This window comes from Amphiura filiformis, chromosome 10 (genome assembly GCF_039555335.1).
Source record: "Amphiura filiformis chromosome 10, Afil_fr2py, whole genome shotgun sequence".
Classification (NCBI taxonomy): domain Eukaryota; kingdom Metazoa; phylum Echinodermata; class Ophiuroidea; order Amphilepidida; family Amphiuridae; genus Amphiura; species Amphiura filiformis.
The window spans coordinates 65,215,131-65,287,219 of NC_092637.1; the positions used below are offsets into that span (position 1 = coordinate 65,215,131).

At 35.3% G+C, this 72,089-nt stretch overlaps 1 protein-coding gene across 1 annotated transcript; it reads right to left on the bottom strand.

Moving 5' to 3' along the window:
- Positions 1-6,743: 6,743 nt before the first annotated feature.
- LOC140163178 (uncharacterized) lies at positions 6,744-54,244 on the bottom strand. Its single transcript, XM_072186563.1, has 7 exons — positions 54,009-54,244; positions 29,457-29,680; positions 26,546-26,671; positions 24,165-24,339; positions 22,508-22,667; positions 19,426-19,876; positions 6,744-11,128 (listed from the first exon to the last, which is right to left on the bottom strand). Exons 1-7 carry the CDS (start codon positions 54,209-54,211, stop codon positions 10,875-10,877), a joined length of 1,593 nt encoding a protein of 530 aa, XP_072042664.1. The 5' UTR covers positions 54,212-54,244; the 3' UTR covers positions 6,744-10,874.
- Positions 54,245-72,089: the final 17,845 nt, after the last annotated feature.

The following is a 72,089-nucleotide window of genomic DNA, read 5'->3' on the forward strand; positions in this document are numbered from 1 at the left end:
AATATAGCTATATAGCCCAGTTAACTTTTCTCAACATAGCTGTAGCCTATTCAACTTTCGTAACGTAGCTGGTATGTAGCAGAGTCAATTTTCCCAACTTCTGAGTGCTAGTACCTAAAATCTGTTTGCAAGGATGGATTCTGGCTAATAAAGCAATCCCACTTCCCACGATGTTTCGCTTGATGAGATAAAGTGCCCCCCTACCGGGGTCGGTATGCTGCACTGGAATTTGGAGATTTGGGAGCTGACGGCGAACCGGTAAAAGGGGGCCTTTCGCCCGGGGGGGGTTCTTCGAAAAATTTTGTACGGGGGTGTGCCACGCAGACTTTCGGATGCTGACTTTCTCTATACCTACTTTTTGCTGCTTTTGCTACCCATCAGTATACCAATTTTCAAGAAAAAACACCCAAAAAGCACCCAAATTTGCCAATTGGGCGCTTTAAGGGCACTTTTGCCAAAATGCGCCCAATTGGGCGCATTGGTCTCCACTGAAAACCCACCCATCGATATACCAAAATCGCTAAAAAGGTACCCCAAAACCGTGGCACATCCCCGTATACCTTCAACCAGGAAGAACCCCCCCCCACCCGGGCCCTTTCGGACCTGCAAACGGTTATAATCAAGGGTCTTTCTTAACTTTCTGGTTGAAAATCGTCTGGAATAACCTAGATAATGTAAGGAATGACCAATTTAGGGTCTTTTACAGCTGAAATTATAAAAATCAGGAGTCTTTCAGAACTCTACTTTCGTATGCGCGGTCCACACCATAGACCCTAGATATGAGTTTATAGGGTATATGTCCAAATACAGGGTATTTTTGGGGTAACTGGTGATAACACTAAGCACCAGCAATGTTACAAGTACCAGCAATGGTAAAGGAATGCGAGAGTCGGTGAAATACATAATGACCATGTTACCAAGAGGCCAATGCTAGTTGATTGAGACACGTTTATTTTATCATGTGACTAATCAATGTTATCAGAAATAATAGCCTAAAATCCATTCTAGCAATGTCTAGAGACAATTAAACTGTTCTAGGCGGATGTCGGATAACTGGGTTTTGTAACACCTATGTTGTTCTACTGAGATGCTTTTTGGTCTTGAGTCTTAGGATTCCGTTTTGATATTATTTCTAGAATGGATTTCATGGTATACTTCGTATGACATTGATTAGTCACATGATAAATGTGTCTTCACCAACCAGCTTCTTGGTAACATGCATGGTCATGGCTTTATTAGTAATACATAATCCATCCTTGCAAAACGATTGTAAGTACTACTAGTACTAATATGTTAGGAAAGTGGAGTCGGCTACAGTTACGTTACAAAAGTTTAATAGACTACAGCTATGTTGAAAAAGTTAACTAGGCTATTATAGCTATAAAGTTAACTAGGGAAAGGCTATATAGGAACTTTGACTAGACTATACGGCTATGCTACGGAAGTTGACTAGGCTACACCTCTGCACTCTCCATACTTTTCACTGAACTGAAAAGACAAAAGAAAAAGTCAAATTAAATGTAAAAAGCTAGTTCTAAATGGCTTCAAATGGTTTTGATGGCTTTGTTATTTCAAAAGAAGTAACAAAATCAGTGATATGTGACTGGTTGCTAGCTGTTCAAATGGATATATAAGGGTATTTGGGTGACAAATTGAAAGGAAAAGTCAGGGTCTTTGGGTGACAGCAGTTTTTCATACTATCTGGCAACACCAAGCCCAAGTTTCAAAACCTGTATGAGATCGTGCTAGCATATGTACAGATAAAGCTAGATAAAATAACGGTAACAGTTAAAATAATTAAATAAATTTAATTATGTAAAAGGCACTTTTGGAAATATAGATTTTAAAAGTCAGCTTTTCTGGCAATACCGGTTTTTGCAGAATACGACTCTTCTGCAGCCTTTAAGTGTTGCTTCCGGATGCAGTTGTGTGTCAAATCTTGTATGCAAAGGGTAAATATTCCAAAGCTAGTCGTGTAAAAAGTAATATGAGTAAATATGTAGAAAATGCATTATTTTGAAAAATGCAGTTTAAAAAATTGGGAAACTTTCTGGCAACACTGGAATTTGAGATACCGATGAAACAAATTGTGTGCATATTTATTTCCTTAGGTTATAAAAATTAATTCCACTGAGAATACTATATTATTATATCAACTTCATGTTGCTCTAGTGTATTTCAATGGAAATAGGCTATTCCGGCGGCCATTTTGGACGCCATTTTGAATTTTAAAAATCCGAATGAAAGAAAATGGGCATATATGTATTTCCGTTGATTAGAAACATATTGTATCAATATTTTTTCATCATTAGATCATTTGTATGTTGCTATAGTGTGTTTTGATGGAAAATCCCTATTTGGCGGCCATTTTGGACGCCATTTTTGATTGCACTTGATCTGATTTTCTTACTCAAAATTTTTGAAGGTCTTTGCATAATTTATATTGTGTGTCAAATCTTGTACGCAAAGGGTCTATATTTCAATTAAGTTGGTCGTATAAAAAGTTATGAGAAAATATGTAGAAAATGCATTATTTCGAAAAATGCATTTTTTTGAAAGTTGGCAAACTTTCTGGCAAAACTGGCTTTACAGGACAAATAGCCCCAGAGTTTTTTTTTACCAGATTTGGAAGGGCAATGTCTGCTCAAGTACCACCAAAGAGAAAATAATTCTGGGTGCTCAAGCAAAATTAGTTTTTTGACTTCAAAGATAGGGTAAAAATGTCATTTTTTCAAAAGTGCTAAAATGTCAATGTTGCCCATCCCTAAAATTCCACATGGGGAAATATTATTGAAATATTTTTTACACCTGTGAAAAGTGCAAAGATAGTACTTTATGGTGATAAGGTTGCTTTTTTAATTTGACCTCAAATTTTAAGTCAAGAGCAATTCAGAAATGTGTATATTTTCTCTTATTTTCACCCCAAAATAAGCAAAAACCGCTAAAATCATAAAATCTGCCGTTGCTATGGCAACAAGCTCCGGAGGAATTTTTGATGTGACTTTTTGTAACCTACTACCAAAGCCCCTTCGCCTCATGCAATAAAAAATTTTTGACCGTGGGCAGGCACATGTGGTTTTTACCTGGAATCCCAATTAAGGTACCAGTTACGTTCACCCCCTGTATATCCTAAACAAAGACAATAATTGGAACCAACAGCCAATAGCCGCATCTTTTATCTCGAATTTCGGACCTCATTCGTTCAAGAAATAAAGACACGGCGATCCAAAAACCCAAGGAAGATGCAAATGTGAAAGTTGCAGTTTGCTACATTGCATGCCCTATACGCTGTCGAAGTTGCGTAATAATCGGATTAACTACCATAGCAATAGGTCAATTTTTTTTTAATATACCGCGCTGCACTGATACGTTCACGCGGTACCTCTGCATTGAACCATATCATGCTGATCACTTGCACCTGTAAGATTATTATCTTTGAAAAGACCAGTATTGTATTCAATCTAAACACATCAAAAGAAATAAATCCCCATTTGAAAATTTCGTCATAACATCGTAAAGTAAAACTTTGTACCAATAAAACTTACTTAAAAATAATTATATGATTGTTTACTACGTGTAAAATGAAAGATGTCCATGACTTCATGGCTGAATGAACCGAAATTGAAGACAAAAACTGCCCTTTCCAAAAGTCACAAAGTAGGCCTATGCTTGTTAACTGCAAGGCGTATTGGGACAAGGAATGGAACTGGCCATCTTACAACTCACTGTGCTGAACTCTGCACCAAGGGGGTTTGCATGGCTGAATGATCAAGAATCGATACACATTACAGTAAATGTTCGCTTGGTGAGGATTTTAAACGGCACTCAAACACATGGGGTTTTCCATTACTGTCTGTTCAATTAGCTTAGATTCTTGAATTTTTAAGATATTTGAAAAAATAAAAAAATGTGGTCAAAGTCATCAAAGAAAAGTGTTAGCACAGCCTTAGACCTAACGTGATTTATACTTTTCAAATTCTAAAGTTCAGTTTAAAACCCCATTTCTGTTCAATTTTGGTCTTTTCTTTTATTTTTATAAAAAGCCGTAGAACCTCGGGTACCATAAACTTTTTTGAATCAATCCATTTAGAGCAATGGGGACGAATGTCATAATGCGATGAGGTAGTATTTAATCGACCATCCGCATCAGGAAGTATTGTCCAACAAAATAGCTATTTGCCAGTAGGCCTACATGAGTATGCCTAAATTGTGTTGAAATCCTACTGTTGAAACATTACGTTATTATTTATGAACTAAGGTTTTCTAAAATAGGCCCAGCTTATGTAAATACATTCCTTGTGTATTTATTTATTTACTTATATTTATTTATTTATTTATTTATTTATTTATTTATTTATTTATTTATTTATTTATTTATTTATTTATTTATTTATTTATTTATTTATTTATTTTGCGAATGGGTCTGAGAAGGTGTTGACCTATAGGCCTATTATAAAACTACACATTTATTTTCAATTTGTTATTTCGTTTTGTTTGTTGAATACAAACTATGAGAAGGACATTTGCAAACAAAAGAACTTTTGTACAAGAAAATATTATTTAAAACAACCAGGTTACAGAAAACAATTCTTGTAAATTAACTGTATCTGAAAATGTCAAGCGAATGCTGATATTCTTGGGAAGGAATGATGGTATTAAACAAAACTCAATTTACATTGTAAACCAGTTGAAATAAGAACGAAATCCATGATTTTAATGTCATTGTTTAGGAAATAAATAATGCTCAGAATAATGTTATTCATAAAACGTAATCGCGCTATATAATTTCGTGTAACAAAAACCGGTGAACCATCATCAACTATAGAACCTATCCAATAACCGGAACGGTATAACAATTGAAATGGCAAGACAGATTGGTGGACAAATTGCTTTGCTAAATTGGATAGGGTCTATGCCCTAAGTTGAGAATGGACCGTCCCACTCGATTGGTAAAAAGGTCGCGAACCCTTTTGGTGGACCCAAGTAACTGCCTAAAATGAGGCAAAATTGAAAAGAAATGGGGTTTTTATTTGAACTTTGGGATTTGAAAAGTATAAATCGTTAGGTCTAAGGCTATGCTAACACTTTTCTTTGATAACTTTGGCCACAATTTTTTATTTTTTTTCAAATATCTTAAAAATTCAAGAATCTAAGCTAATTGAACAGACAGTAGTAACAAGCCATGAATCAACTTTTGTGACAAGCATAGGCCTACTTTGTGACTTTTGAAAAGAGCAGTTTTGACTTCAATTTAGGCTCATTCAGCCCTGAAGTCATGGAAATCTCTCATTTTCACACAGCACTTAGTAAACAGTCATATAATTATTTCAAAGTTAGTTTTATTGGTACAAAACGAAACCTTACAAGGCAAAATTGAAAAGAAATGGGGTTTTTACTTGAACTTTGGAATTTGAAAAGTATAAATCACGTTAGGTCTAAGGCTGTGCTAACACTTTTCTTTGATAACTTTGGCCACAATTTTTGATTTTTTTTCAAATATCTTAAAAATTCAAGAATCTAAGCTAATTGAACAGACAGTAGTAACAAGCCATGAATCAACTTTTGTGACAAGCATAGGCCTACTTTGTGACTTTTGAAAAGGGCATTTTTTGCCTTCAATTTAGGCTCATTCAGCCCTGAAGTCATGGAAATCTCTCATTTTCACACAGCACTTAGTAAACAGTCATATAATTATTTCAAAGTTAGTTTTATTGGTACAAAACGAAACCTTACAATGTTATGACGACATGTTCAGAGGGGGACTTCTTTTGATGTGTTTATGATTGCAGACATACACAGGTGATGAATGCAACCTGCTTGTAGTGAAGCGCGATATGTTCAAAATTGTTTTGACATATTGCTATGGTAGTTAATCCGATTTGCAACTTTTTTATTTCGTATCTTCATTAGGTTTCTTTAATTTTCAACTAATTTCAACAAATAAGGTCTAAATTCAGAGGAAAAAATTACTTTCACATGCACGAGCTACGTATGTGTTTTTTTTTTTTTTTTTTTTTTTTTTTTGAACAAAATTCACCGTTATTAAAAAAATCTAAATAACTTAAAACAATTTCAGTTTTTAGAAAGTTTAATATAAATTATGCAAATTACTTTTCTTTTAATTAAAATTGAAGAAAAAAGTATAAGATCAAGGATTGCATCCCTTCGTGTTGGAAAGTCAATAAGCTGATATAAGTCATTTACTATATACATTCACAATAGATAACTTTACACATATCAGGACACTTTGTTCTTAAAGAGTCACCAGTCTGTAACAAATGCATCTTAATCTAATTCCCTATTATCTACCTCTAGTGTATTACACATTCAAATAAATTACATAATAACTGCATTATTGCTTACTTAACAGTAGACTTCGGTTATATATATAAATGCGCTTTTATAAATGCGCACGTGACCAGATGGCCAGCGCCATATTTGCATTACATCACTGTCAATCACTGAAATGACGACCGTTGAGGTAGTGGCTACAGTTGTGACCTTGTTTCGTGGCTAGCACTGGCATGGAACATTGGCTGGAGGTTCGATGCTATAAACTTGCAAGGATAAATCATGGATATCGAAGGATCATGATTATTGCACAGCACCCCCCCCATGTACAAACATAACTATTTTTATTTATTTTTTATTTATTTATTTATTTATTTATTTATTTATTTATTTATTTATTTATTTATTTATTTACTTTTTATTATTAAAAATTAATTGTTTTTTGCTTAGTTTCCCCTTCCGTGTAAAGTAAAACTTTATAAGCCGTTTGAACCAAACTGAACAAAATTGACGTATACAATTACAATATATAATACCATGACAATAATGTGTATGACGACCATACTAGAAGAATACACCATGCATAACATACGTGATTGTACGTCAAATTGTCATATAACGTAGGAGAGTGATGTATAGTATACGAGTCTTCCTGAACATCTTCCAGCCGGGATGATTAGCTCATGTACAGTCATCTACGTATTTATACTAGGGATGACCATCATAATTTCATGTTGCCCCTTTTGCTACAAAAGATTGTTTTCTGGAAAGAACTCATCAACAGAAGTATTTTGGTGGTTAAATGGTCAAAATCGGTCAAAAACTTTTCGAATTATGAATTTTCAAAGTTTCCCATTCTGACCGGTCATTGGAACGAAATAAATTGACAAAGTCTAAATATAGCAATGTGAGGAAAATTGGTATAAGCATATATTTACCTTTTTATATTTCTTTATTTTAATATAAATGCAAACATGAAACAAGCATATTGTGAAAGAATCAAAGGGGTTTCTTATGAAATGGCACTTTACTAGTCAATAGCATTAAGTATTTCTTCAAACCGAGGCACTGAAATCATGCTTTTAGAAAACATTTGCCAAAAATCATCCATAATGGCCAAAGTGGCACAAAATCAAAAGTCCAGGTGAACTTTTTTTCCACAACAATATACATTACACATAAGAAAAATACTAATGTACTACAAGGGATTTTCAACATAGGAATCCAAACATTCAAGTACCAACATGCACAGCTTTGTCCTGATATCACTTCTGGGTTTTTAACAAAGTGTGTAACCTCTATTGTGATTGGCAGCAGCATAAGGTATCTCTTTGATAGCTGATAATGCCCAGCCATTCAGCAAGTGGCTAATAACTGACCTTGATATGCTTGAATGAATACTGTCATGTGCTACAAAACCATCACACTCCAGGGCCCGGTCACTCCATAATTATGCTACAGGGAGCACAGTACTTTAACAATGGAGTGAAAGATTCATTATTGATTAGGCGCGTATTTTAAAAATACAGCTCCTGTGCGTGTATAGCAGCAAGTCAGTGCAGATGGTATAAATATAAGAAAATGTTTAGGGTTGAGATCAGGTGAATAATACAACAAATGAGCATGAAACTTCACATTTATGTTCAGAAAGGTGTCTATTTAACATGATTCGAAAGGTGTTTGGAAATTTCAAAGGGAAGCTGGTGATTTAATTTTTAACTCGAGATCTACTTGTCCGTTTTTTTCCTTTTTACAGAGGGTATGATAGAGGTAATAACAACAACTCTGCCAAATTACAGCTCAGTAGGTCAAGGTGTTCACCTGATCTTATTCATCTGAATATTTTGTGCCATTCTGAGCAGTGCTGCACTGGGCCACTGGCAATTAAGCGCACTGTGGCGATGGACCAATTTTGATTCACACTTACAGAAAAACCAAATAAGTTATGATGCTGTAATTTGCAGGATAGTTACAAAACATAATTGGCATTAACATCTCTAATTTTTACAGAAAAAATTATGAAAAATAAAAGAATGAGCTCAATTTAGACATGTCTGTGCAACAGGTGCAAGCAGTGCACAGTTGAGCTCCCTGCATGTCTATGGGACTGTTCTAATCAAGTTGACGGTTCATTGGTCATCCCTATTTATACTCTGAATTGTACGTCAAAGGATGTACAGATTACCGATTTAGCATGGGGGACACAAAAAGGTGCTTAAAACACATTTTGAATTTGTTTTTTGTCCATTTTGATACTTATGTGAGCGAGCGAATGGATAAGTTGGGGTTGAGGAGGTCGGGCGGGGATATCTAGCCTATTAAGTTCGAGAGGGTCATCATTCAGAAAAGTGCTAAAGTTATATAGTTTCGTCAATTTACGTTAAAATTAGAGTTAAAATTAGGGTCAGGGTTATGTTCAGTGGCGGCACTAGGGGGGGGGGAGTGGAAATACTTATCTTGGCTCCCAAATAAATAAATCCATGACACATTCCTCCCGAAGAAAATGACAGCCCCCTAAGTTCCCTATCATCACGTGCATAAAGTATCAAATAACATCATCGGTAGCTACTCAGTTCTGACCTTAATGCCAGTAAGAATCGCATTTCGTCATCAATATGGCCAATATTGCCACGCCCATTTAGCACGGAAATACTGAAATACAAGTTTTTAAATCAGCTATATCTAGCTTTTCCGTCATCAATTTTGCTTGTCCGTAATGGAAAATCTAAATAAAGAGTGTATGTTTCGCTCAAATTATTTTGCCCTTTGCAATCAATGCCACTATTTTGCAAAAACAATTTTCCTTGTAACCTGTCATTTTCGCCTATACTTTTGCGTGTGTAATTTATGTACATCCGGGTACCTTACATCGTTGAACACGGTATGGCGACTTGTAGATGTCACGTGCGCATTTATAAAAGCGCATTTATATATATACCCGAAGTCCACTCCTTAAGGCACGGTGTTCATGTTCATAGATCCACTGCTAATTATTAATTCATGATAGAAATATATACAAACACAGAGAAGAATAAAAAGTTTAACACACTATTTAAAATTGAACCAGTTGAACCATGTGGATAAGGTTCACATTAAAATGCCCTTTAGCGCATATTCTACCAGTTAATATAATACCGTATGGATATGGTTCACATTAATTTGCTCTCTAGCACATTGAACCAGTTAATATCATATGGACATTGTAGACGTCAACTTGCCCTCGAGCACACATTGAACCTGTTGATATCCTTTGGATATGATTCGCGCCAAATTGTCCTCGAGCAAACATTGAACCAGTTGATATAATATGAATGGTTCATACCAACTTGCCCTCGAGCACACATTGAACCAGTTGCTATAATTTGGATATGATTCACGTCAACTTGCCCTCGAGCACACGTTGAACCAGTTGATATCCGTTGAATATGATTCACGCCAACTTGCCCTCGAGCACCAATTGAACCAGTTGATATAATATGGATATGGCTCACGCCAACTTGCCTTCGAGCACGCATTGAACCAGTTGAAATAATATTGATATGGTTCACACCAACTTGCCCTCGAGCACACATTGAACCAGTTGATACCATTTGGATATGATTCACGCCAACTTGCCCTCGAGCACACATTGAACCAGTTGATACCATTTGGATATGATTCACGCCAACTTGCCCTCGAGCACACATTGGAACAGTTGATATAATATTGATATGGTTCACACCAACTTGCCCTCGATAACATGATGTTGTTTAAGTGTTGACAAGATATTTGGCAACAAATTGTTTACAAAATATATTTTACAATAACATTTTAAAAACATTTTACAAATATTTTTGTAGCGTGTTTTCACACAAAATGTTTTAAAACGTTTTCATGACCTTTATATAACCCGACATTTAATGTTATTAAAACGTTTGTACCAAAACCAAAAACCTAAAATATAACCTGTATAAAACGTTTTTAAAACGTTTTGTGTTTGCTGGCTGTTCCACTGAAAGTTGTTGCTGCCTCTTTATCTAAATAAACGCGCAAATAAACGTTCAGTAATATGCAACCTCCGTCACTTATATATTCACCTAATGAAAACGTTTTTTATACTTCTTGAGCAGCAGTGAATTCTCGGGGAATTTTATTTTCGGGAAGTCGTATTCTCGAGAAGCTGCATACTCGGTGTGTAGCCCCATATTGCGTTGCAGCGATGTAGCTTTGTTCATAGGCCCCCGTTGGGATATATTCTGGGACGGGAACAGGGACCCCAGAAAAAAATACGAGTTCGTTCACTAACCACTACATAAATGGATTGACATCCGCTAGTAATAATATAGGCTTATCCGAAAGGTGCACTAGCATAATACTCATGCTAACCATTACCTAAACCCTCAACCTTACCCTTATGACACACCTTTAAAGCCTAACTCTAACCCTAATACCAATATTATTTATTGGAATAGAGAATATCATTTTGGACTAGCGCAGGACTAGCGAGCCTTAGGACTAGCACTAGCAGTGCAAATACCTATTTTCTTTTGTAACATGCGAAAAAAGCATTGCCGTAGTCTGCCGTGATAGAATCAGAGCTCTAACTATATTTTGGCCTCTTTGTCCAAAGCCACAAAGGAAGCCACACAATCTGATACGGACACCAAATCATATCTAGAATTTTCTACTAGAAAATCCAACAAAAACACAATATTCATACGTGTATCTGGTAAATCCATATCCAATGTTAGAACACCCCCATTGGTGTGTTCTAGCCTGTCATTTAGTATACGTAACGCTTTTGGAACACGCTCAACATCTCTAAACTTGTAATAGTTGTCGACCTGCAATGTAGTACCTGAAAGGAGATGAAAATAACAGTGTACTTGTTATGGATGCGTATAACAAAACATATACCAAAACCTAATTACCCCCTTTAATGAATGATCATTAGGTTGCTCGTATGCAAAATGTGGGATTTATATTTAGATGGATCTTCAGCAATGATTCTGGTGCTGGACTTTATTTCATCATGAGTGGAACATATTCGCCACATTGAACAATCCACCCCCAGTTAGTTTGATTCATACCATCACTTTTACACATCCACTGCATGACCTGTAGATACGTTCTCCTGGAGTGAAGCTTTGTAGCAGAGGATGTGGGTGGAAGTCTTTCAGGTTTAACAAAGCTCTTTTTTTTGGGAGGGGGAAGAAAACTGTAGCGAAGGATTCCAAAGACTCTGATTGCTGACCATTAAACATGGACACCATTGCTCTGCAGCCTTCACTTTATACATATTGTTGATCCTTATTGTGAAAGATGCATACTTTTCTGAAGGGAAATTCCATCAATAACAAAGTGATCAGTCCTTGGAACTGACTCATTGGCATCAGCCTCTGATAGGTGAGTCACATGATCCTGTATAGCTTGTAATAGTAGTGCAATGGTTTGGTCATCAGTGACCTTGACAGTCCAAGCAGTGGCAAGGGATAAATGCTGATGAGGATGTTAATGTGCAAAACCTGTTCAAAGTAGGTAAAGATACAGTCAAACAAAATGGAACGACCTGCTGTCTTTTCATATACGGAAGGCTAGAGTCAAGACCCTTCCCTTGCACAAACGGAAGGCTAGAGTCAAGACCATTGCATCTGCTTGGACTGTCAAGGACACTGATGACCAATCCATTGATCTATGCAGCGCTGTTCTTTCAAAGGTTCCTGGTTGTCTCATCTCACAATCTGGAGATCTGTGCTGAGATAAGGAGCTTTATCATGAACTATCACCATATCCACCATCTTTGTTTGAGGCAAAGTATGCTTTACATAAGCCAGATAAACACCACTACTACAATCCATACAGGATCATGGGTCCTCATAAGAGGCTGATGCCCCTGAGACAGTTCCAAGGAACTATGATAACTATTATCTTGATGGACGTTCTCTTCTACATCGCTTGAAGTGGACAAAAGGAAGCGCCTATAGTTCCGTTGCTGATCACTATGACAAGGTTGTCTTTGATAGATACACTGGTGGACCAAGCACAAAGAAGGATAAGAGTCGGGTTGCAAATAAGGTAGACAAGACATATCAGATGCTGGCAATTTGCTGACAAGAAAGAAGCCTTCTTCTCAAATGATCTGAACAAACAGACAATACTTAAACAGACATAATACACTAATTGGGGACCGTATGCAACAGAAATGATGCCATATGGTCCACGCTGAAGGAGATGCAGATGTTGATATAGTGAAAGCAGCAGTCGCAATGGCATCATTTAAGTCAACAACCCTATAATAGGTGAAGAAAATGTAGCTGCAGAATGGATGGACTCAATTACACTGAAGCATGAATGGACTCAATTAGACTGAATCATGTGGATATATACTCTGCCGACGAAATGTTTTTCTGCACCCTCTATAACCGCAGAAAATGTTAAATTGTAATGATACTACAAATAGAAAACGTATCGAACCTAACTGTCACTAAAATATAAACCCTTTAATCAATAACAGTCATAATTGCAGGAACTTGGAACCCTCATTTATTACAAAAATAAAGAAAGAAAAAATATTATTATTTTGCGGTAAATTACACAATAAAATTCCATTGAGAAAAGTGGCGGCGCTGTTAAATGAGGCTCATTATGACGTCTATACCCACACCACTCTTCGCCATACATACATTCTCCCAGCCACATTTCCCTAACATAATATGAAATTTAAAAAAATAAATGAAATTTATTTTGTCAGAGGCGCCGGCGGGGTTCGAACCCACGCTGCAATCAGCCGCTATAATGTACTCATATACGATATTGACATAACACCAGCGCCTTAGACCGCTCGGCTATCAGGCTTGATGGTGTCATGATGAAAATTTAAAAATATAATCGCAACTTCATTACTTCAACATACCAAGTGACAAGCAAAGACAGAAAACCATACTGCAGTTACTGTCCGTTTTCCTATACACAATACACAGTGCTCTCACCATTGACGCGTGAACTCTACAAATGATGTACGTTGGAAGAATGGGCACATGCCTAGTTAACATCACTGTGTGAAAAATAACCAGCCAATATTTTAGCTATTCTCCAAACTTCTAGCAAATATATTTCTCTAACATGACCTAAAATTACAGCTAGGTTAGATGTTCAGAAATAGTCGCACTTTTGTAAAATATGAGTGAGGGCAAGGCATAGCTAGCCAACTCCCCGTGTTAATTGAATGGAGATTTGACCGAAAATATTAGTATCGGACCGCTCACTTCTGAAGGATGCCACTAAAAAAGGGTATAAGCTACATTTTAACTATTCTAAATAGGTTCTAGAAAATATAGTTTTGTAACATGTCCCTAATTTTTAGCTAATTTAGATGTTTGGAGAGGGTCGCACTTTTGTGTTTTAGGAAGGATATGTAAACGACAGATAACACCAAAAATATGAAGAAATTATTTCCAAACCGTGTTAAGTCAACAATCATTATGTTGCTCATTTTGAAGAATGCTGGTTAACAAAAAGCAGGTCTTTGTCTCATTTCGTGAACAAAAGTACACATACCATTGTTTCCTTTCGTTTCCTTTATAATCGGTTACCCAACTGAAGCTATAATACCAGCTTTATTGTGATGTCGCACATTGAAAACAGACACTTGTGCACAACCAGAGAAGATCTGATTTAATCAGTTGAGCTGCTTCAATGAGTGTTATCTTGGTTTAATAGCTTTTAATGGGGTTTAAGTCCTGCAAAGGTCGAAATGAATTCTACTGTAGACATGACTGCATCATGCGTAACATATTTTGGAATTTTATTTGTTTAAAAACATTAATGTGTATTAATAGCGCTCAATTGTTGATAACTACGTGTTTTATAAATGAGGCTATACACGCACAATAGTCGGGACAATAGTATATCAATTTTGATTCACACGTGCGCTACGAACTCGCCGTATACTAAAAGCATAGATTATCAATGTGGCGTGGCCTACCATTTTTCTTGTAGCTTCTTTTATACACGTCGATGTTTTCATCAATTATACAATTAACCCACATTAGACCCATAATTTTATTTCAGGAAATAAAAGATTAGATTACCATAAAAACGAAACAGTAATCATTTGTTGGGTCTAATGTCATTTATACATGGAATTTTCAACGTTTTTTCTATCGCCATTCTCGCTCAATTAAAAAATATTTTGGCGTGTATATAATTGAAATAAAATTCTCTGCCTCATGAACGACATCAAATGTGCCACAATTGGGTATCACGAATCGTTATATGATGTGCAGTTAATATTCATATTTTCTTTTATACAGAGGATGCTTCAGTTTTAACAGGAAAAATATTTTCTTGAAAACCCTCTCACTCGGTTATTTTAAAAGGTAACCACGCTTCCCTAGAATGTGCAATAAATTAGCATTAAAATTTTTCTTATTCTAACAGCAAGCGTTTCTAGAATGCATTATGGCAAAATGTGGTGTAGTCTATACCCTGTTGATATAAAAAATTGTCATGATCGACTTGCAGTATCCCGACTGACAATGACTGCATCATCAACAATGTTTGATGCAAACGCTATTTGGGTTCGGTTGTTATTATTATCTTGGTTTTGTTTTTTTCGGCCGTCCCGATTTTCGGCCGTCCATTGAGCCACGAATCTCCTTTTTTTCTCAAATTATATCGAACAGATCCCACGTCAATATTCAATAATCTTGCAATTTCACGGTTAGATTTTCCTTCACTATGATATGCTTCTATCATTCCCTTCTGGTGATCGGTAATTTTTGGCATTTTGAGCCTGATCTGATGTTAAAACTGAGCAATTTTGGAAGTCGAAATTAAACTATAAGGCGCTGCTAGATAGGAAATCCCTGTAGTGAGGCTGCATGATATTAACTGCGTGGAATTTATCTCTTTTGGATCGTGGCAAACAACGCACTGAATGGTCTATTGTTCTATTGTGTCCGATTTGAGCGCTGACATATTGGAAAATGTTGCCAATCAATATTCATGAGAGTGTACATTCAACGTCCAATTTTCGAAATTGGGTGACTTGTGCTTGGCAGGTGTAAAATACATCTGACTGGGCGTTTTAAATACGTAACGCATAAAGGCATTGACATCATCGAATGGCTGCCTATAGTGCTGTTAGGCATATGTGGGGGGGCTGTGTTTAGTTTCTATAATAATTATTATAAGGCCTAAATTTATTTGTCATTCCTTTCTTTTCCTTTCTCTGTACTTATTCTTTCCTTGCTAAAGTATCACTCCCTCTTCTTATCACCCTTCCCTTCTCCATCCCCTCTTACTTTTTGTCCCCTCTCATTCCTATCATTTACCTTACCTTTCTATTTATTTACATATATTTATTTATTTCTCTTCATTTCTTCCTCTTTCTCTCTTCCTCCAGTCCCCTCTCATTCTTTCATATCCCCTCCTTCAACCTCATCCCCTCCCAAGACCTCTCACAGAAGAGCTCCCCCCCCTTCAGTACGCCACTGTTTATGACATTCTCCTTCTTAAAATAAAATAAAATGTCAATTTGTGAAACAACTTTTATATAGGTCTATACCGGTATACTTATTATATATTACATGTATACGTAGCTATTACCATTATACAGTACTATAGACATGCAGACATGGCAGCCTTGATATGTAATCATTCAGCAATCACACCCTTGAGTGGTATAACAACAAAAGGTACTTTTCGTTATAGTAGGCGCTTTCACGTGACTTTCCTTTGATCACTTATTGACAGTAGTCTGCTAGGTAAAGCGTTAATACACTGTCGGGTCAGCTTACCGATTTAATGGCGGAAGCCCTTTGTCCCAAACAAAAGGTACCTTTCGATGAATAGATTGTCAGATTTCAAATCGGCACAAGTTTACAATGCGTTACATAATCTATTGCCTCTCCATCTTTAATAGCTCCATGGTGGCAAATAACATAATCGCATAACAATTCATAATCCGTTGTAATCGGGGGATAGCTTTATTCCTCTAGTATCACAATTCATAACCTTGATCATTTGTTATGCATCACATGTTTTAAAAAAGAGTTCAAATACCCCGGGCGTCATCTGTTGTTATGGTTGTCGTCAAGGACTGACGTCATAATTAGCTAATTAGGCGCAGCGCCGCCACTTTTCCTATGGGGATTTTGTACAGGTTTTTCATGAGATCATAAGAAAGTTTGTTTCGTTATTTTCCAGCAAAACTGATTAAAGGTATTATAGATGAATTTGAAATAAATAAATAGGTTTCAAGTTAGTATTATTTTCTAGAAATTCAACAACTGTTACTGAGGAAAAACATTTCGTCGGGAGAGTATGCTATAAAAAATATGTGAGAATATATGGATCAAGTACAATTCTCAGATGGTGATGCTAATGTTGATGTTGATGTTGATGTTTTATAATGGTGATTATAGCTGACTTCCACTTTTAAATGTAAATATGGCTGCCAAATTGGTAATGCCTACTTGAAAGAATAATATTAATGGTGCTATGGGCACCTTTGTTTCCAATGGACATTTTATTGTGAAATTTCATTGTACAAGGAATACATTAAAAAAATCCACATAGCCCCCGCATGAAAAGTATTTAATTATCTTTGTAATCACTCAAAAAGCATTTTGTGTGAATTTTACATCCGAACTAGGTGCTATTAAATTTTTATGAGCCTTTTTATTTTACATGTAAAGTCTATGGGGGTGACGATCAGAAATGGCCGGCAATATTGAAAAACCCTCATTTTGGGCCATGTTAGACACTAAAATGCCTATAAAAAAGTTAGCCCTTAGTTCGGATGTAAAATTCACACACAATGCTACCTGAGTGAGTACAAACATAATTAAATACATTTCATATATATAGCAAAAACAAAAAATGTCCTATACCTTAATGGTTATGGAACAAAGGTGTGGGTGCAAAGGATGTTGGTTAATTTCGAATTTCTGTCACTTTAAGTTTCAAGTTACGATACGTGCATAGTTTAACTCAATAAGCCAACATACTAAAATGGCGGCCATTTTGAAATTCACTCTTGCTGCTAATTTGGTTTGTATGCCTATATCTCTATAAATTTGAATGGGAATATTGATTACGTCACAGTTGGTCTCCTCGCCCAAGTTCAATTTTTCTAAACTTTTTGTTATTCATTAGACCTTATACACTGCAAGAAAATACCAAAAAGAACCTTATGTTGCAATTTTTTTTGGGTCATGTGGTAACTTTACTCTACTATATACTTGGGACAGTAAAAAAATTAGAAAATTGACTCTGTAGGAAACATTGGAACAACGCCAACTTTGGCAATTAAAAAATACAGTTGTGACAAGATGCTTACATCAGCGTCCGGGGAGCGTTATTTCTGTCTGCAACCATAATGGGCCGCAATACGATAACACATAGTAGGCCAACATACATGTAAGTATGAGACCATGTATAACACGAGTGTATTGCCATTATTATTTCCTCTTACATAATAATATAAAAATTAATTCACTATTCTACAACGGTTTACCTGGGGTTCGAACCCACACTCTATGTATTCAAAGTCTAATGTCTACACAACTGTGCTATCATGGGTCGTGGTGCCAGAAATGTGTTTATCATACTTATTGATTACGGAATAAAGTGCATACACACAATATTATTATTACTAGTATATTAGTGTTATAAATACGTATATCATCTCATAATCCTAACCCTAACCCCAACCCTAAACCCTAACCCTAACCCTTACCCTAACCCAAACCTAATCCTAACCCTAACCCTAACCCTAACCCTAACCCTAAATCTTAACCTTAAACCCTAACCCTAACCATAAACCTTAATCCTAACCCTAACCCTAAGATCCTAACCATAAGACCCTAACCCTAAGACACTAACCCTAACAATAATGGAACTTCCCTCGGACTATGCGGTTAGTTATATATTGCGGCCCATTATGGTTGCAGAAAGAAATTAAGCGTCCGAGGAACAGTCCTAGCTTCATTTTGGTTTCGGCAATCCAGAGATTGCTTCACTGAACTCAAATGTTTGTAAACCCTAGTGTGCCACTTTTTTAGAAAATTTAATAGATTGTTATATCCAAATACCTGTACAGTTAATAAAATACATTCATTTGCTCAATAAAATTTCAAACGTATACGATATGCAATATTTCGTTGACATGATTTTAATTTGACAATATTTTGTTTATATTTTGTTCGTCTTTTAACATGTCTTAAGTGACGAACAGAACAGTATTTACCATGATAAAATCATTTTACAGCAGAATGTGAAATATGTATTTATCTTTTTCAAGTTGAAAGAGAGAATCATTATACCTATATCATGATAAAACAGTAAAAACAATTTTGTATTGTTGTGTAAGCGATGCATTATTTTGATTTCACGAAGGAACGCTTGATAAACTTGATGCTATCATTTATTTTTAAAAACTGTACAAAACTGTACAATAAAACTGTACAGTCCTCTTCCCCAGTAAAAGTGGCACAATTGTGATTTTATCATTTCGTTGTTAACTAAACATATCTCGAGATTAAAACAAGCCAAATAAATAGAACAAACGGAATTTGAAAGCTAACACTGTGTCCCTGACGTTGATGTACGCATTATTTCACAACAGTATTTTCTAATTGCCAAAGAGGGCGCTTTTCACTTGTACTTTTTTGAGACAGGCAGTACTAACTCAGTGGCGTACGTAAGGGGCTTGTTAAGGAAGGTCCCTCACTTTTGTCAATATGTCGGGGAAAATGTACCCAGTCGAGAGAAAAAGTTACCAATTACAGAGAGCTTAATGAAACTTTTTAAACAGTCTGGAGAATCAAATGTGTGCAAGAAAGTCGTATGAACAATGGTGTGATGCATGGACTGTCTTTTGGAATTTGCAGGAGAGCATTAAATAGCTCTTCTGGAGCCTTCAATGAGAGCTGTTTAGAGCATTTACAATAGAATGTAATAGGAGATAATGGTCAACTAAGAAGAGCTAAAAATCACTATCCTATATCAGATTTAAGGAGAGCAGTATAGAGCGATTGTTCTCGCTCTTCCTAAAAGGCAGTCCATGGACCGATCAGGAAAAACGGCGTGCACATACTATAATAGTTACAAGGTTTTATCACTATTATAACAACGAAAGGAAATTCATACCTTGTTTTGGAGGAAAATCAATTGCTGGCTTAATAATGCGAAATCCTCGGGTTTTTGCTACTTTCACTATATTTGATGTAGCATTATGACATAAATAAAAAGCTGGTTGAATGTCTAACTCTTGTAAACGTAGTTCGGTACTAACTAATGCCTCACGAACCCATGGATCGCCGTATAATTCAAAATGTCCAGATGGACGTGGCCCATCTTCTCGCATTCCTATATCAAAACGACCTGCCCAAGCTTTAACCTTTTCTGGATAAAGTTCAGCAAAATCTCCATAAACAAAGAGCATAACAGGCATTTTCTCTCTATAAGCTTCCAAAATTGACACAATTTTACAGGCATGTTTTAAGTTCATGCTAATAGCTACAGATATGGCAAGCTTCTTCGCGGTAGTACCACACGTTGAATAAATTGCTCCAGAGTGCCCAGTAGTGTAAATAGGTACCTGGTGAAAAGAAGAAGAACAAATTTAAAATATTATATAATCTGCGTTTAAAGCAAGTTTGGATACTTTTGAGCTTGAACCTACATATATGGTCGAATCCAACCAAAAGTGTCCACGGGCTAAAAATAAAAGTCCGAAATAAAAATGTCTCCACAATTTTTTCCTTTTGCCCATTGATTCATGACATATTGGCCTTATAGGAACCAAAAGTGCCATTACTAATCTTGAAAAATAAATCCAGGACGTGTGATAGTAAATGTGATATCAAAACCCAATGTTACCTACGAATACCACTAGGATGCTTTCACTATCGCAATACTAATCAACCTAAAACAAATGAAATATAACGCCTTTTTCGTGTAATGTAGACCACAGGGTGTCAGGAAAATGCTAGCTCAACCAGAAAATATTTGTTTTGTTTTTTATAACGCGATCAATTATGATCTTAGTCAATTTATGCTAGTTTATTTTTGCAAATGAAGTTTAGGTCAGTTTCTGTATTTTATTTATCAAATGAGTATGAATCAATTTACACATTGTATTAGAACGAGTAGGATATATGTTTTCAAGAATATTAGGAATTATACGCATACACCTAACGCTTTATACAATGAAAAGGTGAAGAAACCCAGGTAACATGAGCGATTTAACAATATCTATATTGAGTTTAGAGGTTTAAATTTTGCTATTATGGTAATGAATTAATAAAATGGTAGTTTTTAGATCTCTTTCAGATGGTACGTCCAAATGAATAAATGCTATTACCTTAGATCAAAAATTTTTGATGCTTTTAGCAAGATTTTGACCACTTCATTTTGATATACAAGTAGTTAATCAGCAATTTTACATAATAAATAATTGTTGAATGAATCCGTATATGGGTAATAATAGTGTCCTGGGGTACCGCTTAAAGTTATTGACAATTAATTTCCATTGGTAGAGACACTTCATTACACATGTCATGTATTATGCTGTATTCGTAGGTAACATTTCAGTATTTGTAGGTAAGAATTAGACTTTTGGTGGATATCGCAATCAAAACTGCATTTTAATAAGCACTTTGAATGTATTATTTTCTTTATGTGCGTTTATTGATACTTTAGACCCTATCATGTATTAATAATGTCGGTTCACAGCGGTTGAAAGAGGATTGAAGTAAGAAACAAAGGCACTAAAGTGACTTTAATTTGCTTAATTGCACACAAATCGCATAAAACCGTTATTGCAGACTTGTGAAGTCCATCTTGGAGTCAGTTACGTCTTGTGGCCTTTCGTTTGAGGGCAACTACAATTAGCTTTATACCAGGGTTCATCAATGTGTTGTCTAGATCATGAGACAATGAGAACAGTCATTTTTTCCATGGTATTCGTAGGTAACCTTAGCGAAAAACATCAAAAGTTACCTTCGAATAAATCAATTTGGACACAAATTACTCAGAAACCAGAAGGTCGGTAAACATTTAACATGAAGCACACATGACAGTTGACAAATCCAAGTATTTATCCCCTTCTAAGCTTCTTTGAATCTGATTTTTCTTTCAAATGAGCAGACCGTCGTCTATTTCAGTACATATTTTTCACCCATTAAGCAGTATTTAGTTTTGCATAGTGGGCATGTATGTGAATTCGCAACTTTCATTGACATATGATGTGATAGCAAACATACAGGCCTTTGTTATGTACCAATATGGGCATTGGCATGAATGGCGGTGTTTCACAATACTGTCATGATGTCAAATTGTATTCGTAGGTAACATTTGGTTACCGAAATTTACCTACGAATACTTGCTTTTATTGTTGACATCTCAGAAATATTTAAACGCAGGCTATTGAAACTTGGTAGAAATAAAGAGTGTATTACCCTGCACCTATTGCTTAACTATTGTTTACTATTCTCTCACTTTGTGGAAATGGCACAGCTTTTAACATGTATTCGGAGGTAATGCATATTTTTTACCAAACCTACCTTTGTGCCATTTAGAATTTCTGGCAGCTAAAAACAATAATAAAGATGTCCGAATGCAATGCATTTCAGTATTGGACATATCAAAGCTTGTATCAATTGCGCATTTATTAGTGATTTCCATTTTTTAAAGATATATCTAGTGCTATGAAAAATTGTATTCGTAGGTAATGTAAAAAAATACAACTCAAAAAATTATCACAAAAAATTCATAATTGTGTACAAATATGTGAAAAATTGAAAAGGCAATCTTTGAATACACACCTTTCAGGAAATCAATTTAGATTCAATCCTATGACTTCTTTTCATAACTGATTTAGATGTTTTTAAAAATACTTTAAGAAATATTTTGAAAAAATGGGTAAAAATAGCATGTTTTGGGGTATCTGTGTCTAAGTTTTTCACAGAAAGGGGTCTTATTATATATGGCGCGAAGCGTATGATCAAGGCGAATAAACACAATACAAAAACGAATGCCAATTGATTGATACTTTTAAGTTATGGCCCTGAACATGCCGTGTACACTTTTCGTTGGATTCGACCATATGCAAACTTCACTGACCAGTTCCCACTTAATATGAATATATTTGTCAAAAATTGTCTCCTTAACATTATTTGCATGATTACAATGTTTACGGATATTTTATTGCTCCAATCGAGTACTGTACCTTGCTCGGATGCAAAGTATCAAAGTCTTTGTATCCTCTTATTTCAGCACTCCATCCTATCATTGGTTTGCCATCTTTTTTGACGGTTTTCACCATTGCTGATTTTTGTTCACGGGTCCACCCAGACACTGGTTGATGAATATGGAACTCACCATAGTACCTATGGATAATAATAATAATAATAATAATAATAATAATAATAATAATAATAATAATAATAATAATAATAATAATAATAATAATAACCCAGCAAACACAAAAACGTTTTTAAAACATTTTAAATAAGTTATATTTTGGCTTTTGGTTTAGGTAAAAACGTTTTAATAACATTAAAATGTCGGGTTATATAAATGTCATGAAATCGTTTTAAAACGTTTTGTATGAAAACACACTACAACAATTTTTTTAAATGTTTTCGAAATGTCATTGTAAACTATTTTTGCAAACATTGTTGGCCAAATATTTTGTCAACACTTAAATTACATTATGTTAAAATATTTGCACCCAGCAAACACAGAAATGTTCTTCAAATGCTTTTTACAAAACGTTTTAATAACATTTAAATGTCGGGTTACATAAAGGTCGTGAAAACATTTTAAAAACGTTATTGTAAATATTTTGGGCAAACGTTTTTTGCAAAATATTTTTTCAACGCCAAAATAACATTCTGTTTAGAATGATTTGTACCAAGTTTTTTGGAATGTTATTAAAACGTTTTTATACCCTTTATATATAACCCGACATTTAAATGTTTTCTGTAAAACATTTGTGTTTGCTGTGCAGTAAATTACCAACAAATGTTATTTTAATGTTATGAAAACGTTTTATACCATTAATGTACCCTTTATATAACCCGACATTTAAACGTTTTCTGACAACCTTTTATAACCTTTTGCGAATGATGTCGAAAACGTTTTGTGTTTGCTGGGTTGTTTGGACGTAAACGCGTGAGTGTTTTTTATGACGCATAAACAGTCTCGGGGGGGGGGGGTTGTAGTGGTTGTCAGATTATTGATATTTTCCCTGTTTTTAAATGTTTATCACTCCCCATTGGATGTTGTGTCATATTTTCCCTGTTTTTAATTTTATCCATTGTTAGTGTGACACTGCGGTATCCTTTTGGATCCATCCTTTGGTTCCCCGCTGGTCATTTGGAACAGATTTTCCCTGTTTTTATATATTGATAAATGGTTGCGGAATCCAAGAGTAATAAATAATATGTTTAGAATAACCGTCTTCATGGAAAAGTGGTCAGATTTTTTGGCATTTCTTCTACTACTTCTATACAAATTCTTGGCAGACCAACGGGTACGTATAATTATGCACAGAGAATTGTATTAACCTCATATTTTTATGAGCCCTACACAAAGACCATCTTAGGACCATCTTTTCTTGGCAAATGACAGCCCCTCCCCCATGTAATGGGTTAAGTAGCTGTAAAAGAAAAATACAACATTTTGCAAAACTAAATACTGTTTTCACGAAATTAGCAATGTACTGTCATGTTTACATTAGTTTAAAAATGACCAAAAACAGCTATGATCGGAAAATTGTGCCGAAACGTGGTTCACTGGAGAAAGCCGAAAATGCGATTTCTTTGTCACCAGAATAACGAAGGTAAATCGTATAAAGTAACTATATTTTTAGGTTTGCATACTTATCAACCCAGTCGAATGTTCCCTCTTCCAACATTTTCTTCAGTATGTCGAATTCCGCACCCTCAACATCTAATTTGAGTATGACGTAATCCTCTTTTTTTGTGTTTTCACGTATCCATCTTGAAAGATCAATGGTAGGAATAGTGGGTCTAACGGCCAGTTTCCTCTTGCCACCTGAGTCAAAGAATAGCTTAATACTTTTAAAACATTTTCTTGCTAGTGATGATCATCAACCACCCAACCCCAAGCCGCCACCACTGTTTATTCTGGCGGGGAAAATCATAGATATCGAAAAATACTCACACACCAAAACCTGTATGTCACTCCTATGCGTGCCGACATTAACAGGTACATGTACATGAACCACATTTTTTAATTGTAACCCCAGGGCCAAATCTAAAACAAAAGACAATCCGTTTTTTAAGCAAATAAAGCCGCTACATGACTATAAGCTTGTCCACTCCGTTGTCACAATTTTTATCGCTTATAAGCACTATAAAAGGCACTGCCTAACCCGCTTGCAAGCGTTTAGCAGGTGCCTGTTTTGCCCGTCGTACCTGCTCAGCCCGGCGCAGCTCACTAGGACCAGCACTAGGATTTGGATTAGGATTAGGGTTAGGATTAGGATTAGGATTAGGATTAGGGTTAGGGTTAGGATTAGGGTTATGGTTATGGTTATGGTTATGGTTATGGTTATGGTTATGGTTAGGGTTAGGGTTAGGGTTAGGGTGGTTAGGGTTAGGGTTAGGGTTAGGGTTAGGGTTAGGGTTAGGGTTAGGGTTAGGGTTAGGGTTAGGGTTAGGGTTATGATTAGGGTTAGGGTTATTCATTGGTAATATACTAGTAATAGTATACCGTGTGCGCGCGCTTTATTCCGCAAACAATAAGTGTAATAAATAGACGGCTTTCTAACACAACCACTTGTAGCATAGTGTGTATTGCCTCGACTATGGATCGAAAGGTTGCTGGTTCGAACCCCGGTGGATCCTTGTTTTTTTTTAAATCTAACTTGTTTCGTTTCTTTTTATTAAGTAAGAGGAAATAGTAGCCTAAGTAACTCGACAACGGAGCGCAACACAAGGCAACGCTAGTAAGCATTTCGAAAGGTGTGAAGAGGCACGCTTCGTAGCGCTTGAATAGGTACCCGTCGGATATCGTGAAAGTGTGACAAGAGGCTGGCTTGTCTTGTAATACTATTCGTAATTGTTTACATATAATACCAATTCATCGCTACTGTTTCTACGAATATCTTATGACACTTATCTTATGAATACTCTTACAGCCAAAAAAAAAATAGCAATCGTCAGTCGCAACACATTGTGGTTTTGCGTTTAAAAGGTTTAGAGCTGCACTCTAAATTACAACGGTTTAAAAATAAATCCTTACGGTTATAATAGGGAAACATCAATTTTGGATTTAGATCTGATAAGTTTGAATTTCATATCTTTAAGATTAGATTTTAAATCTGAAAGATTTAATTTTAAGTTTAATAATTTATTGGTCCCTAATCACAATCCCTAATCTGCCAAAAATGTATGTCAACATGGCGAGATAAATTATCACACTAAATAGATGTCAATATGACAAGATAATTTATCATGCCAAGTCGACTTAGTAAAAATGGATGTTGTCATTATCGAGATAAATTATTACGTCAAGTTGACCTGCCAAAATGTATGTTAACATAGCAAGATAAATAATCACAATAAATCGGCTTAGTGCAAAATAGATGTCAATATGACAAGATAATTTATCATGCCAAGTCGACTTAGTAAAAATGGATGTTGTCATGGCGAGATAAATTATCACGTCAAGTTGACCTGCCAAAAATGTATGTTAACATAGCAAGATAAATAATCACAATAAATCGGCTTAGTACAAAATAGATGTCAATATGACAAGATAAATTATCATGCCAAGTCGACTTAGTAAAAATGGATGTTGTCATGGCGAGATAAATTATCACGTCAAGTTGACCTGCCAAAAATGTATGTTAACATAGCAAGATAAATAATCACAATAAATCGGCTTAGTACAAAATAGATGTCAATATGACAAGATAAATTATCATGCCAAGTCGACTTAGTAAAAATGGATATTGCCATGGTGAGATAAATTATCACGTCAAGTTGAAATTTACAATGTACCTATTAAAGATACAGTTTAATAGGTCGACCCTGAATTTCCAATTTTAAATGGAATCGGGCCACTGAACGATAACAATGGAGAGCTATCAACTCTGTTATTAGAAACATATCCATTAAAGACGTTTTCTCGGAAACGTTTTTTTGGGTTTTTTTTTTTTTTTGGCGTTTTTTTTTGGCGTTTTTTCAGCCACTATGTGTTGCGACCAACGAATTAGTTGATATTTTCAAAGCACCTTTTTTTGTGTCCTTTATTTCATCTTTGGATACGAACAGTGTGCCACCACCCCATACCATGTCTTTTCCATTGTTTAAACCACGGTTTGGTGACCATGCCAATTCGTTGAAAGCAGTCATGTTCCCTGTGAAGAGCAATATAAAGATATACAATAGGTGTCACACAGTGTCGACTTCCTATACGATAAATATAAATTTAATACTCCGTTGGTGAGCGACGGGCGACTGGTATTTCACCGAACGCAAGAAAAGGATTTCTATCTGATTGGCTAGCAATCGATCGCTTAGGTCGCTTAGTAGTCAACTACAAACTCAAAACTGAGCAATGTGTTCAATTCGATTGAAATCGATATTCTATTATTGCCGTAGATAAAGAGAGTGATAGTGTGTCAATAATGTACATTGTATTGCAGCTGGATTTTACATGCATTCTTTTATATAATTTTTTTTTTCTCAAAGAGTTGAATATGATTACAATTTTTACTCAGGATTTCAAATTTTTACCCGCAAATTGCAGTTAAACATATCCACAGCAAAATACCGGTCCTCACTAATTAGTGTATTTAATTTCCAGTTAGTGTATTTAAGATAAAACATGAAAACAAATAAAATTTTCTTGCAATAGAAAATATCATATGGGATACTGATATGGTAGGCCGCAACCGCCACAACGTGGAGCTGCTACGCGTAGCTGACTTTTTGCTCCGTGGAGCCAAATTGACCAATCATGATCATGTTAGAGTTTTTCTTTACTCGGAGGTAAAACTGACTAATTAAGTACGACTTACTCATTACGTGAAACGAATTTATTCATTAAGAATTTGCCAGACGAGCGTCACGTAGTTGCAAGATATCCTCGGTCACGAAAGTTATGATTCAAAAAGTAGTTTATGAAAAGTACGAACTGACTTATATGCACTCATAAGAAACGCATACAGTATTGTACATAACTATATAGCTAGGCAGAGTGGTGGTAAACTATGCACACAGTTCTGCGATCTGCAGTGTATCGCCGGGAGCTAATTTGTATAACTTGCGCGGTGTCCCTGCGGAATTCGACCTTCAGCAAACTGCAAACCAGTTCGGATTTACTTTATATACTAGTAGTAGGCCATACATACTGTAGTTACTGTCCGTTTTCCTATACACAATACTCAGTGCGCTCACCATTGACGCGTGACCTCTACAAATAGTGTATGTTAGAAGTATAGGCCATTGCCTAGTTGACGTCACTGTGTAAAAAATAACCGGCCAATATTTAAAGTATTCTCTGAAATTCTAGAAAATATAGTTTTGTAACATGTCCTAAATTTTTAGCTAATTTAGGTGTTTGGAAATATTGGTACTTTAGTGTTTTAGGAAGGATATGTAAACGACAGATAACACCAAAAAATATGAAGAAATTATTTCTAAACCGTGTTAAGTCATTAAGCTTCTCATTTTCAAGAACGCTGGTTAACAATAAGCAGACTATTGTCTCATTTCGTAAACAAAAGCCCACAGTATTGTTACCTTGCGTTCGCTTTATAATCGTTCACCCAACTGAAACTATAATACCAGCTCATTGCTCATTGCACAGGTAAAACAGACACAAGTGCAGTGTGTATTTAACTAGAGAAGATCTGATGTAACATAGTTGAGCTGTTTTCATTGAGTGCTATCTTGGTTTAATAGCTTTTAATAGGGTTTAAGTCCTTCAAAGGTCGTGGTGAGTTATACTGTAGACATGACTGCATCATGATTATCTTAAAGTCAACAACATTCAACAATATGATCACCGTGATAGTATGAGAGTATCAGTACCGTGGGTGTCAGTGATCCTGGCCTGACACAGTAGACAAACAAACAAACAAACACGCCACACACATGACACATGCATGCAAGGTAACATTGACTATACACTAATCAAACAATATATGGTATTGATCTTGTACAACTGGTCGTGGTTCATTTACAATCGATTCATTTAAAATCCCCATAGTAAACATTAATTTTGGCAAGAGTTTTCTCTCTCTGACGAGGATGCATCCACTGACTCCGCGTAATGAAAAGATCTAACATGATTGGTCAATTTAGCTCCGCGAAGCGAAAAGTAAGCTACGCGTAGCAGCTCCACGTTGTGGCGGTTACGGCCAGCCATATATTGATCATGCGAAAATCGTAAAACATAGAATAGAAACAGTGTGGCAGGCTCTCAAAATCTCAAATTGTATGCTTAGCCTGAGTCGCACGGCCTATCTCGAACAAAATCATTTGCGTAGTTGTTGAAAAACGTGAGGTTTCATCGTACTATCGCGGCAATTTTTAACACGAAGATAATAGGGATGATGACGGTGTGTGTCAATTAATTGCAAACTGGGTGATTTTTCATGTTTATTGATTTCGGTTTGGTTCTTAATGACATGGGATAGCTTAGAATGATTATTCCTCAGATAAATTAAAGTATCTCATGCCATATGAATATACAGTCTTTTCCAATTATGCTCCATTCCCCTCCTCTTTTTCCTCTTGTGTTCATTCTTCTCTTATCCTACTCCCCTTCCCCTCTTTCAATTCCTACCTCTCTATTTCCTTCCTTCCATCATTCTGTTCCTCCTTCGTTCATTCCTTCCTTCATTTCTTTTTTCTTCCTTCCTTCCTTTCTTTCTTTCTTTCTTTCTTTCTTTCTTTCTTTCTTTCTATTCCATCACAGAGATATAATCATTAAAGTTATTTGAGCCTGTATATCACACTTAAAAATGTACACTCTGTGGTGGATCACGCATTTTCCGGCTACATTTTTAACATCGTGTTACATAACATCGTGCTCAAAACCTGTAAAACATTTCTGTCGAAGAAAAGCGGTTAAGAGGTTGCCGCCGTGCTGCTAGAACCACAACAAACGAGTGCAAAGCCGAGTTTTAAACCTACCGTCCTTGTCAGCAACTGCTTCCGGACAATGTAAGACGTGCTTTTCATCGTTATAATATGGCCTGAAATATGGCGCCAGACGTTCGTCGATTTCAAAGGAGTGAATTATAAACTCTCGTCCCCCGGGGTATGTATTTCTGAACAATTCCACGGTAGAAGCGACATTAGCACCACAGTCCAGGAGAATTTTTCGCTGCTTAGGTTTCTCTTCTATTGTTTCTTGCCTGAAATGGAAGAAAATATCATGAAATGTCAAAGTAAGATTGCCGATCTCAACAAACCAATCATTCTACGGCGTGATCTTATCTAATATATTTTCTTTTTTGTAATTTACACGTGTCTTTGAACCATCTCATATAAAATGTTATACAGGAGGTTAAATACCACTAATAGGCCTGGGCGATGGAAATACGGACGATGAACTATGTGTGCGTATGCCAACTGAAAAGACTGCGTTAAAATCACTAAAAATAACCAAGTTATATAGCCAAAGAAGTACATTTTGGGTATTTGCTTCGAAATATTATATTTTCATTATATGACATTTTTTATGTAATATTACCAAAATCCATCCACACGGCATCGGTTTTAGTAAATATTCGCACTACCTGATTGTAACTTTCAGCTTCGAGGGCGCACTGCCATTATAAGGTGTTTACGGTTTAGTGTGTTAAAACAAGAAAAATGTCAGGTCAACCTATGTTGAGTTTTTGATCATTTGGCATCTAAATCATCTACTTTAACTGTGATAATTCTGAATATGAGACAATTCTGCCCGAAATTAGACATTGTCCAGAAAGTGTTCAACTGCAAAAACAGGAGCGTAATAACAACATTTTACTCATAGTTAGACTATCTTTTGAATAAAGTGCTCAATCCTAAAAGGGAGAGCGTATGAAGAACAGACCTTCCAGAATGGGTAGTCGTTACTCTGATTTTCATGCCTAAAATGCAATCGTCAGACGACACGATGAAATGCTTTGGGTGGACTACCATCTCTTAGGAATGTGAAAGAATATACATTCCATGGTGTCAACACAGCCAAAGTCTATCCCAGAGTCAGCCTGCCTATCGGAGATAGTCAGAAAGTGCTCAACTGCAAAAACAGGAGCGTAATAACAACATTTTACTCATAGTTAGACTATCTTTTGAATAAAGTGCTCAATCCCAAAAGGGAGAGCGTATAAAAATTCAAAGAACATACCTTCCAGAATAAGTAGTCGTTACTCTGAGTTTCATGCCTAAAAGGCAATCGTCAGACGACACGATGAAATGCAGTCCATGGTGTCAACACAGCCAAAGTCTATCCCAGAGTCAGACTGTCTATCGGAGATAGTCAGAAAGTGCTCAACTGCAAAAACAGGAGCGCATGCACAGCCAGCAGTGACAAATGAGTTATTACCCCGAATATGTTTTTTTTTGTGTGGCAGAAGAGGCTATTTGGTCCCATACCGGAAGTGAACCATAAATGACCGTTGACCCCAAATTGTTGTACACCATATAGACACTGGCTATAGTCGATGCATATCCGCAAGTGATAGCACTGTATCGTGTAATTTGCGGAAGGTTTTAAAGGTTTTTAGTTACATACCGGAAATGACCCTTAAATGACTCCAATGTTTTGTACAACTTCTAGACATTAGCTTAAGGGATGCATTTGTGCAGTGACGTCTCTGTGCTATGTAATCTGTGTATGACCCTTAACCAGTGATGTTTTAGATACAGCACAGATAAGGGTCGGTTAGGTTACGGCAAACAATTTTTTTTGCGCACAAGTTAACCCCGGTGATTTCTCCATCGAGGGCAAACCATTCGAGCATTGAATTATCAAACTAGTTGTCGAAAATTTTGCCAGGGCGTTTTGTTGTTTACTGCTAATCTGGGTGAGCACCATGAGCAATTTCCTGGGCCTTACATTTACCATGTAACTTCGGTTTTTTCACTGGTTGACACACTGTGATGCAGAATTGCTAAGATACGTCTTTGCATAACAACCACATTTTCGAACATTTTCAGATATTGCATTACGGTAGCACATGTTGAAAAGCATAAAAAGTAAATAAAAAGTTCAAAATAAATAGTCTAATAGTCTTTCCTTCCATCTACAACGCGCACATGGAATGCACTCCCGCGTCACATTCCTGGAATTGTGAAACGGACCAGCTTCAAAAAGGAGGTTAATAGCTAGGCGCCAACCCGTCAGCTTTATCGTAATGATAACAGCTGTTAATGCCTTGATATGTCTTGACATAAAAAAAAACAGATGTTTTGAGCATTTATATTATAAAAAGACTTAAAAAAAGTAGTCGGGCATTGATTATACGGTGGATATTTGATTGCCAAGAAACATGTTCTGGGTGCACACCAGTAAATATCCATTTCCCAGGCATAATGAGGATTAAATATAAGTCAGGGCCTAATAGTTGGGTTTAAACCTTTTCCAATGTATTTAATTTAGTCGTATTGCACGTTGCAGGGGTGTTGGGAGGGTGAAAGGGCATGTCCCCTGTCAATCGATTTGACATTTAGAAAATCCCAGAGAAAAATTGCAGAAAAAGTGCTTGGATGCCCCTAGTCGATGCTTCCTCCCCCCCCCCCCCATAGTGGCCTGTGCCACCCATCGCCCCCACCACCACCCCATAGGATATCTCATGCTACACCACTGTACATGGCTAGTAACTTTAACATAAGCCCTGAGAGTATAGCCTGGGTTCAGTGATGAAAATTTGCTTGCCTAAAACATGTTAAAGCTGACCAAAAAAGGTCAGTGTAATTTTTAAGCTTCCTTGTTCAAGTGTGTCCAATGCAATAATAGGTTCCAAATAGCCAATCACGACCTTCTAAATGCATGATCGAACCATGATGGGAATGATTTTCTTAAGCTTTTGCAGTTTTATGCCAGAGCATGCCGGTAGTTCCAAATTTGAAAGTCATTATCATGTATGTACACTCATCCACAATATGATCTAAAAGCTATCAGTGATCTTAGTATGCATTTCTAGGCCTTATTTGAACACAAATCTTACCATTATACTCCTTCAATAGTCAGAAATCAGCTAGTTTGCTAAACAGGCTAGAAACCTTTTAATTGATATATGCCACACAGTCATTTGTAGCTTAGCTTTGAAGGATTTTATCGATAACACTTTTAAACTGGGCGAAAACGATATGACAGAGGTCAAAAGGTCAAAATCGTACAGGGTGCACACCAGTAAATAGCCCCCATTGACTCTGTGTAAAAACAGGGTGCGGGAAAACGTCATTTTCTTGACTCCAGAGCGACTCAGTTCTTCAAAACTCACCCTTTCTGCAAGTTGAAGGTCAGATGAAGACATCCATTGTAGAAATTATATATGGAGTCCAGTATTTTTTTCCAGAAAAATGCCGACTAGATCACCCTATAGCCAGGCCTTGAAATAAGAAAAAGAAATCCAAGGGTCCTCACCAATTTCTAAGGGTCCGACCCCGAACCCTTGCCTTTGACATTTGAGAACCGGTGTTGAAAACTTGATGGGAAAATAAAATGTGTGAACAGGGAGCTGGACGTATTATGTCACATTATGTGAATCATATGATACGATTTTTTGAACATTTTTAATTTTAACCGGAAGTGACGTCATCGTGTTATGTAATTTGTGGCAGAAGAAGCGTTTTGAAGATATTTCGTTATATACCCCTTTGATTTCCTTTGACCCCACGTCTGTGAACACCCTACAGACACTGAATATAGCTAATGCATATGTGCAAGTGACGTCATTTTTAGGATATAACATGAAAGAGAAGAAGCATTTTGAAATTTGTTGAAAGAAGAAAGAATATAGTCAACACTAGAGTCAACAGAATCTTTGTACAAGCCGCTGGTCACTCAAGAAATAAATATAATGGGCCAATTTTGACAAATTTTGAAATTTGACTTCTGACCCCTTAACTTTGACCTTTGGGTTTCTAAATATTTTTAACATGTTTAGAATGTTTAATTTATTTAAGCTAGATTGGACCTAGACTAATTCCAATCAGCCGTCTACACTTCGCATGTACTGTGTATGCTTCGTAGTGACGACTGATTATCTTACAGGCCATATCATGACGGACTTCTGAAAACTATTCAATGCGACTTTGGTTGTGCGCCGTAGCGCGACTGACTAGCGACGCCCGTGTACCGCGTCGCTGTACTGCGCCGCTGTGACAAGATCGCGCTCTGAACTTCTAAAAACAACAAACTCGGTCAAAAGGTCAATTTGGACACAACTGCGCACGCTCTATGCCACAGGAATCCTGTTGCAAACTCCGTCACTTTTTTCCATGTAGTTTTCTCAGTCGTCAATCCAGACGGTTGACGACTGAGGGCAGCAGTCTAGATTGGACCCATTTTAAAATTTGACCTTTGACCCCTATAACTTGACCCCTGGGTTACAATGTCATTAAATGCATTTTTTCTCGTGTTTAGAGTGTCACAATGGTTATTATTTGGCAACACTGACACTAGATGGAGTAGACGTGTGATAGCGGTGCTCCTGCCTCCAATTGATTTATACACGATTGATTTATACACAACGATAATGTACTAGTATACTGGATTCGTATCTTATACTTTAAAGCATACTATCCCCGGGCATACTATCGTCCTGGTATATAAGCTGACTGCCGTCGTGAGTATATACGCCTGAATACCAAATATATAGTCATGGGTGAGGATAAGCTGGACGTAATAATAAAGCAGCTAAATGATTTGAAGGACATACCACAGAAACTGAACGAGGTAATAACGCGATTTGATACCTTTAGGAAAGAAGTGAAGGAATGGAAGGACGGGATTGATGAGAGTTTGCAACATGCACATGAGGAAATTAAAGAATTGAAAGCGAAACTTGAAGCGTTAAATAAGACCAAGTATGCCAGATATGATGATTTTGCCACACTGAGGGATGACATGTACAGGGAAAACCTAAAGCATAGAATTGACAGTTATAAACACAATTTGATATTTTGTGGTATACAGGGAATGGAGAAAGAGAAATGGGAAACTGAGAATGCCCTGCGTGAGTTCTGGATTCAGTGTATGGGGGTACCCGAAAATTGGGCCCACTCCATCATATTACTTGACTGCCACCGTCTACAAGAGCAGCAAGGCAGACCTACCAACATCATAGCCAAATTTCACAAATGGGCGACCGGGATTTCGTTTTGAGCTACGCTAAGAATTTGAATGATTACAAAGTAAAGACAAGAACAGGAGACAGGCAACAGTACTTTGTGCAACAACACTATCCAATGGAACTACAGGAACAAAAAAGAGGACTTATGCCGCTCTTCAAAAAGGCTGGTCAAGCTAAATTACCCAGGACCTTCCGAGTTATCGGCACAGAGCTGGCATTGTTCATTAAGAAACAAAGAGTTCGCCCCGGAGATCAGATCCCTGGTACACGTCCAATTCCAACCCATTTGAGATTTGCAGATGTCGCCAATTCCATGCCTGAAATGAATCAGAGTCAACGGTCCACAGCCTCAAGTGTAACAGGGGGATCAGATACAGAGAATAAGTCGTCAATGGCAACACCGAGTCCTCCACCAGAAAAACGTACAAGAACAAGAGAACCAGACGAAGACTCTCCAAGTCTGTTAAGCACGTCAGCAATACCACCATAGGTTCTGATTTACATTAATTAGGTCCATCTCTTTGCACAACTGACTTTACTTGAAAACGGAAAACTCTATAACTCCAGGACTGTGATTCGGGTTTCGCATTTAAAACCATTATAAAAACCCATTGATTCAATATTGCATATATTTTCAAGATTTAAATCAGGACCCCAACACATATGCTTTATGCTCTTGTGTATTGACTATACGGTGAAAAGGAACAAAATATTTAGAAATCATTCAAAATTAATAAATTCATATTTTGATTCCTACAAGTCACATTAACATGTGTATCAGGATATTGTGTTAGATTGTTATAAGAATGTCAGTTTCCCGGTGAGTTCAATTAGCTTTGTGGCCAAGATCTGTGTAAAACAATCAACTTGACTTGACAATCTAGTTAAACAAAAATTAGTTGACAAAAATTTTCTATGAAATTTAGATAATTGATTTCCTTCTCATTGTTAAAAAAAAAAAAAAAAAGAAGAAGAAAGTGAAATTCAATAGAAAAATCATATGTATTTCTTTTCAGTTCGTGTTTTATCCTTCTGTCGCTTTTACGGAAGTGAAAACACTTTTGTTTGTATTTATTAAACAATTATTTGTACCTAAAGAAGTATACTGCTTATATTATATAAAATATTAAATGATTGTCAATTCACTTTTGATGGAAGCGTGGAAGTATGTATGTAGGCACATATTGAGACGAAGCTTAACGCTGAATGATAAAAATGGTAAATTTGGAAATTACCTTAAAAATGACTGCATGTTGTATTTAATAATATGTTCTTATACCCATGTATAATGAAATGATGATATTGTATTTGGAAGATGGGAGTAAAAGTACAAAGGTTGGCAATAGGATTTTATATAATGATTTAGTGTCATTGATGTGTTTATTCCACATCAATGTGAAAGTAGAAAGGTTGGCAATAAGATTTTATATATGATTGGTGGTCATTGATGTGTTTATTCCACATCAATGGTCGCCAAACAAAACAAAGAAGATGAGATTCTCTGACATTATATAATGCATAAAAGCATTATCCATCATTGAAGTATTATCGTTGAAGTATTATCATTGAAGTATTATAGTCATGCAAAAAAATAAATACAGTTGCATAATTGAAGGCCGATTTATTATGACCTGATGTTGGAGTAAACAGGTTAAAAATAAGTTGTTGTTTATTTGTATACTATTGTATATCGTTCATGTCATCGATTGGTGTGAGTACTAAATAGCTCCTTCGAATTAAATTCAAAGTTTGGCAAGATGAAAAGATATGTCGAAATGTAATCAAAATCCTAGTCATAATAATAATAACGAAAGGAATTAACAGATATTCTGTACTTTTAGGGAGGCGGGACGCGCGCTTCATCTATGGTTGGTGCTCAATTATATAATTTGGCAATTTTGTTGTTGTTTTCTTGTTTTGTTTATGTGTCGTCAAACAAAAATGTTTCATATAGTCATGCAGGATGTATATAACTGCATAAGTAAGTCAAATATAATATGATGTAATTGTATGATGGCATCGCTACCAATAGCAGATGATTTAAATTGTACCTTCTCAAAATATGATAATATGGTTTTCAACCCTTTGAGATATGATAACAAGTATATAAATGAGGATGTGTACGAACAATATAATGCTAATAACTGTAAGTACATGACCCCAAGTGAACTACGGAATAATAGTATTCTTCATGATCATACATTTTCTGCACTGAATGTGAACATCAGAAGTTTAAAGAAAAACTTTCATAAGTTGAATAATTGTCTAAAAGAAATTGATCATAATTTTACTGTCATCGGATTGACCGAAACACATTTAAAAAGTAAACCGCATAATTACTATAATTTGCCTGACTATGAATTTGAATTTACAAATAGATTCAATCGTGAAAAAGGAGGAGCCGGTATATACGTATCAAAAATGTTAAATATAAAGTGAGACATGATTTAAATAAAGCAACACAACATTATGAATCTTGTTTTATAGAAATTGATCAATCAAACCAAAAAATGTGTTGGTTGGCGTCATTTATAGGGCTCATACATGTATTGACAGTTTTATTGAAGAAATAAATCCGATTCTCGTAAAAATCACAAACGAAAATAAAATTACATATATTATGGGAGATTTTAACATTGATTTATTAAAAGAGGAGATACATAGACCAACTCATGATTATTTGAACATGATTCTGTCATATTCACTGTTACCCAGCTATTACAAAACCAACTAGAATTACGGAACATAGTGCAACGCTAATTGACAATATCTTGACTGACAATTATGACATTAATTCTGCGATATTGATTACTGACATAAGTGATCACTTTCTGACTATTATTTCAACTAGCATTAAAGTAAGGAAGAATCAAGCAAGTAATAAGGACACATGTTGTAAAAGAAACCTAACTACCAGTAATGTTAATCACCTAAAGGAAAAGTTATCAAGAATTAACTGGACAGAAATTTTACAAGGTGATGATGCCAACAAAGATTATAACATGTTTATATCTAGGCTTCAAGATCTAATAAATGAATGTATTCCATTGAGGAAATGCACCAATAATAGGAAACAAAATCCGTCATTGCCTTGGATTACTGGTGGTTTGCTGAAAAGTATAAATAACAAAAATAAACTTTATAAAAAGTATAAAAACTCACCCACAGAAAACAACCTTAATAAATTTAAATTGTATAGAAATAAACTACATAGCCTCATCAGAAAGGCAAAACGTCATTATTATGAAACTAAGTTTAACAAATCTAAAAATGATATGAAACAAACATGGCGAAACATCAATAATTTACTTAAACGTAAGAACAGCAGTAAAAATAATCAAACTCAATTTAAAGACGATTCAGGTAATCTCATAAGTGATCCTCAATTAATTTCTGACCAGTTCAATGAATTCTTTGTACACATTGGTCCGAAATTAGCCGAAAAAATTGGAAACGGTAATAAAGACTATCATGAGTATTTACTACATCCTCATCAGAATAGTATGTTTATGTCGCCTATATCAGAACATGAAGTGATAAAAGTCATTGACAAGCTTGATTGTAATAAAGGTCCAGGTCATGATGGAATTAGAAATGTGCTAATCAAGAAAATTGCCAAAGAAGTATGTTCCCCACTTGCTATGATATTTAACTCATCAATATCACGTGGTATTGTTCCAAAAGACCTTAAAAAGGCTAAAGTCGTTCCAATTTATAAAAAAGACGATTCCCACTTATATTCAAACTACAGACCAGTCTCAATATTACCTTGCTTTTCAAAAATCTTAGAGAGGCTAGTTTTCAATAGATGCCTGTCGTTTATGAATAAATACAAAATTTTAAACGATAGACAATTTGGCTTTAGGCAAGGTTACTCTACTGAAATGGCAATAACTGATTTAATTGACAATATTTATAACGCCATTGATCAAAATGAAACCACTCTGGGTATCTATTTGGATTTATCTAAGGCATTTGATACTATTCAACATGATATCATATTATACAAACTTGAATATTATGGCTTTAGAGGAACATGCTTAGAATGGTTTAAAAATTACCTATGTGATAGGTCTCAGTATGTATGTTATAATTCATGTAATTCTAAATTGAAAAATATCACATGTGGGGTTCCTCAAGGTTCAATTCTTGGGCCTCTGTTGTTTATATTATATGTAAATGATATTATTATTACATCATCGACTATGAAATTCGTTCTGTTTGCGGATGACACTACCATCCTATATTCTCACAAAAATCTTGCAGACAAAATAGAAATGATTAATATCGAACTAAGAAAAGTTACAAACTGGTTTAGAGCGAATAAGCTATCAATAAAAATGTTCAAAAAACAAACTTTATGATTATGGGTACACCTCAAAAAACATTTCATTTCAAAAGCAATACAAACGTAATGTTCGATGGAAGTATTCTTCCAAGAGTAAATAGAACGAAATTCTTGGGCATTATAATGGATGAAAATCTTTCTTTTAAATATCACATTGAAGCAATATCTAACAATATCTCTAAAAATGTAGGTATTATGCATAAGTTAAAATATTTTATTCCTAAAAGAATAATGTATTGTATATATTCTTCATTGATAATGCCGTATTTGAGCTATGGGGAAATACACATATGATTTATTTAGACAAATTACTCAAATTACAGAAAAGAGTCGTAAGAAACATTTCTAAGAGTGATTTTAGGGCTCATTCAGCCCCACTATTCAAGAGTCTTAAGATTCTCACTGTCTCTGACATGTATAAATATTATCTTGGAATCTTTATGTATAAGCATTCTGTTAATTTATTACCAAAATTATTTGAATGTTATTTTATGAAAAGAAAAAATGTCCATACCATAAACACAAGACGAAAGAACGATTACCAGTTGGTAAGAAATAAAACGGCTTTCTCATCCAGAGGAATAAGATCATCGGGTCCCATTTTATGGAATAAAATATCTCATGAGACACAAAATTCTAATTCTACTAACATATTTAAATCCAAACTTAAATCAGATTTAATAAGTCTCTATGAGTAAGGTACACATTTTCAAATCATTTAAAACTACTTCATATACTTCATATATTTATTCAAAAAACTTATCAATACACTATTATTATGGCATGTTTTAAGTTATGTGATGGTAATTTCAATTGTTTGTCGGCATAATTTTATGTGTTCTGTCCTTGTGTTCTCTCGTACTTTGGTTTAACATAGGTGTAATGTAATGTAATGTAAGATGGAAGGTGTTGTCCACCTCTGGCCTCCTTTGGCCTTTTGGACGGCTCCGCCATGCCTAATTAGTGACATGTTAACCAATGAAATGTGTGTAATATTATGTATGTATTGGCATGGAAAATAAAATATCTATCTATCTATCTATCTATTACTAGTCCAATCCAAGCATGCCGTTGATTTAATCTTTGACCTCTGTAACGTGACCCCTGGTCACGGATGGAGTCAACTGTATTTGTTTTGTTTTTAAGATGTCACAAAAATTACTCCTGGTAAAGTTCAGCTCAATCGGAGCTTGTTTGTAGATTTTGACCTTTGACCTTGAAATTTGACATGGGTCGAGACTTTCATAGTTCTCCACGGCCACTAATGTTACATCACTGTAGTAATGACGGGCCCAATCCGTCGTCCAAAGGCTGTGATATAGCCAATTTTGCTAAATTTTAAGCATTTTATCGAGTGCCAGAAATGACCTCAGATGACCTTTGACCCCAAATATGTGACTCTGCAGTAAACATCAGTCAACGGCCATGCATGTGTGCAAGTGACATCACATATAATCTCGGCCATAATTCGTTCGAACACGTATGTAAAAGTTTGATTGTTTTGACCGGTATTCTAGTTATACTTAACATACTGAAATTTCGCTTTCTTTGGTGTAAAGTTTGAACCCGTTCCTACTACTAGAACCCCCCCCCCCCTTCCCCACCAATCAATGTTGGATGTCCCTAAGGGTGCATGTCCAAATAATCAACTACCAATATTGATCGGTGGAATGGGGGCACATTTGCAGCACGCCGGGATTGTAGCTATTTCACACATAGCATAATATGAATATTTGAAATTAGAAGAAGAAGAAGAAGAAGAAGAAGGAGGAGGAGGAGGAGGAGGAGGAGGAGGAGGAGGAGGAGGAGGAGGAGAATAAGAAGAAGAACTAGAGGGCCTTATAGTTTTTCACAAATACGGCTATTATACCCGCATGTTATCAAACAGAATAAATAAATATAATGGACTGAGTTTGAGCCCCGTACAACCTACGACGGCCTCAGACAAATCTACAAACCTACAGACAGGATAGTGTATTTATAATATAGATATGTACATATGAGTCCCATATTTCAAATGAAACTTGCTTGTTTTATTAACATGATTAATGTTTGTATATTGCATCCGACTTAGGCTATTTACAATAGCCTGGTGACTAACCTCTGTAGATGTCAGTGAGCATGGTATACTTCATGACGTCATCTGCTTTTAGAATGCCTCCACCAGTGGCCTACGCTGCGCAACAGTACCGTGTATCTTCTGTGACCCGAGTGTTTATGAATGAAGGCAGCTGTCATTTTTTTGTTCGGCACATATAATAATCAGAATCTTTAATCAGTTTTTGAGTTCAAAGTTTTCTCTCAATATCCAAGCTAACGACTATCATATTCTTTCAACACAAGCCTTGCAATTGGCGTCTTTATAATAAACAAATTACGGGAGATATTCATCATTTCTACCCCGGTATCCAAAGATTTATCGTCTGAATATCAAATCGTGCATAGCACATACACGTGTATCGATCACGGGTATTGATTCTAGTTTCTCTGTTGTACAGTGTAATTATTTACCCGGTGATGTCGATGCGCGGCTGTGTAAGAAAGAAAGGAGAAGAAGATCCTGTAAGAAAAAGACACAGCCGTAGTCAACGGCTTTGTAAAGAAGAAGATCCTGTAAGAAACAAGACACAGTCGTAGTAAACGGCTGTGTAAAGAAGAAGATCCTGTTAGAAAAAAAAGACACAGTCGTAGTAAACGGCTGTGTAAAGAAGAAGATCCTGTTAGAAAAAAAGACACAGTCGTAGTCAACAGCTGTGTAAAGAACAGAGTGGATTTCAAGACCTAGCCGTAAAGTCACGGAAATAATAATAAACGGTCGTTAATTAACTGAGTCATTCTACCTACAATCGATACAAGATAGTTAAAACACATTTACCATGGTAACCTGTTACCATGGTTCGACCATGGGTTACACGGAATATAAATTCCTACGCTGTTGTAAATTAATCATGTGCTTAATGATCCGAGTCGATCGACTGTTTGATGCCTAACCTTGAAAATTAAAATTTGGTTAAAATTGTATTATAAGCGAAGCAATGTCATCATATCACTGACTAAAATGTAGATGTTTAAACCTGTGTAATTGTAATACTTGTATTATCCATATTACTGCATAGATAACAACAAGAACAGTCTTTAAAAAGACATTCCTATAGAATATGAATTCATTTTTAGTCGTCATATCGATAGCAAATTTTATTTACAGAAATTATTAAGAGGAAACTAAGCAAAAATAAATATAAAAAAACAAATTTTAATTTGTTTTTTATATTTAAAAATAATACATACATAGTTATAACTTATAAACTTTGTCATTCTGAACAGCCGAGAGAACACTTTTATATATTAACTTTATTTCCCATTTTTGAGTAAATGATTATTACCCCCGTGGCGCTTTTACGAGATAGTTACAACTATTTTCATAATAGTTGCTAGTTGGGGTAATAATGTTGTGTGCTTCAATTCGGCAGATCCTTTCTTTCCACCTAGACGGCACGAGATTCACATGTCAGGTCTGAGACAACAGGTAAGTGATTGATTATTTATCGACTTGTCGAATGAAATACTTATATGCAAATAGTTAGCGCTCAGTTAAGGTATTAAGGGGGTACTACACCCATTGCATTTTTTTTGCATTTTTTTGCATTTTGTGAAGAAATGAGAACTAGACTTAGCTGTGGTCTAAGACCACGAACACAGCCGTGTGGTGACCCCTTAATGACCTTTGACCCCAAAATATATGAAAGCCCCATAGACATTGGCTAATGTCAATGCACATTTGCACGTGGCATCACTATGCCATGTTATTTCTGGCAGAAGGGCATTTTGAAGGTTTTTCGTCTCAGACCGGAAGTGACCCTTGATGACCTTTGACCCAAAATAAAAAAATATCACATATACACTGGGTAACCACAATTCATATATGAACATACCGTTACTGTCCTTTGTTTTTCTTAGCTAATAAAAATTTTTGAAGGTATTTCGTTTTATACCGGAAGAGACCCCTTAATGACCTTTGACCTCAAATCTGTGTACACCTCATACACACTGGGTAACACCACTGCATGTGTGCAAGTGGCGTCACTGTCCTACGTAATTTGTGGAAGAAGATGCATTTTATAAGTATTTCGTTTTATACCGGAAGTGACCCCTTAATGCCCTTTGACCCCAAATTAAAAAATAACACATATACACTGGGCAACCACAATTTATATGTGCATATACTGCTACTGTCCTACGTTTTTCTTAGCTTATAAAATGTTTTGAAGATATTTCGTTTTATACCGGAAGTGACCCCTTAATGACCTTTGACCCCAAATCTGTGTACACCCCATAGACACTAGGTAATTACAATACATGTGGGAAAGTGGCGTCACTGTCCTACGTAATTTGTGGGAGAAGATGCATTTTAAATGTTATTTCGTTTTAAACCTGAAGTGACCCCTTAATGACCTTTGACCCCATATAAAAATATCACATATACACTAGGTAACTGCAACTCATATGTGAACATACTGTCACTGCCCTATATTTTGTTTAGCTAATAAAACATTTTGAAGGTATTTCGTTTTATACCGGAAGTTACCCCTTAATGACCTTTGACCCCAAATCTGTGTACACCACATAGACACTGGTTAATAATAATTCATGTGTGCAAGTGGCGTCGCTGTCATACGTAAGTTGTGGGAGAAGATGCATTTTTAGTTGAAATCACGTTTTTGACCCCTATGACCCCTACGTGACCTTTGTCCCCACAAGTTTCATGTGACATATAGGGGCACTGTCAATGATCATTGTGACCAAGTTAGGTCAAAATCGATGTAAGCGTGTGAGTGCTAGAGCAAATGTAATGGTTGACAGAAGAAGAAGAAGAAGAAAGAAGAACTAGACTTAGCTGTGGTCTAAGACCACGAACACAGCCGTGTTGTGACCCCTTAATCACCTTTGACCCCAAAATATATGAAAACCCCATAGACATTGGTTAATGTCAATGCACGTGTCCAGGTGGTATCACTTTGCTATGCTTTTTGTGGCAGAAGGGATATTTTGAAGGTATATCATTTTATACCGGAAGTAACCCCTTACTGACCTTTGACCCCAAATGTGTGTACACCATATAGACACTGTGTTATAACAATGCATGTGTGCAAGTGGCATCACTGTCCTACGTAATTAGTGGAAGAAGAAGCATTTTAAAGATTTTCGTTTTATACCGGAAGTGACCCCTTAATGACCTTTGACCCCAAATCTGTGTACACCCCATAGACACTGGATAATAACAATGCATGTGTGCAAGTGGCGTCACTGTCCTACAGAATCTGTGGAAGAAGATGCATTTTAAAGGTATTTCGTTTTATACCGGAAGTGACCCCTTAATGAGATTTGACCCCAAATAAAAAAATACCACATATACATTGGGTGACTGCAGATCATGTGTGAACATACCGTTACTGTCCCATGTTTTACTTATCTAATAAAAATTTTTGAAGGTATTTCGTTTTATACCTGAAGTGACCCCTTAATGACGTTTGACCCCGAATCTGTGTACACCCCATAGACACTGAGTAATAACAATGCATGTGTGCAAGTGGCATCTCTGTCCCACATAATTTGTGGAAGAAGATGCATTTTAAAGGTATTTCGTTTTATACCGGAAGTGACCCCTTAATGAGCTTTGACCCCAATAAAAAATACCACATGTACATTGGGTGACTGCAGATCATATGTGAACATACCGTTACTGTGCTATGTTTTACTTAGCTAATACAAATTTTTGAAGGTTTTTCGTTTTATACCGGAAGTGACCCCTTAATGACCTTTGACCCAACATCTGTGTACACCACATAGACACTGGGTAATAACAATGCATGTGTGCAAGTAGGGTCGCTGTCCTACGTAATTTGTAGGAGAAGATGCACGTCACGGCTGTGTAAGAAGAACTAGACTTAGCTGTGGTCTAAGACCACGAACACAGCCGTGTTGTTACCCCTTAATAACCTTTGACCACAAAATATATGAAACCCCATAGACATTGGCTAATGTCAATGTATGTGAGTACGTGGCATCACTTTGCCATGTTATTTGTGGCAGAAGGGCCAATTTGAAAGTTTTTTTTGTCTCAAACCGGAAGTGACCCCTTAATGACCTTTGACCCCAAATCTGTGTACACCCCATAGACACTGGGTAATAACAATGCATGTATGTCAGTGGCATCACTGTCCTACGTAATTTGTGGGAGAAGATGCATTTTAAAGGTATTTTGTTTTATACCGCAAATGACCCCTTAATGACCTTTGACCACAAATAAAAAAATACCATACATACATTGGGTAAACACAATTCATGTGTGAACATACCATCACTCTCCTATGTTTCTCTTAGCTAACAGAATTTTTTGAAGATATTTCGATTTATACCGGAAGTGACACCTTAATGACCTTTGACCCCAAATCTGTGTACACCCCATAGGCACTGGGTAATAACAATGCATGTGTGTAAGTGGCATCACTGTCCTACGTAATTTGTGGGAGAAGATGCATTTTAAAGGTATTTCGTTTTATACCGGAAATGACCCCTTAATGACCTTTGACCCCAAATAAAAAAATAACATATATACATTGGGTAAACACAATTCATGTGTGAACATATCATCACTCTCCTATGATTTTCTTAGTTTATACAATTTTTTGAAGATATTTCGATTTATACCGGAAGTGACCCCTTAATGACCTTTGACCCAAAATCTGTGTACACCACATTGACACTGATTAATAACAATGCATGTGTGCAAGTGGTGTCATTGTCCTACGTAATTTGTGGGAGAAGATGCATTTTAAAGGTATTTTGTTTTAAACCGGAAGTGACCCCTTAATGACCTTTTGACCCAAAATAAAAAAATACCATTGGGTAACTGCAATTCAAATGTGAACATACCGTTACTGTCCTATGTTTTCCTGAGCTAATAAAAAAATTTGAAGGTATTCCGTTTTATGCCGGAAGTGACCCCTTAATGACCTTTGACCCCAAATATGTGTACACCTTATAGACACTGGTAATTACAATGCATGTGTGCAAGTTGCGTCACTGTCCTACGTAATTTGTAGGAGAAGGTGCATTTTGAGTTGAAATCACGTTTTTAACCCCTGTGACCCCGGCATGACCTTTGACCCCACAAGTGTCATGTGACATGTAGGGGTAAGGTCAATGATCATTGTGACGAAGTTAGGTTAAAATCGATGTAAGCATGTGAGTGCTAGAGCAAATGTAATGGTTGACAGAAGAAAGAAGAAGAAGAAGAAGAAACTAGACTTAGCTGTGGTCTAAGACCACGAACACAGCCGTGTGGTGACCCCTTAATCACCTTTGACCCCAAAATATATGAAAACCCCATAGACATTGGCTAATGTCAATGCACGTGTCCACGTGGCATCACTTTGCTATGCTTTTTGTGCCAGAAGGGACATTTTGAAGGTATATCGTTTTATCCCGGAAGTGACCCCTTACTGACCATTGCCCCCAAATGTGTGTACACCATATAGACACTGTGTTATAACAATGCATGTGTGCAAGTGGCGTCACTGTCCTACGTAATTTGTGGAAGAAGAAGCATTTTAAAGGTATTTCGTTTTATACCGGAAGTGACCCCTTAATGACCTTTGACCCCAAATAAAATAATACCACATATAAACTGGGTAACCACAATTCATGTGTGAACATACCGTTACTGTCCTATGTTTTTTTTAGCAAATAAAAAAATTTGACGGTTTTTCGTGTTATACCGGAAGTGACCCCTTAATGACCTTTGACCCCAAATCTGTGAGGACCCCATAGACACTGGGTAATAGCAATGCATGTGTGCAAGTGGCGTCTCTGTCCTACAGAATCTGTGGAAGAAGATGCATTTTAAAGGTATTTCGTTTTATACCGGAAGTGACCCCTTAATGAGATTTGACCCCAAATAAAAAAATACCACATATACATTGGGTGACTGCAGATCGTGTGTGAACATACCGTTACTGTCCCATGTTTTACTTAGCTAATCAAAATTTTTGAAGGTATTTCGTTTTATACCGGAAGTGACCCCTTAATGACATTTGACCCCAAATCTGTGTACACCCCATAGACACTGGGTAATAAAAATGCATGTGTGCAAGTGGCGTCTCTGTCACACATAATTTGTGGAAGAAGATGCATTTTAAAGGTATTTCTTTTTATACCGGAAGTGACTCCTTAATGAGCTTTGACCCCAAATAAAAAAAATACCACATATACATTGGGTGACTGCAGATCATATGTTAACATACCGTTACTGTGCTATGTTTTATTTAGCTAATAAAAATGTTTGAAGGTTTTTCGTTTTATATTGGATTTGACTTCTTAATGATCTTTGACCCTAAATCTGTGTTCACCACATAGACACTGGGTAATAGCAATACATGTGTGCAAGTGGGGTTGCTGTCCGACGTAAGTTGTGGGAGAAGATGTATTTTTAGTTGAAATCACGTTTTTGACCCCTGTGACCCCTGCGTGACCTTTGACCCCGCAAGTTTCATATGACATGTAGGGGCACGGTCAATGATTATTGTGACCAAGTTAGGTCAAAATCGATGTAAGCGTGTGAGTGCTAGAGCAAATGTAATGGTTGACAGAAAGAAAGAAAGAAGAAAGAACCTGTAAGAAAAAAGACACAGCCGTGACTACCGTCACGGCTGTGTAAGAAGAAAGAAAGAAAGAAAGAACTAGATATATTGCATCCTCAGAAGGCTGCGAAGTCCAGCCGTGACCTTGAAGTGACTTCACAGTTATCTGACATGCAATGTTTGAAATTGGTGCCTCCGATCCCATATACGCTAATTCTTTAGTCATAATGAAGTTAATTATTGTGATTTTTATAACATACATATCTCTAACATTAATATAATAAGGCGTAATCGTGTTGTTGTTTTCCTTGAAAGACGGTATAAAAAGAACACAGCAAAAATGTACATACCTTATACGAGAGCTCATAGCTAATGTGTTGCAATAGAAAAATGTACCATGGCGTCCGACTTTAGAAAATTAATAATGTGATGGTAATCGGTCAGTGCCATAGAGTGCTATAGAGTGCTTGCACGGAAGGTCATTAGTTCAAATCATCCTCCAGACACGCTCCAGAAGACATGCAAATGCATGCAGCACAATACCAATCACCTGTGTAACTGGTATTGATCAAAGTAATTCTTTTGTACTCCATGCATTTGCATATCTTCTGGAGCGTGTCTGGAGGATGATTTGAACTAATGACCTTCCGTGCAAGCACTCTGTATGGGATTTAAATAAAGTGCATCAAGTCAGTTTCTTTAGTATTATTAACATGCATGACTGACCAAGAGTAAATAGAACCTCTGAATAGAAAGGACAATTATCTGTTTACCAAAGCGGGACAATCTACATTCATAGATTATCTTCTATGAATAGTTGTCTATAAGATGATTATGTAACAGTATCAATAACTTGTGATCTACTCTGTCGTTTAGTGCAGTATGCTCTCACATTTTTGCCTAACTATACATCTTATGATTTTTAACGGTGTGTAGAGTAGCCTGCATTAGTGCCTAACTCTGTTATATTGGCTGTTAAGTTAGGCAAATTGTTTTACAATCACCGTTAGAAAGTGTCTGGTTTGCGAAATTGCAATTTTCATTTTAAATCATTCAAATTGGATAAAATGTTCAATTTTACCCCCTTTTGACCTTTGGTTGACCTCTAGTGACCTTGAAAAGACCTCCATTATATTTTGAATCATACTAGAATTACAAATAACAATTTTTATTCAAATTGGATAAACTTTTAAATATTAGTATTACCCCTTTTGACCCCAAAACAGACCCCTCCCCATGTTCAAACCAAATCTGATAATAACCCTATATGCACCCAATGCTATAGTCATTTTGGCATTATTCTGATGATCACAGAACTTAATATACAGGAAGAAGTGAACTTTAAGGTGATTTTCAGTAATCAACCCTATTTTACCCCTTCATGACCTTGAACTCAAAATCCGTGTTTACCCTATAGACACCAGCTAATGTCAGTGCATATGTGTCAATCTCATCTCTGTACTATGTAATCTGTAGGAAAGGAAGCATTTTGAAAGTATTTGGTTATGTGCAGAAAAAATCCCTTAATGACCTTTGACCCCAAATCTGTGTTTACCCCATAGACTCCAACTATAGTCGATGCCGATGACCAAGTTTCATTGCGCTACCATGTAATCTGTAAAAGAAGAAGCATTTTTGGTAAAATTCGCATTTTTAGCCAAAATTACTCATGCGTGACATTTGACCCCAAATGGGTCATGTCAAATGTAAAGGCTGGGGTAGTGGAGCCTTTGCCCAAGTTTGGTTAGAATCGGTCAAATAATTAGGGAGCTAGAGCCAATTATGTCAAATGTTGACAGAAAGAAAGAAAGAAAGAAGAAGCAGAAACCGCTGGGATGCAAGAGTCCAGCCGTTGCTCGGCTGGACTAAAGAACCTGTAAGAAAAAAGACACAGCCGTGACTGTAAAGAAAGAACCTGTAAGAAAAAAGACACAGCCGTGACTAACGTCACGGCTATGTAAAGAAAGAAAGAAGAACCTGTAAGAAAAAAGACACAGCCGTGACTAACGTCACGGCTGTGTAAAAAGAAATTGGACAAAGTGGTATGCAAAATGAAGGGGCAAATCTTCTCGTTCAATTGATGGCATCAGTATCAATGACGCGTACATACTTCTAATGGTATAAGCCAAAAAGTGGTACATCACTGATGTTTTAAATTCACTTCATTTTGGAAAGCTTACTATCAACAGATTTCGTTAAAAGTTTGGATATGTGTTGCTAACACATTAGGGAAATAATGTATATATGTAAAATGGGAATAAGTGGTCCCTGATTTCTTTTATGACTTCATGAACTTGGTGCTCCACAACTATCAAAAAACGAACCGGTTAAAATGCTTCTATTTTCAATGTTGAGCTATATTTTGTATTTTGAACTTGCGACACTATTTCACTAAAACTTAATTAAGCCATAGGCAACAGGTTACCACAACCACACTACAGCAATGTTGAAAAAGATTGTATTTTTGTCACCTATACCACCATATTAGGTAGTTTTCCGTAAGCTTCATTTTTGTGATTTTGGTAACTATTTTATATTTATTTGCCCAATCCATCTCAACTAGGCAATCTAAATTGTACTCACCGTTTACATCCCAAGGTATTTTAGTATATCCACCTCACACATTTCCATTATATATCCAGTAACAGACAAAATATCAAAATTGATGCCTCATTATGACATGTATGATATCACAGACTATCACATGTATTCAAAATTGATGCCTGAATTTGACCTGAACCAATTGACCTATAACCTGACCTTTGATGACCTTATAGCCTTTTTAATCTCTTTTCCTAACAACACATTATAGAAGATACATACATGGTGTAGTATTAAATTGTCTATGTGGAAGAGATTAGGCGTATTTAATTTATTCAGTGTTATAATCAGTGAGTACATTTCTATATATAGTATAACAAAGGATTTAATGTTCCCCTGTAAATACTTTTTAAAATAAATTGAAAAATAATTGACGAAATGCAAACTTGTAGAAACATATGTAGCCTTATTTGTTTTACACCTATGGAACAAAATCAATTATAGCGTCACACGTCATTGCGTTCAGTCACAGTGGTTCATTACAGGGTGTATCAAAATAATTGGCACCGAAGACTTTTCATTTTGATTTTTGTACTATTTTTTGAGTCAGTTTGGGGTTAAATGTTTAAATATTTGTAATTATAGTAGTTTTATCTTCTCTCAGAATTTTAGATCATAAGGATAGCACATTCTGTTCAGAAGTTACATGATTCTAAAGGAAAGTAGGTGTTTTTACACTTTTCGTCGTAACGCTGGATCAGTGGCGCACCATTTTCAAAGCTCTTTTTACTGCAAATACCTTGTGAGAAAATATGTTGACAATCATGGAAATGTTTAATATTTCCTTTGCCTATTTCTTCATTCATAATATATATAAATGTTATAATCAATATTGGTTGAGAGTAATATTATTGACTTGAATAATTGAGGTGGGGTGAGAGAAGTTTGTGTATCAACACCTTCCACGGCGGTATAATTTAAATTGTAGTATTGAGATTACTAAGTAGATGATGTGGCAGAATGGCTATAGACTGTAGACAGTGTAGGTTAGTTTAGACCTGGTAAAAGTTATTGGAATGGCTCCAAAGTATTCCACACTTCAGTGTGCATTCATAGTTAAGAATCACTGGTGACACAAAGCTATGGAGAAGTGCAGAGAAGATTTGGAAGACAGTTTCAATGAACAAGGCGTATCCCATGCAAACATGCTATAACTTGCAATGCTTCGAAATTTGATATGGGCAGGTACAGAATGGATCCATCCCAGGTGTTAAGTTCTTTCAAGATAGGGCTTCACTTCACACTGCCAGAGTCGTAAGGCAGGGACTTCAGAATCTTTCTTTATAAAAGCATATGTAAAGCAAATTTATGTTACTGTAGAAGAGTATGTCAGTATGCAATAAATGGTTCAAACAGTGAACCTATTCATAATGTGCTGTGTAAGTCAAACCATGTTTACATCGATCTTCTTTTAAATGACAATAGCTCCCAGATGCATCAACCTATCAACTTCAGATTATCAGATCAATAAGTTAACATATGCCCTTTCCTATTTATAGTACAAAAACTATATTAATTAGCAATTTTATATTTTTGATATATTTTTGAAAATGTCACATAACCCGGTACCAATCATTTTGATACACCCTGTACGTAAAAAGAGAGACCGTTTAAAACTCTCAACCAATACAGCAGGCCAGACCTATCATGTGTTTGTTATCAAAAGAAAACCTGACTGCTATGGGCAACTTTTAAAACGGTCTCTTTTCTTAAATATTTAACCATTGTGACTGAACGCAATGATGTGTGACACTATAAATTGGTCCACATGAATAAATCTAATAGGGCTATATTATTATCTCTTTACATAATAACTAACATTTTTGTAAAATATTTCTCGACTTATTTTAAAAACTATTTGGAGGAACTTATAAGTTGTGCTGTATCAATGGATAGCTACTTTATTCCCCTTAATAATGAAACCACATTTGAAACAATTACCTTTTTCATGGGTGAGTATGTGTCTTGTGAATGTACTGGCGTCTCAAATTGAATTTGCCAACATTAACATTATTCTGTGCTCAAGCAACACTGGTCATTAACCTCAATAACGGGTGGAAAAACCATAAACAGCTATAACAGCTAGACACCTCCTCCTCAAGCTGCACACCAGCCTTGTCACATGTTGCTGTGGGATGGCATTCCATTCATCAAGCTCTTCATTCTTGGAGGCAAGCGTTTTCATCTTGAAGGATTGCATTAAGTCCCAGATTGTGATATATTTTTGGCATATTCTGTTTCAGACCCCATTACCTTCACAAGACGTTTACTCAGGCGTGAATAATGTGATTGTTTAAAATGCGGTGTCATTGTAAAGGGAATAAAGTAGCTATCTATTGATATGAAACATGATATGAACATGTTACAAATAATCTGAGATATAGACGATTAAAAAACCTTTCCAAACTTTTGTTGAAGAGTGTACGAGGGGCAGTCAATAAGTTCGTAAAGCAAGGTACTTCAAATAGTACTAGCCAGATTCTCACTCTTGAATATGGTCACTGCATACCTTAATGCATCAGTCTCTGATACCCAACATGTCTCTAAGATTGTTTCTAAATACAAACATTCGAACATCATGCAGTTATTGTTATCTACATGTATGCACACAACACAGGGGCACTCACATAGGTAATTGACCCGTACTGGTAGCGCTGTGCGGTGGGTATATGAAATGAACTAATTAGCGTCATATATCAAAAAGTATAAAAGCTCTGATTTTAGTACTTGCTCTATGTTTCAATTACTTATTTTTTTTCAAAATATCTGAATTTTTAATCCGGTACAAGCTTTAATAACGGGATACCATGCATTTGTATGAGACAGGAAATCTACCATCTGATCCAAACTCCCGTGTTAATCCAATGCACATTTTGCTTCACCGGGTCGCCCTGACTTGGTCGCGTTTGGAAGAGGGGTGCCACCAAACCGTAATAGGTACAAATTTAGTACTTTCTGTCAATCAGATATGGTTTATTTTCTACATGTCAATCTTTAAATTATTAGCATAGTAAAATTCTGAAATAGCTTAGCTAACTGTAGGCCATGCCTGGACCACACTCTGCTGGTGGCTTTAGTTTTCTGTCGTGAATGGCAGCTTGACAAACTGATGATAGTGTACATGACTTAATCCGAGAACATTCCCATTTCAATCACCAACCTTCTTCACTTGATGGCTTGACTCAATTTTGCTATCAAAATTGTCAGGGGGGCAAGATCAACTGAATTTTGACATCGTCATTGGTTTCACACGTAAACACGTAAACACGAAAATGTCTCAAATAATTCCAAAAGTGTATGTATGTTATCAAACACTATTTTATCAGTCTAAATCCGTTGCAACGCGAAGGGTCCCGAGATCGATTCCCACCCCGCCGATGATTAAAAATGTTTCTTCTTCTTTTTTCTTTGAATCTAAAATTATTTATTTGCATGTGAAAATGTATACATTGCACTGGGACATTTTTTGGGCATTTTTTTCTGTAACGTGACCAATAGAGATAAAAACGCACCTTGGCTCGGGGATAAATAATTGCGTCCATGCAGGCAGTGTTGCCGTCATATTGTCAGTTTTGTTTACGCTTTTGGCTGTTGCCACATTGAATAATGTCGTCCACTATCGTCTGAAAATTGTATGATATATGCCTATGATTTTACTTTTATTTGACAAATGATATGTCATCAAAACTCTCCCAGAATCTCAGAAAACAGCGATGAAGACCTTGACATATAGTGAACAAATGTTATGTTAATGTTTTTGTTTTGATATTTTATTGGGATTCGATTATCATTTTTTAACTGAACTAACCTTAACAATTGTGGCTGCACTTTCTCAACCGCATCTATCGTCGTTTCTTGTTGGAAAGATCGTAAGCATGGTGTATTATTCCTGGGTACACACCTTGTTATTGAATGCACATTTTGGCTCAATCTTAAAAATATAGCTCCAACAAAAGCTCCGATAATAAATATAAAAAAATCCTTTATTGGGTGACGTAATGCACGAAACATGGTTTCACCGATTATGCACTGAAATTTACTGAATTTTGTGAAAAACCGTAGCTTGTAGAACGTCTCAATAAAATAAGACCACAAAAATAAGCACTGAACCGGTTACTACGGTTACTGAATGTTGACTGTTAGAATTGGTAGCGTTTGCATTGGTGGCGTCCAACGTGATTTTTTCCAGTCAAACATCATGAACATGTACTATTACAATAATTATTATTGTTTTGTGAGGGACTGATGATCTGATCAAACTGGTGATCTCATCAAGAAAGAAAGAAAAAAGGAAAAAGAAAAAAAATGTCCAAACTTTTTTGTGATTTTACAAGAAGGCGTGACCGTCATGAAGGTGTTGTGGAGATGTTGGAGGGATGTATGGTGGCAGAGTGTGCGCGAGTATCTCTATCAGTCAGTTATAATGGTATTTTCTTACCCGGATGAAGTCATATAACACGGGATGGCAAAATGGTTCACTTTTGGGTGACGAAGAAAAAAAATGTCCAAACTTTTTTTGTGATTTTACAAGAAGGCATGACCGTCATGAAGGTGTTGTGGAGATGTTGGAGGGATGTATGGTGGCAGAGTGTGCGCGAGTATCTCTATCAGTCAGTTATATCGGTATTTTCTTACCCGGATGAAGTCATATAACACGGAATGGCAAAATAGTTCACTTTCGGGTGACGAAGCCCAGCGTCCAGTTTTCACTTCTTACATATAAATTATGGGGAATCGTGGACTGAAACGAGAGCGAGCTCTGTGGGGCATATAACCGTTATAAGAAAGAGAGAGAGAAGTGGGAGGGATGTTTGGTGGTGGTGTGTGTGGTGGTATCTCCTCGTGGTATTTTCTTACCTGGATGATATACTGTGGATGTCAAATTGGTTCACTTTCGGCTGACAAACATTGGAAGAATATTGGATTACAATGAGAGTGAGCTCAGTGGGGTATAGATAGATGTTGGGCTATATAAAGCGTAACATTTCATAACATTCACAAAACTACTTCAAAATATTCCAACAACAAAATATTTTCAACTGTATCTAGGGAAATTACAGTATAGACTAATTATCAACGCGAGGCTGAAGTCGAATAAAGCTTGCTTCGACTCGGGTCATTGAACACATTAAATTATAACAATATATTAATTAAGTATAGTCTAAGCTCAAGTCCAACCATGGTAACAGGTTGCCATGGTACATTTGCTTTAACTATCTTATATCGATTACAGAAAGAACAGCATCAATATATTATCATAAATACTTTCAATAATTAGAAATAATAAATTCTCAGTTCCTTGACGACCGTGACGATTCGTGGCGATTTTACCAAATTGTTAATTAAACCATTGTGGATACTTTTATATTATTATACGGTAAATTCGTTTAAATTCAATTTATTTTTCATCTAATAGTAATACTGTAAATCAAATAATGTTTAGAAATGGAGTATTAGAAAGGTTTAGACTTTCAAACATATTATAGATATCTATACAGAAAAAAAACATCGATTTACTTTGTTTTGTCTCTTTCGTTTGGCTCAATATTAAGGGCTGGGGTATGAACGTTTGGACAGTATTTATTTTGGGACATCAGAGCACATCAGACATATCGAATTGCATTCTGAATACGAAGAATGTCATTTGATATCAAATAATTTTGATTTTTGAAATTCGCAATTTAATACACATTTTATGGCAAATCATTAAAATTGATATTTTTGATATTTAACAGTACTTGAAGTAAACTTTAGAAATCTGATGATTTATACTTAAAGTGTATGTAGGTGGGATGAAAAGCCGACGATCAATTGAAAATTTGGACCTTTCTTATTGAAGATATTGATTTTTTCCCAAAACACCAAAAAAAAATAAGGTCTTTTGGGAAAAAATCCATATCTTCAATATGAAAGGTCAAAATTTTCAATTGACCGTCGGCTTTTCCTCCCTGCTACATACACTTTAAGAATATAACATTAGATTTATATAATTTACTTCGAGGACTGTTATATATCAAAAATTGGAAAAATATCAAATTTTTATAATTTGTCATCAAATTTGTATTATATTGTGATTTTCAAAAATGAAAATTATTTGATATCAGAAAGACATGCTTCGTATTCAGAATGCAATTGATAGGTCTGAGGTGCTCTCATGTCCCACAAAAATACTGTCGAAACGCAATAAACGCTCATTTTAGATCCCTTAAATATTGCTGGTTTTCACATTTCGAATTAGAGTCGAACAAATGAGGTAAAATAGACACAGTTGCTATTTCATTCCAGTTTCTATATCGCCTACTCTGTTTATCAATGCGTTGGCGAATAAAATCGGGATCCCGGTTTTATTATTGAAGATATTAATTTTATTATAGTTAAAGCATTTGAGGCTTAGTTTTCACAGGGTATATAAGTAGCCTTCATTATGAGGTATTACAATCATGCAAAAAGAGGTAATTCAAGAAAAAATGATGGCGTCGCCGTGAGCAAATTGTACATTGGCTTTAAGAGTTCCGCTGTTGTGGCGGCGTGTACGCACTCGCTTGTAAAGACGTGAGATTTTAGTATGTCGGAGTACATGTAGATTAAACAGGCTTTAAAAGTGATAGGCCTAGTTCCATAGCAATTTGCAAAATTACATCCATTGGGGTCAAAGGTCATGTAGGTATTACTTCCGGTATGTAACAAAATACCCTAGGAAGTCGCACTATAATAGCGCATGACCAAAGTTGCACAGAAATATTTACATGCATATTGTATAATGTTGGTTAACGAATGATTTCACATAAGTGTAATATACTTAATAATAATAATACTACAAACTGCTGTTCATACATGTATATTATAATGAATTATACCAATATGCTGACCTTTTGAACTCGCACGAGTCCGTTTAATCACTTTTTTTGTTCCTAAAATGGGGGTTATATCGCCCTCAACGGCCACTCTCTCCATAGGGCTACATGTAAATACCAGTTATAAAAAAATGACTCGTTCATTTGTCCCTCAAATTTTGCATATGATGTAGATTTAACATCTGGAATGTAATGCAAGTGGTGTCGTTGCTGCTCTTCTAAATTCATTTATAAAAATATGTCCGCCCCAGACCAAGGTTACCATAATAACTAATATATGCCACCATAGCTACCATACCCAGCAAACACAAAAATGTTTTTAAAATGTTTTATAAACAGATGCCCTAATGGTGTAATAATATTTGAAGAAAAGTTTTTAAAACGTGAAAATGTCGGGTTATAAGAAAGTCAGGAAAGCGTTTTAAAACGTTTCATATGAAACATTTCGACAACATTTGCAAAATGTTGTATCAAAACATTTATAAAAAAGCCTTTTACACGCTATAAAAGTGTTTTCTCTAATATTGTTATAATATTCCTTGAAAACTTTCTTCTGGCTTTCTTATAACACGACATTGTCATGTTTTTAAAACCTATTATAACACTATTCAGGCAGACGTTTTTCTATCTTTTTAATGCATTTTTTCGTGAATGTTAGGATGCACTCTTTTTAAAACGTTGTAGGAATATTTAATATAAAACGTTTTAAGACATCCCCCTAACTTTCTCATAACCCGACATTTAACGCTGTAAAAACTTTTCCCAGAATATTATAACAATATTAGGGTAAAGGCTTATATAACGTTTTAAAGCATTTTTGTGATTGTTTCGATGACACATTTTTCAAATGTTGTAGAAATGTTTAATGCAACATGTCTTAAAACGCCATGCTACCTTTCCAATAACCCGATATTTTCACGTTGTAAAAACTTTTCCAAAAATATTATAACAGTATTAGGGCAAAGGGTTTTGTAGCGTTTTAAAGTATTTTTAGTAAATGTTTTGATGCAACAATTTTCAAACGTTGCAAAAAATGTTTAATGCAAAAATATTTTAAAACGTTCTCCTAACTTTCTAATAACCCGATATTTTCACGTTGTAAAAACTTTTCCAAGAAGATATAACAATATTAGGGCAAAGGCATTTTTCGTGAATGTTTTGAACCAACATTTTTCAAATGTGTTAGAAATGTTGAAAGCCAAATGTTTTAAAACGTTCTCCTAACTTTCTAATAACCTGACATTTTCACGTTGTAAAAACCTTTCTGAAAATATTATTAGAATATAAAGGCAAAGGTTTTTGAAGCGTTTGAAAGCATTTTTCGTTAATGTTTCGAACCAACATTTTTCAAACGTGTTAGAAATGTTGATTGCCAAATGTTTTAAAACGTCTTCCTAACTTTCTAATAACCCGACATTTTCACGTTGTAAAACCTTTTCCAGGAATATTATAACAATATTAGGGCAAAAGTTTTTTAGCGTTTTAAAGCATGTTTCGTAACTGTTTCGATGCATCATTTTTCAAACGTTGTATCGATGTTTCATACCAAATGTTTTAAAACGTTTTCCTAACTTTCTAATAACCCGACATTTTCACGTTGTAAAAACTTTTACAAGAATATTATAAGAATATTAGGCAAATGTTTTGGTAGCGTTTTAAACAATTTTCGTGAATGTTTCAAACCAACATTTTTTAAAGGTGTTAGAAATGTTGAATGCCAAATGTTTTAAATCGTTTTCCTAACTTTATAATAACCCGACATTTTTACGTTGTAAAAACCTTTCTGAAAATATTATTAGAATATTAAGGCAAAGGTTTTTGAAGCGTTTGAAAGCATTTTTCGTTAATGTTTCGAACCAACATTTTTCAAACGTGTTAGAAATGTTGATTGCCAAATGTTTTAAAACGTTCTCCTAACTTTCTAATAACCCGACATTTTCACGTTGTAAAACCTTTTCCAGGAATATTATAACAATATTAGGGCAAAAGTTTTTTAGCGTTTTAAAGCATGTTTCGTAACTGTTTCGATGCATCATTTTTCAAACGTTGTATCGATGTTTCATACCAAATGTTTTAAAACGTTTTCCTAACTTTCTAATAACCCGACATTTTCACGTTGTAAAAACTTTTACAAGAATATTATAAGAATATTAGGGCAAATGTTTTGGTAGCGTTTTAAACAATTTTCGTGAATGTTTCAAACCAACATTTTTTAAAGGTGTTAGAAATGTTGAATGCCAAATGTTTTAAATCGTTTTCCTAACTTTATAATAACCCGACATTTTTACGTTGTAAAACCTTTCTGAAAATATTATTAGAATATTAAGGCAAAGGTTTTTGAAGCGTTTGAAAGCATTTTTCGTTAATGTTTCGAACCAACATTTTTCAAACATGTTAGAAATGTTGATTGCCAAATGTTTTAAAACGTTCTCCTAACTTTCTAATAACCCGACATTTTCACGTTGTAAAACCTTTTCCAGGAATATTATAACAATATTAGGGCAAAAGTTTTTTAGCGTTTTAAAGCATGTTTCGTAACTGTTTCGATGCATCATTTTTCAAACGTTGTATCGATGTTTCATACCAAATGTTTTAAAACGTTTTCATAACTTTCTAATAACCCGACATTTTCACGTTGTAAAACCTTTTACGAGAATATTATAAGAATATTAGGGCAAATGTTTTGGTAGCGTTTTAAACAATTTTCGTGAATGTTTCAAACCAACATTTTTTAAAGGTGTTAGAAATGTTGAATGCCAAATGTTTTAAATCGTTTTCCTAACTTTATAATAACCCGACATTTTTACGTTGTAAAAACCTTTCTGAAAATATTATTAGAATATTAAGGCAAAGGTTTTTGAAGCGTTTCAAAGCATTTTTCGTTAATGTTTCGAACCAACATTTTTCAAACGTATTAGAACTGTTGATTGCCAAATGTTTTAAAACGTTCTCCTAACTTTCTAATAACCCGACATTTTCACGTTGTAAAACCTTTACCAGGAATATTATAACAATATTAGGGCAAAAGTTTTTTAGCGTTTTAAAGCATGTTTCGTAACTGTTTCGATGCATCATTTTTCAAACGTTGTATCGATGTTTCATACCAAATGTTTTAAAACGTTTTCCTAACTTTCTAATAACCCGACATTTTCACGTTGTAAAAACTTTTACAAGAATATTATAAGAATATTAGGGCAAATGTTTTGGTAGCGTTTTAAACCATTTTCGTAAATGTTTCGAATCAACTGTTTTCAAACGTGTTAGAAATGTTGAATGCCAAATGTTTTAAAAGGTTTTCCTAACTGTCTAATAACCCGACATTTTCACGTTGTAAAAACTTTTACAAGAATATTATAAGATATTAGGGCAAATGTTTTGGTAGCGTTTTAAACAATTTTCGTAAATGCTTCGAACCAACATTTTTCAAACGTGTTAGAAATGTTGAATGCCAAAGATTTTAAAACGTTTTCCTAACTTTCTAATAACCCGACATGTTCACGTTGTAAAAACTTTTACAAGAATATTATCCAAATATTGGGGCAAAGGTGTTGGTAGCGTCTTAAACCATTTTCGTAAATGTTTCGAACCAACATTTTCAAACGTGTTAGAAATGTTGAATGCCAAATGTTTTAAAACGTTTTCCTAACTTTCTAATAACCCGACATTTTCACGGTGTAAAAACTTTTCTAAGAATATTATTAAAATAATAGGGCACAGGTTTTAGTAGCGTTTGAAAGCATTTTTCGTGAATGTTTTGAACTAACATTTTTCAAACGTGTTATAAATGTTGAATGCCAAAAGTTTTAAAACGTTATCCTAACTGTCTAATAACCCGACATTTTCACGCTGTGAAAACTTTTCTGAAAATATGATTAGAATATTTAGGGCAAATGTTTTGGTAGCGTTTGAAAGCATTTTTCGTTAATGTTTCGGACCAACATTTTTCAAACGTGTTAGAAATGTTGAATGCCAAATGTTTTAAAACGTTTTCCTAACTTTCTAATAACCCGACATTTTCACGTTGTAAAAGCTTTTCTAAGAATATTATTACAATATAAGGGCACAGGTTTTGGTAGCGTTTGAAAGCATTTTTCGTGAATGTTTTGAACTAACATTTTTCAAACGTGTTATAAATGTTGAATGCCAAAAGTTTTAAAACGTTATCCTAACTGTCTAATAACCCGACATTTTCACGCTGTGAAAACTTTTCTGAAATATGATTAGAATATTTAGGGCAAATGTTTTGGTAGCGTTTGAAAGCATTTTTCGTGAATGTTTCGAACTAACATTTTTCAAACGTGTTAGAAATGTTGAATGCCAAATGTTTTAAAACGTTTTCCTAACTTTCTAATAACCCGACATTTTCACGTTGTAAAAGCTTTTCTAAGAATATTATTACAATATAAGGGCACAGGTTTTGGTAGCGTTTGAAAGTATTTCAACATAATGTTGTTGAATGTTTCTTTAAAGTAGATGAAATGATTTCATTAAATTATTTGGCTAAACATTAACCGAACATTTATAAAGACAATTATGTTTTTCATTATTAAGTGTGAGCAGCTCGTGAGTATAAAATATTGTAAAATGACAAATGAAATCCGTTCTACAGGGTGAGTCAAAAAAAGTGCAATAGAGCAAAGAATCAATATATATGCAAGAACCAAGTCAAACTTTCCCATTATTGAACAATTCTATAAATGCCACACTCAAAAGTCACCTTCTGTGAAAATATGAAGTGAATCGCGACTACCGTTTAATTTTTATAGGTCCTTTTGCTGCGATACCCAATTTCGTTATTTGTCCACGAGATACCATGTATTTTGAATGAGAGCACACAATGCACGGTAAAGGCATCAGCTCTGAAACTGACTTTAACTTAAATAAGGTCGAGTTTTGCGTTATTTTAATTGCTTTTTTCTGTTCAAACAAAGTTTCTAATATTATTTTAAGTCCTACATACCTCACTCGACTCCAACTCCAGTTTTTTAAACCCCAATATGTCCAACTTACTGGATATTTTGTAATTCACTCCACTTCAAATTGCGCGCATTTCATTTTGACATTTGAAAAAAACTGCCAACAAATGTGTATGTTTTTGATTGAGAATAAACATCTTTAAAGTAAAGGTAAAATGAAAATAACAACAAATAATGTTTTTTTCTCCTTAAAAAGACTAAGGGCAATAACAATGGGTGCGCTGATTTATTTCAATGCCAAGAATGGCAGTTGTTCCAAATCTACCTTTCACAGAGTGCGCTGACATTCAAATTTTAGATGTCTCTTGGACAAACATTAAAATTGGGTATCGGTATAAAATGTGTCATAAAAACAAAACGGTAAATGCTAATTCCTTGGTTTTTCACACAAGGTTGCTGATGGATATATCATATATAAAATGTTTTAAAACCTAAAAAGTTCAGTTCGGTTCTTAAATAAAAATGGATTCTTTTCTCTATTGCACTTTTTTTGACTCACCCTGTATGTCGACATTCTAAAATGTTCCGTCAAAGAATATTATAGGAAAACATAAATGTTTGTAAATAATGCGTATAATAAAATGACGCTAGAATGTGCATGTAAAATATTAAAAGAAACGTTTTAAAACATTCTAAAAAACTTTGTACAAATGTTATAGCAAAATGTTCTGAAAAAGTATTTCAACATAATGTTGTTGAATGTTTCTTTAAAGTAGATGAAATGATTTCATTAAATTATTTGGCTAAACATTAACCGAACATTTATAAAGACAATTATGTTTTTCATTATTAAGTGTGAGCAGCTCGTGAGTGTAAAATATTGTAGAATGACAAATGAAATACGTTCTATGTCGACATTCTAAAATGTTCCTTCAAAGAATATTATAGGAAAACATAATTGTTTGTAAATAATGCATATAAAATGACGCTAGAATGTGCATGTAAAATATTAAAAGAAACGTTTTAAAACATTCTAAAAAACGTTGTACAAATGTTATAGCAAAATGTTCTGAAAAAGTATTTCAACATAATGTTGTTGAATGTTTCTTTAAAGTAGATGAAATGATTTCATTAAATTATTTGGCTAAACATTAACCGAACATTTATAAAGACAACTATGTTTTTCATTATTAAGTGTGAGCAGCTCGTGAGTGTAAAATATTGTAGAATGACAAATGAAATCCGTTCTATGTCGACATTCTAAAATGTTCCTTCAAAGAATATTATAGGAAAACATAATTGTTTGTAAATAATGCGTATAAAATGACGCTAGAATGTGCATGTAAAATATTAAAAGAAACGTTTTAAAACATTCTAAAAAACATGCTACAAATGTTATAGCAAAATGTTCTGAAATAGTATTTCAACATAATGTTGTTGAATGTTTCTTTAAAGTAGATGAAATGATTTCATTAAATTATTTGGCTAAACATTAACCGAACATTTATAAAGACAATTATGTTTTTCATTATTAAGTGTGAGCAGCTCGTGAGTATAAAATATTGTAGAATGACAAATGAAATCCGTTCTATGTCGACATTCTACAATGTTCCTTCAAAGAATATTATAGGAAAACATAAATGTTTGTAAATAATGCGTATAAAATGACGCTAGAATGTGCATGTAAAATGTTAAAAGAAACGTTTTAAAACATTCTAAAAAACGTTGTACAAATGTTATAGCAAAATGTTCTGAAAAAGTATTTCAACATAATGTTGTTGAATGTTTCTTTAAAGTAGATGAAATGATTTCATTAAATTATTTGGCTAAACATTAACCGAACATTTATAAAGACAATTATCTTTTTCATTATTAAGTGTGAGCAGCTCGTGAGTGTAAAATATTGTAGAATGACAAATGAAATCCGTTCTATGTTGATATTCTAAAATGTTCCTTCAAAGAATATTATAGGAAAACATAAATGTTTGTAAATAATGCGTATAAAATGACGCTAGAATGTGCATGTAAAATATTAAAGGAAACTTTTTAAAACATTTGAAAAAACGTAATACAAATGTTATAGCAAAATGTCTTGAACAAATTAATTCCACATCCTTTTCTTTAATGTTCCTTTAAAGTTGACGCAAGTTATGTATAAAATCTAGTGGCAGGATATATAGAAAATGTTTACAGAACGTTTTAGTCACCGTGTTTTAAATGTTCAAAACATTTACATATAAAGCGTTACACAAAAACGTTTCAATATATTTCAGATTGACATTTAAACAGTGTTACCTTTAAAATATGTTATAGACAAACATTACACAACTGGTTGAGATTTGTTCTTAAGATAGTTATAAACATTAGGAATAAGAGACATTTTGTATCAATAATTTCTAAATATTACCGCAAAATGTTGTCAATAAGTTATTTTAAAATCATTGTCTTTAATGTTCATTTTCAAACTGACACATGTCTTTTTAAAACCGCGTGGCGTAACATCAACACAATATTTTCAAGAACATTATACTGGTATGTTTAAATGTTGATGACACGTAGGTGTTAAATATTTCAGCAATATTTTACATAGACCATTTGAAACGTTACCTATGAAATGTTACAGAAGTAGATTGGAGAAGGTTTGGAAATAATGTGCACAAAATGGAGATAAAAGGTACTTGTAAAATATTAGGAGAAACGTTATGAAACATTTTATTTGAATGTTTTGAAACTGTTTAAAAACTTTTTATCTAAATATTGTAGAGAAAGTCATTTTAATTGATGTTTTGCTACAATTTATAAAATGTTGTTGAAACGTTTTGTAGCAAAAACACAAACTAAACGTTTTCATATCATGTTGTTAAAATATTCGTAAACATGAGTTTCTAACATTTAAAAACAACGTTTTAGTATATTTGGATTGACCTTTTACATATGTTACATCCAAAATGTTAAAATGAAATGTTGTAAAATATTTTAACCAATGTTTAAAAATGTGAACAAAACGTACATATAGAATATTGCCAGATTTGTTTTCATACCTTTCTGTATTGATGTTTTTAAAATGTTACTTATAAAGTTGTAAAGGAAACGTTTTTTAATCAATTTTTTAAATGTTTGTAAATTAATACCAAAATGTTTTTCTAAAATATTGCATCCAAATATTTGCAAACATTTTTTTACCATATTTTGTAAGCACTTAACAAACATTTTGTTTGAAATATTTCCCACTAGCCTTTGTGCGACCTTTTGAAAATGTTTGCAAATGTTAGGAAAACGTTATGTGTTTGCTGGGTAGCTACCAGTCAAAGATGGCTTAATTGCACGCCATAGGAACGATATCTTATATTCATTTATAATTTCATAAGCATGCATTTCATGTGCAACGAGGAATTTTTTTGAATTTTTGAAACATATAGCACTGTGAATGTGTGAAGAAATTGGTAAGTGTTTTGTTTCTTTAAATGTAAACGTATCACATATATTGAGTCAAATGAAAAGATGGGAGGGAATTAAAGTGGCGTAGCCATGTTTTTTGGAACAAGGATGGTGCGTATTAACCTTGTGAATGCATAAAAAAACAGCATGATTTCACCTAAGATTGTTCTTGTCAAGTATATATGTCACGTCAGTGGCACCTCCTACACTTCATCGTGCCAACCAAATGTACGAACTACTTTGCTGGGACAAATGCACGCGCAACGCGAAAAATGTGTAATTTCAATGCTTTAAAAATTGGGGAAATTAAACATGCACTGAAGAAGCCCATATGGAAGGCAATGCATGTGTTTGTTTTAAAACACACCAGGTCATGTTATTGGCGCAAATAAGGCGCGTCCTTGCATCACATACCCGTGAAAATAGGCGCGGACCCGCACATTTCCTACGGTACGGGTCTACGTGACCCGTAAAAATTGAACCAAGCAAAGAGCACAAAATCCTAGTTTTGTTGTAGCACTGGAAAATATGATTCACATAATACGTACAGCTCCCTGAGTACACTTTCATTTTAGTTTCCCATCAAGTTTTCAACCGTGATCGCCGTAGCTAATTCTCTCTCTTGATATTTCAAAGGCAAGGGTCCGGGGATGGACTCTTGAAAATTGGTGAGGACCCTTGAAATTTCAAAGGCATGGGTCGGAGGACCCTTGGATTTTTGTTCTTTTTCCTACTGTTCGTAAGTCTTTTGCTCAGAAACGAAAACGCAAGGGATTTTAAAACGGACTTAAAAGTGAGTTGATCTGTAACTTGAATTCATTTTAGCTGGCAGATACGTGAAAAAATTGTGGGTTTTACGTACAAGCATGACATTTGGCACAGTTGTGCACCATAACATAGGATATTATTATTTATATCAGGCTTTTGAGCGATAAAATAAAACTGTATGGAGAGCCTATCTCAAAAAAAATTGTGCAAGTAAAAAGCGCCCTCTGTGGCAATTAGAAAATATTGTTGTGACTTGATGACAATATCATCGCCAAGGGTATACTCTTCGCTCTCGAATGCCGTTTGTTCTGTTCAATTTGCTTGTTTTAATCTCGAGAAATGTTTAGTTAACAGCGAAAGGGTCAAATCACAATTGTGCCACTTTTATTAGGGAAGAGGGCTGTAGATGCAAATCAATGATAGCATCAAGTTTATCAAGAGGTCCTTCGTGAAGTCAAAGAAAAATAGTTTAGAAGTTTAGAAAAATACTAAATGGTTCTCTTTTCCCACTTAAAATAGATTAAAAGATAAATACATATTTCACATTGTGCTGTAATATTAAATACATGTACTATGTCAATGATTTTTTCTTGTTAGGCCTAAATACTGTCCTCTTTGTCACTCAAAACATGTTAAGGGGATACTACACCCATCACATTTTTTGCGGTTTTTTTGCATTTTGTGAAGAAATTCGAAAAAAAAATGGACAAAGTGGTATGCAAAACGAAGGGGCAAATCTTCTCGTTCTATTGGTGGCATCGGTATTAATGTAGCTTACATGCTTTTTTAGGTATTAACCAAAAAGTGGTACGTCAGGCGACATTCACAACCAGGAGTATATCTTGAATTTCAGAATTGCTACCGTGAATCCGCTCTCACACACATATTTAGCAGTAATGTCCGGCCCGAAAAGTATCAAAATTTATTTTTGGGGAAATTCACTAATTATACACAGCTTTGAAAACACAAATATGCATCAATTTCATGCTATCAATAAAATTAAACGTATTTTTTCCCTTCCAGTTGACAACGATATGCACAATTTGTGTTCGCAAGGCAACACATTTGTTTCAGGATTGATAAGGTTGAAAATAAAGAACATTCAAATTCCTTGGTTTTTAGAATTAGGTGAATTTTTGCCCAGTTTTCTGAGAAAATAGAAAGCTTACGAAACGTGATTTATAATGTGAATCGCTGTGCTCACAATGGTAATAGCTCAATATTAAACTGTTCTTACACCCTAGTACTTCCTGTGTAGCAACAGTTTCGTCACTTACCTGTGGTGTACGTGTATTCCTTCCACTTTGAGAAAATTATGAATAAATCCATGAGAAAAACGATAAAATCACTGCACTGCACTCACTCACTTCCAAACGAAGACACGACGCCATTATTTTGATAATTGGTTTTGACTATCGATGGTCGATACCGTCGATTCTCCGGACCGATACCGGTGCGATACCGTACTTTACAGAATAGGCCTATAGAATTATTTGATGGAACGTACGTAGGCCTATCGAAAAAAATATTCAAAAATTGCAAACAAATATAAACAAATATTCTAATCTTTCATTCTCTATTAGCGACTTCAGGTAGCGAATAAATTGTGTGGTAGGCCTAGTCTATCTCCAACTCTAGTGTGATGCAGAATTCACTCTCGCAGCCTACATTGTACAGTGTTTTGATTAATCCAATGGATTTTCTATGGGATATGCACTCAGCGGCACATCATGGCTGGCATTGGCGGCGCATGTACACGATAAAACATTTCAGGGTGTGTTTGTTATGTTATATTTATTAAAATTAGGTAAAAATCTCGATTTTTAAAAATGTTACTTTAAATAACAATTATTTTCCTAATGTAGGCCTACCCGGTACATGTAACGTCACAGCGACCTATCATTCACATTTAAAATGCCTATAGAAACTAGTTTACGCTTAGGGATTCTCATTTCATACAATTTTTAACAATAAGATTTTTCACACACCCAAAGTTTTGGTGTCCTTGTCACTCCTTGAGCATGGTAAAGTGGCAATGTTCGATCCCAATCAAAGTAATTGCAAATCTTTTACAAAATATTTTACAAAAAACACGGTTTAATATATCTTACGAAAGATTTGAAACTAGCAAATTGTATTGGTTTTGTTTACAATTATTTTCAACACAAAAATTGTGTTAATAATGTTTTAAACTTTTTGTCAACAGAAAGAGTCAGCTGATCATCAGGTTTTATGTCTTCTTTTAACAAGAGTGGAAACAAAGGAACCCAAGGAATGTGCAAAGTTATTGACTTCGGCTAGCATCTTAAAATTAAACTCTGAGTCAAAAATAGTTGTTGCATGATTTGCATCTTGTTGGTAAAGTGATGTTTGCTACTGGTTTTATTATCACCTGTTTTGTGTCACGATTCGTAATCCCACGAAGAGTAAGTTAAGTTCGTTATTAAATGTGGTAGGCCTCAGTACCCCATCCCCTCCCAACAAACACATTGACTCATTTAAGGCGCGGATTCAGGTGGCTGGCGGGCCCTCCCCTCCCCTCCCAAAAAAGAGAAGAGAAGTGACAGGGGAAGAAAGGAGAAAAAGAGAAGAGAAAATGGAGGAAAGTTGGAGAGAAACTAAATTGCACGTAATTGAGTAGGCACATGTCTAAACCGCACAGTCGGGACGATCGGAAGTAGGTCCTATATGCCTGCGATTATTTTAGGCATTGCTTGAAGGCGGGTACCGCGGGTCCTCGTCCTAAAAGCATGTGAAAATTACTGCGGGCCCGCCGATAGTATGCAGGGCCCTGGCACATTTTGCCACCAAAGTCAGTATTAATACGGACTACATACAGGCTTCATCGATTTGTGCATGCTTTAGTAATTGCGAATCTCATGTTTTGCAAATTGAGTTCGGGCCCTTTTTTTTTGTTTAAAGCAATTGATTCAAATAGTGTAAAAACCTGAGACCATAATTATGGTCTCAGGTAAAAACGGTGCACCGAATGGCTTCAATTGGACCTTCATTTTGCAAATTTTTCAAACTTCTCAGGGGGGACACACTCATTTTGCACAAGTTTCTTACTTCTGAGGGGGCCACAATCCCCCTCAGACACCCCCTGCGTCGCGCAAGCGCGACGCGATGGCCGTTTCGCCCTCATTTTTTCCATTTTATTTTATTTTTTCTAAAAATTGCCCCACCCATCTGGCTGCTCTAGATCGACAACAGATACAAAAAGCTGGTATCGCCCATCCCTAAAGAGGTTGGCATAAAATAATCAACACATGACTTCTACTTTCACCACGGCGCGCCGCGGCGTCCTTAACAACCAGTCAACTTTAAGACAAATAGGTGAACAAAGGACACTTTCACAAAGTTTTTTTCATTATTTTTTTAATTTCACATGATCCATGGTCATATCACCTAGCTATAAATGAAAAATATTTTTTTTAGACAAATCAAACCAATATATCGGTCTCCTTAAAGACAGACAAATGTTGCACACTCTGTTGGAAAATTAAAATCATGTCAATTGTTATAATTATACCTTTGACATTTTACACTAAAGATATAAGTGGCAGTGTGAATTAGCGTCGGATATAACTATATCCGACGTAATGTGCTTTAAATCCGACAATTTGTTCACACAGTCGGACTTAAATTACGTCGGTAATAGTATCGGATATAAGTGGCAGTGTGAATGAGCGTCGGATATAAAAAAAAATACTATATCCGACGTAATGTGCTTTAAATCCGAAAATTTAAGGCTGAAGATGACCAGGGTTAAGAGCTGTTAAGGTTATTAATTAGTTTAAACTGTTGTGATTTGGTAGTTCACAGCATCTTACGAATGGTAGTGAGCTTTGGCAAAAACTGCATTGCTCAATTCATAGCGAGCGTGTAGGACCGATCGAAACGTTACGTCCGGTAATAGTAATTACGTGTGGACATGCAGCACTATTGGGCTGTCGGATATAACTGTGAGTATATCACTCGCACAAAATTTTAAGCAGAGTCATATGCGTAGCTCCCCCCCCTCAATATTTTGTTAGGGGGTAATCCATACAATCACCCCCCCATGTTGACGCCTGATAATGGGTTTCTGACCAAATTAACCTCATATTTGCTCATTTTTTGCCCCAAAAGTGCAGACTGGTATTGTCAATATCGTTGGTTCGAATCCGCCTGCCAGCAATGGTTATTATGATTTTAATGCTACGCTACAATTTTTTCATTTTTTTTTCGTTTATTTATCAATTTATTTATTTATTTATTTATTTATTTATTTATTTATTTATTTATTTATTTATTTATTTATTTATTTATTTATTTATTTATTTATTTATTTATTTATGTAAATACTTTGATATATTTGAAAGGGGTATTTGGGCAATTTTGACCCCCGTATAATCCTATGGGGTCATTTTGAACCCACCCCTCCCAAATTGCCAAACGCACAACACCTATGAGTTTGCATCATACATAATGATCAGTACGTCCATCATGAGTGACACCGGCTGGTCACTGCATTCATTTGGGAATGTGTACGGACCAGCTTGATTCACCATCCACAACATGATAATGTGTGCACATGCTACATATAAGCTGTGTTCACACATGCACTTATTACCGGTAATATTTTATCTAGCCTTATGTCCGATCGAATTAAATATTTCCCCTAATCCCTTAGCGCGTCCACATTTGTTGGCAATAGCACTATACGCTGTCGAAGTTACGTAATAATCGGATTAACTACCATAGCAATAGGTGAATCATGCTGATTACTTGCACCTGTAAGATTAGTATCTTTGAAAAGACCAGTATTGTATTCAATCTATATGTTCAAAATTGTTTTCACCTATTGCTATGGTAATTAATCCGATAAATTGCGTAACTTCGCCAGCGTATGTCCGACGTGTTATGTCCTATAAGCCTATTACCAGTCATAAATCCCTCCTTTCTACATGAGCATCATCAGAAAATTTAACCCGATTTTAAATTTTTTCACTGAAAATTCACTTTCAATAAACGCCCCTCTTTAGAAAAAAATACAGACAATGCGGTTGGTATGTCATGTAAGAAAAATTCAGACCAATTTTGTATTTATGTAGGTTCTATTATTATTATTATTATTATTATTATTATTATTATTATTATTATTTTAGTTTGACAAAGTAGTCCCATTTTACAGTAGACTTAGCTCTATATCGCATTTTATACACGTAGGCCGTACATGGTGGAGATCTTTGAAAAAATGACAAAAATAAAAAATAACAATGACTCCCATCATCATGCTATTTTTTTTTTTGGGGGTCCCAAATTTACAAAAAGTCGGCTTCAATAAAAATGCGACCTCCCCTATTTCGTCAGCAAAATTATATGACCCCCCCACCGTTTGCACCCCCCCCGTTTGCACCCCCCCAAACACGCATCAGTCTTTTGGAATAAAATAAACAGACTATCTGTAGTCATGTTGTGTTGTGACTCCCTACATTTTGGTCATCAAAAATATTTTATGACACCCCCTATTTTTCTTTCCGTATATTTTGGACCCCCTAATCATCTTATAAAATCCAATTAAATGCCTTTCTGTTATCATGCTTATGGCTTAATAAATGTCATCTCCATCTACTTCCAGGGCCATACTGAGCCCTCTGGAGGGTTTACATTTGCTACCCCCCCCCTAGAAACTCGTGTAGGTCATCCCAATAAGGATGGTCAATTGCTCCTGCGCCTGAACATTTTACCCGATCATGGAGGGTGCGATGGAGAGTTTTCAGTGCCTTTATCTTAGCATGTATCTGCTCCCCCGACCGTATGGGGAATCCCCCTTGTCATGTAATAGCGTGGCTATCTCCTCCCAAAGCTTTTTTTTTTATCCCAGAAATACTTTCCGTGTCTCTCCAAATTTTGAGGATAGCCAATGTT

What these genes read in the sequence shown, in the direction of transcription:
- LOC140163178 (XM_072186563.1), bottom strand. Translation starts at nt 54,211, where the DNA reads ATGTTTCGTGCATTACGTCACCCAATAAAGGATTTTTTTATATTTATT. An exon ending in AGCAGTTGCTGACAAGGACG is followed by an intron (nt 26,672 to 29,456) that starts GTAGGTTTAAAA and finishes TGCTCTTCACAG; the next exon opens with GGAACATGACTGCTTTCAAC. An exon ending in ATACTTTGCATCCGAGCAAG is followed by an intron (nt 19,877 to 22,507) that starts GTACAGTACTCG and finishes TCTTTTCACCAG; the next exon opens with GTACCTATTTACACTACTGG.